The 72,089-nt window shown below is 38.3% G+C and overlaps 3 protein-coding genes across 8 annotated transcripts; 1 reads left to right on the top strand and 2 right to left on the bottom strand.

Annotated features, from left to right (window-relative positions):
• Positions 1 to 17,625: 17,625 nt before the first annotated feature.
• LOC107821610 (DNA replication ATP-dependent helicase/nuclease JHS1) lies at positions 17,626 to 36,778 on the bottom strand. 6 transcript variants are annotated; one of them, XM_075234746.1, is made up of 34 exons: positions 36,050 to 36,778; positions 34,788 to 34,955; positions 34,471 to 34,704; positions 34,325 to 34,387; positions 33,836 to 34,189; positions 33,701 to 33,754; positions 33,549 to 33,610; positions 32,705 to 32,837; positions 32,449 to 32,559; positions 32,228 to 32,324; positions 31,963 to 32,045; positions 30,903 to 30,959; positions 29,974 to 30,129; positions 29,795 to 29,850; positions 29,611 to 29,668; positions 29,393 to 29,503; positions 28,736 to 28,792; positions 27,328 to 27,462; positions 26,991 to 27,245; positions 26,170 to 26,244; positions 25,143 to 25,264; positions 24,983 to 25,055; positions 24,794 to 24,898; positions 24,416 to 24,583; positions 22,557 to 22,626; positions 22,321 to 22,472; positions 20,834 to 20,911; positions 20,663 to 20,755; positions 20,436 to 20,573; positions 19,313 to 19,352; positions 19,139 to 19,212; positions 18,901 to 19,035; positions 18,129 to 18,248; positions 17,626 to 18,018 (listed from the first exon to the last, which is right to left on the bottom strand). In XM_075234746.1, exons 1-34 carry the CDS (start codon positions 36,599 to 36,601, stop codon positions 17,860 to 17,862), a joined length of 4,398 nt encoding a protein of 1,465 aa, XP_075090847.1. In that variant the 5' UTR covers positions 36,602 to 36,778; the 3' UTR covers positions 17,626 to 17,859. The 6 variants fall into 6 exon arrangements, 5 of the variants coding, with proteins under 5 accessions (XP_075090847.1, XP_075090846.1, XP_075090848.1 ...); XM_075234745.1 differs by having other exon boundaries at positions 30,894 to 30,959; XM_075234747.1 differs by lacking the exon at positions 29,974 to 30,129 and having other exon boundaries at positions 30,894 to 30,959.
• A 5,607-nt stretch (positions 36,779 to 42,385) lies between these two features.
• LOC142172005 (peptidyl-prolyl cis-trans isomerase FKBP62-like) lies at positions 42,386 to 42,835 on the bottom strand. Its single transcript, XM_075235754.1, has one exon. It carries the CDS (start codon positions 42,833 to 42,835, stop codon positions 42,386 to 42,388), a length of 450 nt encoding a protein of 149 aa, XP_075091855.1.
• Positions 42,836 to 52,220: 9,385 nt separating this feature from the next.
• LOC142171427 (DNA replication ATP-dependent helicase/nuclease JHS1-like) lies at positions 52,221 to 57,991 on the top strand. Its single transcript, XM_075233785.1, has 4 exons — positions 52,221 to 52,490; positions 57,119 to 57,196; positions 57,276 to 57,714; positions 57,825 to 57,991. Exons 1-3 carry the CDS (start codon positions 52,341 to 52,343, stop codon positions 57,423 to 57,425), a joined length of 378 nt encoding a protein of 125 aa, XP_075089886.1. The 5' UTR covers positions 52,221 to 52,340; the 3' UTR covers positions 57,426 to 57,714; positions 57,825 to 57,991.
• Positions 57,992 to 72,089: the final 14,098 nt, after the last annotated feature.

A 72,089-nucleotide genomic window follows, 5' to 3' on the forward strand; every position in this document is an offset into this window, starting at 1 on the left:
TACCAATAAGCCAAGGTTGGCTATTCTTGTTATGGCCTATTATGTGCATTCAAAGTTCATATCATACATGACATATTATGCATGGACTTCGAGCTATAATTGGAGGTAAGGGGCCTATTTGCCCGAAAGACTATATATATTGTACAGATGGCCACAGGTTGGCAATATGATACCGGTTAGCTACCGGGAGAGACTGCCATTGCTAGCATTTAGTTGGGTATGTCATGCATTTACATCAATATATATGTATTCAGGACATACGATTACACGAGCATACCATGCATATTTTATTACTATGAGGTCGGATGTCGGCCATGGAGGCTATCAGAGTTTCAGTGTCAGGTGGTATCTTTATTACCTTTTTACATCAGCTATATATGATTCTACTTTCTGCCTTAGATACCAGTACATTTTTATTCGTACTGATGTCCCGTTGCCTGGGGACACTGCATTTTTGTTTCGTGCGTGCAGGTCCAGGTAGGGACTCTGATCGACCCCTTCCGCTAGGATTTCGGGGTTCAGCTGTGAGTTGGTAAGCTCCACCTCTTTCTGGAGCTTTCATAGGATGGTTACTTTTGTTGTACAGTTTGGGTATAGTTGGGGCCTTATCCCAACAGTGCTTATGACACTCTTAGAGGCTATTGTGGACACAATATTCTGGGTTTCTTTTTGCTGCTTTCAGTCTCCAGCCCATAGGCTTGGCATGTATATATAGGTGTGTAGGCATGTATGTCTTCAGTCGCGGCCTCGTCGGCCAGCTAGTATTTTATTATTTTGGCTTGTCTACCTATGTTTATATGGCTTATTATTATTCATGTCATAACCTTACGGTCCAGGCTTAGTATTTCAGATGTTGTGCTGCCCGATCTATTGGGCCCCCAGTCTAGTTAGCTAGTATGTTTAGTGGCTAACTCGATCGAATACAGTATCGAGTGCCAGTCGTGCCTCCCCTAGTTTGGGGCGTGACAAACTTGGTATCAGAGCAGGTCGTATCCCAAGGAGTCCACAAGCCGTGTCTAGTAGAGTCTTGCTTATGGGTGTGTTGTGCACCATACTTATAATCAGGAGGCTATGAGGCATTTAGGAATGGTTACATTTCTTTTAATTAATAGATCGTGCTATAGAGCGAAGTTATAAGAACATATGAAATCTAAATCGTGCTTTGTGTTTCCTATCTAACAGACTACCTACGCTCAGGAGATGGCACAGCGAGAGATAGGTATGGATCCGGGAGAAGGTACCAGTCATTCCCCACAGGGTCAGAGGGATAGATTTCCCTTAGAGGCTCACAGTGAGTCTCCAGTACCCCTAGTTTCAGCTTCCCCAGCACTTGTTGGAGCCTAGGGAGATGTAGTACCCCCAGCCTCACCAGTTCCATTGGTACCTGAGGCAGCTAGAGACATAGGACCTCCAGCACCTATTGTTCCCCTATCAGAGACTAGGGAGCAGGGGATGAGGGAGGATGTTCAGTTCCTGGCTAGGATGGTTTCTATTCATGAGCGACAGCTAGAGTCAGGAGCAGATTCCTGGAGAGATCGGATAGGAATCTCGACGGTATGAGAGTTTCTTCACTTGGCCCCTCCATTATTTACAGGATCCAGTTCCACTGAGGATCCCCAGGACTTTATAGACCATATGTATAGAGTATTGAGGGTGATGCATGCCTCCATCACCGAGGCTGTGGAGTTGGCTTCTTTTCGACTACGTGATGTAGCCGTCCTATGGTATGAGGCATGGGAGAGATCTAGAGGACCTGATGCTCCACCAGCAGAGTAGGAGGACTTCTCTGAGGCTTTTTTAGCCCATTATTTGCCACGGGAGGTTCGGGAGGCCCGTCTTGACCAGTTTCTTAGCCTAAAGCAGGGGGATATGAGTGTGAGGGATTATAGCCATAAGTTTAATTCTTTGGCAAGGTATGCACCAGATATAGTACGTACCATGAGGGCTAGAGTTCATCATTATGTGGATGGTTTGGGGGATCATCTGATTAGAGACTGTAGGGTTGCATCCCTATCGGATGATGTAGATATTTCCCGCATACAGGCTTTCGCTCAGACTACAGAGGACCTTTCCCGTCGGATTCGTGATACTCGCAGGGATAGGGAGCAGAGTAAGAGGGCTCGTACTATGGGGTCTTATAGGGAGCCACGAGTTGATTTTAGGCCCCCACTCCATCGATATCCACCTCGGTCAGCAGGTAGTTTCCCACCACAGATGCAGGGCCAGCGGTTTGATCGTTATATTCAGTCAGGACTGGGGCAGAGCTCAGGCTAGCCTGAGGGCCGTCGACAGGAGCGTTCTGCACAGATGAGATAGCTTACTCCTCCATGTACTCAGTGCGGTAAGCTGCACACCGGGCAATGTAGACAGGGTTCGAGTGCATGTTTTCATTGTGGGCAGACAGGACATTATATTAGCCGGTGCCCGGGGTTAGGCAGAGGTACACCAGCTCAGCCTTCAGGATTCACAGCAGCCTCTTCACCCTCAGTCCATGCTCCCCGACCAGGTCCACAGTCTACTCAGGGTCGTGGTAGGGGGAGAGGTGAAGGAGACACCTCAGGTTCTAGTGGTGGCCAGAACCGCTTTTATGCACTCACAGGCCGACAGGATTCAGAGGCATCCCCAGATGTTGTCACATGTATATTGACAATACATTCTCATGCCATTTATGCATTGATGGATCCCGGCTCTACATTTTCATATATTACTCCATTTATTGCTGGTAAGCTTGACATGAGATCTGAGTTGTTTCCACAGCCAGTTGAGGTGTCTACGCTAGTTGGCGACTCTATTGTAGCTAATCATGTCTATCGAGATTGTACAGTGTTAATTAATGACCGTCCAACCTCTGTTGATTTAGTTGAATTGGTTATGCTAGACTTCGATGTCATTATGGGTATGGATTGGTTGGCAGCTTGTTATGCTAATATTGATTGTCGTGCAAAGTTGGTCCGATTTCATTTTCCTGGTGAGCCTGTCCTTGAATGGAAAGGTAATGCAGCCACGCCCAAGGGTAAGTTTATTTCATACCTTAGGGCTCGGAAGTTTATTGCTAAAGGTTGTATATACCATCTGGTTCATGTTAGGGATATAGATAAGGAGCCAGCGACTCTTCAGTCGGTTCCTATTGTGAATGAATTCCCGACGGTATTCCCTGACGAGCTTCCAGGAATTCCCCCCGAAAGGGAAATCGATTTCGCTATAGATTTGCTTCCTGATGCGCAGCCTATATCCATTCCTCCCTACAGAATGGCTCCTGCAGAGCTAAGGGAATTGAAGGAACAACTGAAGGACTTGCTCGATAAAGGCTTTATTAGGCCAAGTACATCCCCATGGGGTGCTCCGGTGCTCTTTGTTCGAAAGAAAGATAGGTCCTTGCGGATGTGCATTGACTACAGGCAACTAAATAAAGTCACTATCAAGAATAAGTATCCTCTTCCACGGATTGATGACTTGTTCGACCAGTTACAAGGTGCCAAATGCTTTTCGAAGATCGACTTGTGATCCGGTTATCATCAGCTACGAATCAGGGATATTGATATCCCAAAAACAGCATTTAGGACGAGGTATGGCCATTTTGAATTCCTTGTCATGTCTTTCGGGCTTACAAATGCCCCAGCAGCCTTTATGGATCTTATGAACCGGGTATTCAAACCATTCTTGGATGAATTTGTGATTGTGTTTATTGACGACATCCTGATATATTCACGATCGGAAGTCGAGCATGCGGACCACTTGCGAGCTATATTGCAGACTCTCCAGGACTACAGGTTATATGCTAAATTCTCTAAATGTAAATTTTGGCTAACTTCTGTAGCTTTTCTTGGTCATGTTATTACCGGCGATGGTATCAAGGTTGATGGCCAAAAGATTGAAGTTGTGATGACTTGGCCGAGGCCCTTGAATCCGACAGAGGTTCGTAGCTTTTTAGGCTTGGCAGGGTATTACCGAAGGTTTGTGGAGGGATTTTCCTCTATCTCTGCACCATTGACGAAACTGACACATAAGGGAGCTAAGTTTCAATAGACTGAGGCATGTGAACAAAGTTTTCAGGAACTAAAGAAAAGGCTTACTACGGCACCTGTCTTGACTCTTCCGGATGGCACCGAGGGTTATGTTGTATATTGTGATGCCTCGAGAATTGGCCTAGGTTGTGTTCTTATGCAGCATGGTAAGGTTATCGCGTACGCCTCCAGACAGTTACGAAAACATGAACAGAACTATCCTACGCATGATCTTGAGTTAGCCGCAGTTGTATTAGCCCTAAAGATTTGGCGGCATTATCTATATGGGGTTCATATTGATGTTTTCACCGACCACCAGAGCCTTCAGTATTTATTTAAATAGAGGGAGCTGAACCTACGACAAAGAAGATGGCTAGAATTACTAAAGGACTATGATGTTGATATTTTATATCATCCCGGCAAAGCTAATATTGTTGCTGATGCCCTTAGCCGGAAGTCCATGGGCAGTCTAAGCCATGTTGAAGCTGATAAGGTCAAGATGACCAAATATCTATGCCAGCTAGCTAGTTTGCAGGTGCGTTTGGTAGATGCAGAGGGTGGACGCATTCTCATTCAGAATACGGCAAAATCTTCTTTTGTTACTGAAGTGAAAGAGCGACAACACGAGGATCCTGAGCTTATAAAACTGAGGGAAAGTATTCCACAGTAGCGACAACCTTTATTTGAGCTAACTAGAGATGGAGTCCTTAGATACCAGGGCCGCTTATGTGTACCGTCAGTAGGAGAGCTCCGTGCCAAGATTCTTTTGGAGGCCCATTTTTCTAGATATGCAGTTCATCCCGGAGCGACAAAGATGTATCGGGACCTTCGACAGATCTATTGGTGGAATGGAATGAAAAAAGATATCGCGGAGATGGTAGCCCAATGTCCCAACTGCCAGCAAGTTAAAGCCGAACATCAGAGGCCTGGAGGCCTAACTCAGTGTATTGAGCTTCCATTATGGAAATGGGACATGATAAATATGGACTTCATCACTGGTTTGCCTCACACTCCACGGAGGTATGATTCTATTTGGGTAATTATTGATAGGCTTACAAAATCTGCTCATTTCCTGCCAGTCAGGACGACATATTCAGCCGAGGATTATGCCAAGCTTTACATTCGAGAGATTGTTCGCCTTCACAGAGTGCCATTATCTATTATCTCTGATCGAGGGGCTCAATTTACAGCATATTTTTGGAAATCTTTTCAGAAGGGTCTAGGCACGCAGGTAAATCTTGGCACCGCTTTTCATCCGCAAACTGATGGACAGGCAGAGCGTACTATTCAGACAGTTGAGGATATGTTACGTGCCTGCGTGCTAGATTTTAAAGGAAGTTGGGATGATCATCTACCTCTTATTGAGTTCGCTTATAATAACAGCTTCCAAGCTAGTATTCAGATGGCTCCTTACGAAGCACTATACGGGCGGAAGTGTAGGTCGCCGATCGGTTGGTTCGAGGTCGGGGAAGCAGAGTTTCTAGGTCCTAACTTAGTCCAGGAAGCAATGGAAAAGGTAAAACTTATTAGAGACCGGCTGCATACAGCACAAAGTCGGCAAAAGTCTTATATAGATGTTTGATGACGAGACTTAGAGTTTGATGTAGAAGATTGGGTTTTCCTAAAAGTATCGCCTATGAAGGGCGTCATGCGATTTGGAAAGAAGGGGAAGCTCAGCCCCAGGTATGTTGGACCGTATAAGATTATTCGGAGGATTGGTAGGGTGGCGTACGAACTTGATTTGCCTTTAGAATTGGAAGCAGTCCATCCTGTGTTTCATGTATCTATGTTGCGGAAGTGCATTGGAGATCCTTCACGTATTACGCCCATTGAGGATATTCACATTGCTGAAGACTTATCTTATGCAGAGGTACCAGTAGTTATTTTAGATCGGCAGGTAAGGAAGCTTCGAACTAAAGAAGTGGCTTCCGTGAAAGTGTTATGGCGAAATAACAACATCGAGGAAATGACCTGGGAAGCTGAGGAGGAAATGAGGAAGAAGTACCCCCACCTATATACGACTTAAGGTGAGTCGCATTTAAATAATTGCCAATTATTTCTTTACAGTAACTTAATTGGATTTTAAATGACTTGAAAGTGCAATTTAAATTTCTGATTGCGAGATAGCTATACGAAGCCTAGTAGTTGGAATCTTCAGAATTTGATTTATGCTTTGCAAATGTAACAAATATAGCCTCGCAAATAACGTATTAGCGGACAAGAAATGAAACCAAAGAATTGACTTGACCCATTCGCGGACGAATGTTCTTAAGGGGGGAGACTGTGAGACCCCAGGTGTTTCTCTCTTCTCTTACGTAATATACGTAACGTGGCGTGGTTATATTAGGTATATATGATTGGGTATAGCACATTGGGAGAATAAGACTGAAAATGTGTGGTAATATCAAGGAACTAAACTAAAGCTTTAAGTCAAAGGAATCCCTTAAACAAAGGTTCATGGTTAAAGAAATGGCTCGGGTAGCACCCCGCGCATTCGGAAGGTTTAAGTTAACTTGCACCTGTGGGATAAGACTAAGAGTGTATAATATGCTAAGAATAATGTGTTTATGAGGTATTATAATATCACACTGGTCACATGTTAAGTTTTGGAGTCAAGCAAGTTGCGAAATAAAGGTCGGCAAAAGTTATCATAAATTTCTCTAATAAATTTTCTAAACTTTGGGTCAAATGTATCAGATCATTTCTCCCAATATATAAAGAGTTATGGGACCCACAACCTACCAAATCGAAGGTCTACGAGTCTAGTTTGCAACCAAATAAATCTCACATCAAACCGACATTGGAGTAAAATGTTATGACTGTTTTATCGCGGACTGTCCGGGCTGAATCGGGTCGCAAACCGGGTCGGGTCAAACAAGTGGTATAAGTCGGAAAATCCGACTTTTAAGACCCCAAAACATTTCATCTTCATCCCAAAACAGTGAGAAAGCTTAAGAGAGGGTTTCATGGTGTTCTTGAGTGATTAAGGTATATTTTTAATGATTTCTATCGTTAAAGTTTGCACCCGTGCCTAGAAGCGCAATCTCTACGCTTTGCAATCGTTTTCCCCTTCTATTAGCTGTGTTTGGAGCTATTTTTGGAAGATAGGAAATTGTTGTTCTTGATGGTTCTTCAGGATTTATATTTGGTTTTCCAAGGTAATCATCTTGGGACTCTTTGGGAGTTTCGTCAAGTTAGGGTCATATGGCAAATCTGCCGATTTAAACTCATTTATGAACTGTTTATAGGTGCGTATAAGCTACATATATATAGTGGTTTCGAAGCTTAGGACGTAAGGAACAACTTTCGTGAAGGAACTACGGGCATTCGGACGTTCGTTGGAGAGGTATGTTAAGGCTAAGCTTCGTCCTTCCTTATAGCACGAATTTTGGGAAATTCCTAAGACGCCAAATGTGATATTTTACTATTCTGTTACTAGAAAGACCTTCTGTGAAAGGCATTGGTATCGTAGCTGAAGTATTTTCATGATGCTATTATGTTGATATTCCACTCGTTCAGTTAAAAAGGGTATTCGACATCTATATATGTCATTTTGTCGGCTTTCTTAAATATATGTCCATATATATATGAATTCTTATTCGTCTTTGGGTTGTGTGACTTAAAAATAAAGGCATTTAGTATTTGCAATCAGTCCTTCTTCCTTGTTAAAGTGTATTTTAAAATCTCTAAAGTGACACGTCGATTTCAAAATTCTCAAATATAATTTTTATGTTTAAACTACTAAAACATTTGATTTTTTTGAAATACTTTCTTTTACTAATTATCAAGAAATCAGGTATAAGGACTAAGTGAAGCACCTTAAGCTTTTTATGAACATATTCAGAGTTAAGTTATCTTTATAAAAGTCGAGTTAAGTTTTCAAACTTATTAAAAAAGATATGAGGTTCCACGAGACATTTGTATGTGATACGAAGGTGATTATGAGATTATGAGAATAAGAGTACCAATGAGCCAAGGTTGGCTAAGTTCTTGTTATGGCCTATTATGTGCATTCAAAGTTCATATCATACATGACATATTATGCATGGACTTCGAGCTATAATTGGAGGTAAGGGGCCTATTTGCCCGAAAGACTATATATATTGTACAGATGGCCACAGGTTGGCAATATGATACCGGTTAGCTACCGGGAGAGACCGCCATTGCTAGCATTTGGTTGGGTATGTCATGCATTTACATCAATATATATGTATTCAGGACATACGATTACACGAGCATACCATGCATATTTTATTACTATGAGGTCGGATGTCGGCCATGGAGGCTATCAGAGTTTCAGTGTCAGGTGGTATCTTTATTACCTTTTTACATCAGCTATGTATGATTCTACTTTCTGCCTTAGATACCAGTACATTTTTATTCGTACTGATGTCCCGTTGCCTGGGGACACTGCATTTTTGTTTCGTGCGTGCAGGTCCAGGTAGGGACTCTGATCGACCCCTCCGCTAGGATTTCGGGGTTCAGTTGTGAGTTGGTAAGCTCCACCTCTTCCTGGAGCTTTCATAGGATGGTTACTTTTGTTGTACAGTTTGGGTATAGTTGGGGCCTTATCCCGACAGTGCTTATGACACTCTTAGAGGCTATTGTGGACACAATATTCTGGGTTTCTTTTTGCTGCTTTCAGTCTCCAGCCCATAGGCTTGGCATGTATATATAGGTGTGTAGGCATGTATGTCTTCAGTCGCGGCCTCGTCAGCCAGCTAGTATTTTATTATTTTGGCTTGTCTACCTATGTTTATATGGCTTATTGTTATTCATGTCATAACCTTACGGTCCAGGCTTAGTATTTCAGATGTTGTGCTGCCCGATCTGTTGGGCCCCCAGTCTAGTTAGCTAGTATGTTTAGCGGCTAACTCGATCGAATACAGTATCGAGTGCCAGTCGTGCCTCCCCTAGTTTGGGGCTTGACATCTATATTGTGGTAGTAGTGTTGGGGTATTGAAATGTGGATGCTTGGCTAGTACTGTAGAAATAGCATGGTCGATGGCCATTGAAGTTCAGATTTGGCTGGTTGATGCAGAAGGTTGTGGGAGTATTTATATGTAGGAATCATCCAGAGGCAATAGGGGGCGAAAGGTGCGAGATTAGAGCCATAAAGAAGCAAAAGGTTGAAAATTGGCCATTGTAGCGCCACAAACAGCATAGGCCGCTACCTGTGGCGCAATTTCCAGAAAGTTTATTTTCCCAGTGCCAGGGCTAGCGCCCCACGCTACCTAGGGCACTGGTGACGGGAAATCTCTCCTATTTCGCCCGGGTCAAGGGTATTTCGGCCCAACCCCCCCCCCCCCCCCCCCCCACAATGCGGATATTAAGAAATTCTAAATCTAATTTGAAGGGGATCTAACATTTTTGGAGGTAGAGGAGACACCACTTAGAAGGAAAAATACACACAAGGAACATCTGGGAGCGAGGATATCTCAGTTTACTTCATCTTTTCTTAGTATTTTCAATTATTCAACACTTGTGAATTTGTTTTGATATTATCATGAGTGGCTAAAACCCATAGTTCTGGGGTTGTGATTTAGCCATGAATATTGTTGTTTAAAGTTGATTTAACCTTGATTAAAATTCACCAATATATGGTTGTTTCTTCAATTCTGTGATTAATTGCTTAATTGTCTGGCCAACAGTTAGGTTCTATTTAGATTAGAGAAGAATTGAAGTGAGCATGATCTTAACTCTGAGGGGGGACGGGGCAGATTTGTGGTTAGGATAGGAATATACCTAGTCACCGTGCTTAATTAAATATCGTAAGCTTAATGTATTCTTAATAGATTGATTCCATAGGAATATAGGCATTAATCTATTTTGAATAGGCGAGAAAGAATTCGGGAGAATACTACGAGAGCAATTGTTCGATTAATTAGCAATCATGAGTGAATTGTATGAAAGAGAGAGTTAACTAGAGCACAATAGGATTGATGAATCGATCACAACCCTAGAATATTTGTCTCCATTGAATACACAATAACCATTTTGCTGCTTGATAATTTAGTTACTTGTTTGAATTATTGTTTAGGATAATCACACTTTTGAACTCTGATTGACTTGATTGAATAACAATCTTGGTGAATTTAGTGGGTAGTTAATACAAGTCTTTGTGGGTTCGACACTCAACTTATCATTTTATTATTTGTACGACCACATATACTTGCGTGTGCGTTGGGAAGCGACGAGTTTTTGGCGACGTTGCCGGGGACTTGAATATTGACTACTTTCTAGTTTTTGCTTTAATTGTTTATTTCGTCAAGTCTAACATTACTTATTGGTTGCTCTGCTCTCAGGAACTTTGATTGAATGCGGAGGGTCAGAAGCCAAGATAGACTTCAAGGCTTTGACCCCGAACCTGAGAGAATATTTCACAGGAGGTTGAGGGAAGCAAGGGACACAGATAATCTTCAAGCACTTGTTCAATTTCCTGTGGATATGGCAGAGGAGCAACATATGGTTTTTCAGGAGGTGGCGATACCCAGCATTGCTAATGTCACCTCCAGCATTGTGAAGCCCAGAATCGCTGGGCACTTTGAGCTGAAATAGAGCATTATCCAGTTACTACATGCGAATGGGCAGTTTATTGGTCTTCCACACGATGATCCACAACAGCACATCCTGAACTTCTTGGAGATTAGTGATACTTATATCACTAACGGAGTCACTCCAGACTATGTGAGGCTCACATTATTCTCGTACTCTCTATTGGACGAAGCAAAGCGATGGCTGAAGGGGAACCAACCAATTCTATAACATCATGGAATGATCTCGCGAGGAAATCTTTGGCAAGGTTCTTTCCTTCAGGAAAAACTATAAACATCATAAGTGAGATAGTTGCCTTCAAACAGAAATCGGGGTAGTCTTTATACTCAGCTTAGGAAAGGTTCAAGGGGCTGCTCAGAGACTGTCCTCATCACAATCAGACAAATGAAGTATTAGCTCACACTTTCATAGAAGGGCTTCTTGAGACGAAGATTGTAGTGGATGTTGCAGTGGGAGGCCAAGTATTGGAGAAAATCTTAGATGAAATATATGCATTATTGAACAAATTCTCCAAAAGCAATCCTGATTGGCAAGAAGAGATGGGCAGACACACAGTGCAAAAATCTGCAGGGGTTATCGAGTTAGATATCGTCTCTGTATTATCAGCACAGATTGCCACATTGGCCAACCAAGTCAACCAGATGACCTTGGTTATTAACAAGCAGCAAGCCCAGCCAATACAACAGGTTCAAATATTTTGTGTAAGTATGTGGAGATGGTCACACGAGCGACTTATGCCCAGTTAATCCAGAGTATGTATGTTTTGTGGGTAATGCAAATAGGGGCCAGATAAACCAGTATGGGAACACTTACAATCCTAACTGGAGGAACTACCCAAACTTCTCTTGGGGTGGAAACCAAGGGGCTTAGAATCAGTATAGACCACAAGCTCCTCAACAGCAACGTAGACCACTATATACTGAGCAACCTACAACCCCGACGAGTCACAGGAGATGCTAAAGAAATTGATGGCTGACCACCAGGCCCAAGCAGCAGCAATGAGAAATTTGGAGCGACAAATGGGGCAACTTGCTAGTGCCCAAAATACTCGACCAGTTGGAGCTCTTCCAAGTAACACTGAGGCTAATACTAAGGCATCTATTAATGTTGTGTCATTGAGGAATAGGAGACAGTTAGAAGAAATCTCGTCGAAAAAGAGAAAGCAAGTGACCTTTCATGAGAAACCAACCACCGTAGAAACAGAATCAGAAAAGGCAAAGGAGTCCGAGAAGCCAGTTGAAGAGGCAGTTTCTAAGCAACCCCCATCATTAGTTGCGAGGACACAACCTCCCGTTCCCTCAGAGATTGCAGAAAGTGAAGGATAATGCCGCTTATAAAAAGTTTCTTGATATTTTGAAGCAGGTGCAAATCAATATTCCACTAGTAGACATCCTTCAAGAAGTGCCCAAATATGCCAAATACATCAAGGACATAGTAGCGAATAAGAGAAGGTTGACAGAGTTCGATACTGTGGCACTCACTGAAGGATGTAGCTCTAGAATTCAAAGCAAGCTACCTCAGAAATTGAAGGATCCAGGTAGTTTCACTATCCAAATCTCAATTGGTAAGCATACAGTCGGGCGAGCTTTTGTGATCTTGGGGTAAGCATAAATTTGATGTCGCTATCAGTATTCAGACAATTGGGGTTGGGTGAGCAGCGCCCAACCACGGTAATTTTACAGTTGGCTGATCGCTCCCTTGCTCATCCTGAAGGAGTGATTGTGTTAGTTCAAGTGGGTTCTTTCATATTCCCTGCAGATTTTATTATCTTGGACTATGAGCCTGATCAGGAAGTCCTATTTATTTTGGGGTGTCCATTCCTAGCCACGGGTCGAGCTATTATTGATGTATGTGAAGGAAAGATGACGATGAGAGTGGGAAACCAAGTGGAGGTATTCAATGTGTATAAAGCACTCAGATTTCCAGCCCACTATGAAGAGCTATCCATTATTTCTGTGGTGGAAAGTGATATGACGTCATTGGTGCCTTATATGAGATCCATAGATCCTCTAGAACGAGCCTTGATTGGGATGAAGAAGACAGTGAAGATGAGATGATAGAATAAATTGAGCAAGGACTTAACATGTCTTGCAATTATGTCCATGGGTTTGGGAGATTTGAGGAGTTGGACAGGCCTGTCACTTTGACCCCTCCTAAGCCATATATTGAATAAGCTCCAAAGCTAGAGCTTAAGACCCTTCCATGCATCTGCGCGATGCTTATTTGGGAAACTCTGAGACATTGTCAGTGATTATCTCATCGAGCTTGACCGATGTGCAAGAAGAAAAATTGCTCAGAGTACTTCGCGAGCATAAAAAGGCTATTGGGTGGACACTTACTGACATCAAGTGAATCAGTCCATCATTTTGGAAGATGGACGCCACCCCAGTATTGAGCAACAAAGGAGATTAAATCCCATTATGAAAGAGGTCGTGAAGAAAGAAGTAATTAAGTGGCTCGATGCAGATATAATCTTTCCTATCTCTGACAGCAACTGGGTAAGATTAGTGCAATGTGTGCCCAAAAGGGGGGATGACTGTGGTAGAGAATGAGAAAAATGACCTAATTCCTACTCGCACCGTGACGGGGTGGAGAGTTTGTATTGACTACAGAAGGCTCAACAAAGCAACCCGCAAGGACCACTTCCCACTTCTATTCATTGACAAAATGTTGGACAGATTGGCGGGGGAATGAATATTATTGTTTTCTTGATGGTTATTCGGGGTACAACCAGATCGTCATATGCCCAGAGGACCAGGAGAAGACCACTTTAACTTGTCCTTATGGTACTTTTGCTTTCAAGTGAATTCCGTTTGGTCTTTGTAATGCACCGGCCACTTTTCGGAGGTGCATGATGGCTATTTTCACTGATATGGCGGAAAAAATTGTGGAAATCTTCATGGATGATTCTTCAGTCTTTGGGTCTTCTTATGATTATTGTTTGAAGAATTTGAGCAAGGTTTTGGCCCATTGTGAAGAAACAAATTTGGTGTTAGATTGAAAAAAGTGTCATTTTATGGTACAAGAAGGCATCATGTTGGGTCATAGAGTATCAAGGAGTGGCATTGAAATAGATAAGGCGAAGGTGGAGGCGGTTGAAAAATTACTTCCACCCATTTCTATGAAGGGTGTCCGGAGTTTCTTGGGACACGCGGGATTCTATAGACGTTTTATTAAGGATTTTTTTTAAAGATCTGAAAACGGATTTTAAAGTGAGCAAAAAAACTGTCATGCAACGGTTAAACATATTAACCTATCCCAATTGCACCCAGATAAAAAAAATATAGTTCTAGCTTTAAACATAAATTTAGAACGATTCTATATATATGTTTCTGGACCAGAAAACTAGCATATGGCTCTGATACCAATAAAGGAACACGATAAATCAAATACATTAGATAGCGCGTAAATTGTAACATGAAAACTTACTTGTTCGCATAGCGGAAGCGGAAGGAACGGAGGAAACGCGGCTGGAATTATCGGTAGGTGGTAGTTGTTATATTGTGACGGAGCAACCTCCTATACCACAGCCTAAACCCAAGGTTAGATTAAGAGAGAGAGAGAGAGAGAGAGAGTGGAAAAATACTGCAGAGAGTAGATTTTGTTGGATTGAGAGAGAGAGAGCATGGAAAAATACTGTAAAGAGTAAATTTTATTGTATATTGTAAGTGTACTTATATAGGGAATATTAGGGTTAACTAATAACCCTATTGTGTGCGCCAAAAATTTCCTACATTTCTAAACAAAGTATGAGTAAGAGCATCAAAGGATATAACATTCAAACCTGAAGGTTGTCCTGATGCAATTTGATCAAGAGTTTCAACTAGCAAATTCCCAATCGACTTTGGAAAAATATTAGATTCTAAATGATATAGTTGATTACAAAGCGGATGACATTAGTTTCAACTAGCAAATTCCCAATCGACTTTGGAAAAGCATTAGATTCTAAATGTTATAGTTGATTACAAACGGATGACATTAGCGAGCTTATCCAATAAAATGTTGAAACCTCTAACTCTTGTTTTTCTTTGTGTTTCTAAATTTATCTTGGCTCATTAAAATAATCCATCTCCGATCTGAATTTCTTCGGCAAAATAAAATACTAAACAACGACATAAAATACTAAAATAATTTCTTTAAAATTGTCTCAAAGGAAAAGCTTTAAATAGGAGATTGTACACCATATGTCCGATGGCTAGAAGTGATAGAGATAACAGGAAGCAAAGTCTTAGTTCAAGAACACCAAAACAGAACATAGTACCAAACAACAGGAAATAAAGTCTAGATGCAATCTATTACAACATCAAAACTAAACATAGTCTTTCAAATCTGCAATGGGAATAGTATCAGTGACGATGACTTTTTCAAAAACTTCACTTGATAGTATTTGAATCGCCGGATAGCTGCAACGAGGAAATATTTTGGTCAAAACCAGCAAAATGGTTAATTAGCCCCCAAATTCCAAACACATGTAAAGCAAACGTATCTAAAAAAAGCATGTGGACTACATGCATAGACTTCCTGATCCCCCTCTCGGCGTAAGAAAGCAACTCCTCTAGCAATAGTCTCTGAACAAAAAGATGTCATTCTTAATCATATTGATAATCAAGACTTGGTGGAAGATGCTAATACAGAAATTGGAGCCAAATAGATGGTGCAGAATACTCGTTCAGTATTTGGCACAAGGGCAGCTCAATAAAATTTGTGATCAAAAGACAAATTTTAATAAAAGTACTTATACTTTTTATGTTAGAATTCATATATGTATGCACACATATATATGCAAAAAAGCTATTGTTATAGTATAATATTCTTAAATGATATAAAGGCTTTAACTTTACATAGAGATAATATTATTTATATTAGTAAACGATAATTTGAATAAATAAAATATTAGGCATGTATTTACAATATATTTCTTTTGATATTGTTGTAAAGATTTATATTTACCAATATGAAAATATAAGTAGTTTAATTCAAAGTTCTAAAGTATTTTACTGTTAAAGAATAAACAATCTCTTTTTCTTTAATTTTTACAAAAATTTTACACTTTTATTTTTTCTGAGTACCATAATCAATTAACTGTGACTGTTGAAGCAGCTAATAGTGTGAATAAAGACCATCATGCCTTTGAACATGAAGCCTCAGCTCAACTGAATGGTTCACAGCAGAGTAAGGAGGTGACAAAAGGCAACAAACGAGAGTACTCAAATGTCCCAATTTAACTGAATTTGATTCTGAAGATGAAGTGGTTGATAGTTTGGTTCAAGCATTTGGACCAAGTATCAGTGATGATGATGACTTAATGGAGGAGGACCCCTTGGAGTTTGATGATGATCATGTGGTGCCTAAAGAGAAATTTGAGAAGTTGGAAGGAGTAGTTCGGAAAATGAACAGCCAGCTTGGTATTATTAAGGAGGATGGTCTATGGATGCCTATTGATCCTGAGACTCAGAAAACCCTTGGGTACTGCTTCATCGCGTATAATACTTCTCAGGTATTCCATTTTTTTCTACTGAGCTGAGTAAGGAGAAGACATATGGATACAAGTTAGATAGGTCCCATATATTTGCTGTCAACATGTTTGATGACATTGAGAAATTCCTGAAAGTTCCCGATGAGTGGGCTCCACAAAAATACACTGCATGCCATCTTAAACAGCTATTTCAACTGCACATGAACTGTTTATGCAGCAAGCATGCGAATGTCCACTGACTCAAGAAAATGTTTATAATAGTTTAGGAAATTAAGTTGTGGTTACAACCAAAGCTTACATTGCAGTGGTACCCGTGGGCATTTTTCACAGAATAGAGGTTGGGTTTGATTCTCATGGTCTTTTTTCCTCTGCTCCCCTTCCCTTTTCCCTGGTAAATAGAATTTCCTTTTTCAAAAGAAGTTGGCCTAGTTATTATTACTGTATTATTTTTTAGTTACTGGTAGTTATTGTTTGCATAATTGAACCAGATAGTGTCATAATAGGGTGGTCGTCGGGGAGAAAATAGCTGAAGTTTTTTTTTTTCCCTTCCAAAATAGATCCTTTCTGTCGAGGAATGTTGTGATAAAGCTATGGCGGTGTTTTTGGTTTCTGCTTCCAGTGATTTTACTTCAGAAGCTAAATTTCGATTGCACTTCAGCGGTAATAAACCAATTTGTGAAGCATACCTTACAGTCAAGAGTTCTATAACAACCATTTTATAATAACATTCCGCTATTAACAGCTAAGTGTTTTTTTGTTATAATAACCTTTTTATCTGTAACAAATCATTTTAAGAATACACTCTTTATAAAATTATCCCTCCATAACAACTTTGCTCAAATATTAATTGAATTTATTATTTCACTTATGTTAATTGTCATTTATTTTCATAATAAAGAAAGCAATACTTATGCTTTGTTGTCATAAACATATATTTTGAATCTTCAATACAGTACACAAATTTTGAGAAAGAAAATTACATCAATATATACTTGTTAATAATATATTAGCTTTCTTAAGTTTTTATTTAGTAAAATATGCTTATCTTTTGAGGTTTTAAATCTAAGTAATTTTTTTATATATTTTACTATAAGTTTTTAAAAAAATAAAAACTAATTCTTTGGATAATTATTGTTTTTAATAACTAAATAATATTTAAATTTCAAACTCTGTTATAAAGAGATCTGATTATATCAACGGGGCCTCTCTTGCTTCCATTTTTCTACCTAAGTGCAAAATGCTAAGTGTGAAACGTCTTACCTTGACCTTTCTAAACATGTTGGACGACACCCCTATAAATCAATTCGAGAATTCTCATTACATCTAATAATACCATTTTTACCTCATTGGCTAAATGCAATAAAGAGATTGATTTTATGGTTAGTCCTTTATTTATTTTGTGAACAAAAATGCTCGTTGGATTATAACAACATAATGCAGCGAAATTGAAGGTGCAAATTAAAATTGGCTATATTTACCAATGTCTGCCATTTGGGTTACTGACGAGAGGTGCCCCCGTGTAAAAACCTTCTAGCAATTTACCAGCATTGAAATGGCAATCTGATACATCATATACAGACATTCGTGAAATGAAGTTTAACCTTGAACAATTTCATTTCACCCAGGAAATTTTACTATTATTTACACAAGAGTGAATGGCTGGGTCTTGGTCTCGCATAGCATTAATATTTACATTTGCATTAGAATACAAAAATGCAAACCCTAAGAGGACTGGATTTTGCAATAATTTACAATATAGCAAAACTGGGGGGGTTTTGGGTGGTGGTGGTTGGTGGTTGGGAGGGGGGGGGGGGATCTTCACCGTCATCTCAGGTTGGAGCATCTCTTCAATTCCGGCTTATGAGCAATATCCTTCTTGGAGACGGTCAAAATGCCACCTTGCTCTTCCACCTTTTCTATGAGAAGTTTTAGCAGAGGCACGTTTGATAGTGTAATGCATGAACCTACCATTATCAACTTCTTCTGTTCAATCAAAAGAGAAGTACATTATTCCATATAATCTGAGGAACTTCACAAAGTTTCAAATAGAGCAAAATTTTCAGTCAAAATGTCTCGAGGAACAGTATCTAAACCTTAGCACGTGTAAGAGCCACGTTAATCCTGTGCCAGTCTCCAAGCAATGAAGAAACATAGTTTCTTGGATTTTCACTTGACCTTACAAAGGATAGCAGAATGCAATCTTTATCCCTTCCCTGCAAAGAGTAGATTACATTAGAACAATTAGGGAAAGTACCGATCTCTTAGTCCTTTCTACCTAAGAAATCAAGTTATTTGATGTAACTGCAAGACCACCATGAGCCACAGAAAATGATTCTAAAAGCAAGAAATCGTGTAGATTGGATCATTCATGAATTGCCAAACAACCTTCTTGGGGCTAATAGCTGGCACAAATAATCTTAAACGGTTGAGGATAGATGACGAACAACTGGACAAGGACTTGGGGATTTTTTCTAGGCAAAGTCAGGTGAACATAAGTGTCTCTGAAGTAGCAATGTGAGATGCGAGGGATTACTCTTCTTGTTCTGGGCTAGGGTATTGAGAAGTTTTAGGCTTCTTGAACTTCTGTTTCAGAAACGGAAAGCCAACCATTTTTCTGCTCTCTACTTCCAGCTGGCATTCAGGACCCTATAGTTCAAAACCGTACTAGGTCGCCTATGTGTAGTTGACAATTACAAATGTGTCATGAATAACCATAGACAGATATGTTTCTAGTAAGGATTGTCTAGTGATTTCCTTTACCCTTCTGCTACCCTGCCATAAAGCATCTGTCTTTTTTAATGAGTAAGAAAAGTTGCAAATTTAAGATGTTTTTCAAGAATGTAATTACATCAACATATATATTACCTGGTATTTATCAATGGTATGTATCTCCACTGATGTGGAAACAGATTGCCGGATAAGATCTACCTGAGAGTTGTAGGGTGTAATGATGCCTATATCTTCCTCCAATATACCTCTGCTCAACAACCTACGCACGATCTGTAGGCCAAAATCATTATACAGAAATTACAGCTTAATATATTTCTTGTGATCCGATGCTAATGGTCATTAATATTCATGGAAGAAGCAAGAGGCATCATACCTCAGCAATGATATTTGCTTCCATTGGGTTATTTACGGCTTTACGGTCATTTGTTTCAAATGCAAGCAACAAATCTAGTTTGGAAAAATAGATAAGGCAACAGCTTAGGACAAGAACGTTTAAACTGCATTTACAAGCCTGCATAATTTGATTTGAGATAGGAATTTGCCTGACCTGTGTTTATAAAGACGACAGGTCTGTCTGGATTCATAGCCTGTCAAGACAGATCATACGTTATTTCACAGAATAAGACGACAAGCAGTAGGGGTATTAACCCTCACAATTCATACAACATATTTTTCTGGAAGGAATATAATTGCTTAAGATGAGATCATCCTTGTCAGATAATGATCACACCATGTCACTGCACTAAATCTCTCCCTTGTAAAATTTCTCCTACTGTTTTCCTACCTTTCCATCACGGCCTTTGTATACAAAGTTGAACTCCTCCTTGTCAGTTATGTACAACTTTGTATGAATCATCATTATGGTAAGAATCATCCTTTCTAAGGACCTTTAAGATTGTGCGATGAGAAACTTTGGACAGCGGGTAGCCAAATTTCACTTTTTAAAACACAAGAGATCAACCAACAATTCGGTCTCATTAATACAAGGGTAGTGAAGAACATGTGTTTAGGCTATTCTGTTTTCTCCTCAGTAGTCTAAACCTATTAGATCAACCAATAAAAAATCTCAGAATTAACAAGTAGTAGAGCTTCAGTTAGAAACTGGATCTTTCTATTTTCTCGAGGGTCCAGACAGAAAAGAATGGACAGGCAAAAAATGACTCATATTGTGTCTAGTTACCAGACGGAAACACTAAAAACTAAAAAGTGCACTAGGTTTTACATGACACCTCTTTAATTTGAGTGCATATACCTAAATAAGTACATCGAAAAAGTATATATAAATGAAAGCGTAAATCACTCTAAGATGAGAGAGCATCACTGTGGTTATGACATGAAAATATTAGCAGACTTGCTCCTTGAGAAGCAAGTAGAAAGTGCAGATTTGAGTGGAATTGTTTTGCTGGAATTAACTTTGCAGAATGAACCAGCAGCTCAAACGCTTAACTTATATACAGGAAAGAACTTATGAGTGCTCAAAGAATGAACAAGTTTCACCAGGTGTATTTTCCATCCAGGCATCAATCTCTTTATAGAAGGTGCAGGCCTCTATAGTTTGGAATATATAGAATAAAGTAATATCATACTAGGAAGCGGCATCTATTTTCCATCCTAAGATCATTCTTTCTAGCTGAGGCGGGCCTCTTATGTTTGTAATCACTGACTATTACCTCCTTCATCCACGCAGGTCCAGATGGCAATGTTGTGTACTTGATTTTGGCATTTTCTACTTGAGAAGAACCACATCGCAATCTGTTACCATATATCAAGGCATTTGATAATGCCATTATGGCTGCACACATGCGGTACTGCAAGTTGTAGCATAGTAGTGGCAACTATATTAACCCAAACGAACTTCAGAGGTGGAAAGAAACATCTTATTGAAATTTGAAGATACCTGGCTTTGCAAAGCACAAATTGCTTGGGGATGAGCTTCTGAGAGTCTGCAGAACAGGCTTACTGCCATTCCATTTTCTCTAGCCTCTGCACTCTAATATGGAAACAGTTCGAAGTTTTGGTATCACAAGTAACAATCATTGGAGCTCAACGCAGAGAGAATCAAGATTACCTGGACGAGTGGTGGTAATTGATAATGATCCCCAACTAGAACAAATTTTGATGCAAATGTCAATGGTCCCAATGATACCTGGATTGTAGATCTAATATTGTCATTTGTTTTTCAAGGACTTGTCATCTGGTGACAAATGTAGTTCATAAAAATAACTAGCTCTAAGAACATAGAAACGGAAAAGCAAAAGAGATTGTTTTGGGGGTAAGGAATTTAAGGCTGCACGACAAAAGCCTATTATTTAAGTGGCTTTGGAGATATAATGATGAAAGCAATAGGTTATGGAAACAACTCATAGATGTCAAATATGGCAGGAAGGATTTTTGGACTCCTCGTGCAGTCCAATCCTTTTCCAAAGGGGGACTTTGGAGCACTATCAGTAGTCTATGGAATGAGTGTAGTCAGTTTGTAAAGTTGAAGCTGGGGAATGGTAAAAATATCCAATTCTGGAATGATGTATGGATGGGGAATGAAAGTCTCAAATCAAATTTCCAGTTTTATATCGCTGCTCCTCTGACAAGAATGGGAAGGTAGCAGGCGTTTATTCAAGTAATGGCTGGCAGTTGATCTTCAGGAGGGGCCTTAATGACTGGGTAGTAGATTAATTCGCTTAGTTAATGCAATTTCTAGACAGTGTCAGTTTGGAGGGCAATAGGAGAGATTCAATGATTTGGGCAGCAAGTAATGATGGGAAATTCATAGTTAGCAGAGGTTATACTCTTTTACAGAAGCAACAAGGGAGGTATGAATCTGATTGGCCATGGAAAGCAATATGGAAATCAAAAGCTCCTGCTAAAGGAGCATGTTTTGGGTGGGTGGCAACAAAGGAAGCTTGTTTAAGTCAGGATAAAATACAGAAGAGAGAAACTATTTTAATTAATAGATGCTATATGTGTGAAGAAGAATTAGAAACAGTAAATCATCTCCTCATTCATTGCAAAGTGGCAAGACAGTGTTGGGAGCTATTCCTTGGTTTGTATGGTATCAAATGGGTTATGCCACAAAATGTAAAAAGTCTGCTGGAGACATGGCAACATCAACAAGTGGCAAGAAGTCAGCAGGCAGTGTGGAGAACAATCCCCCTATGTGTCTTATGGACAACATGGGTGGAGAGAAACAGAGTTTGCTTTGAAGGGATAAGACAGCATGTATCCAGGATTAAAAATAGACGTCTTTTGAATTTGATTTTTAGGTGTAAACGGAGTGTTATTGAAAATCTAGAACAATACATAGATTTCTTAGAGGAGATAGTTGATTTGTAGGAGTAGTTGATAAGTATTATGGCAGTTTTTGGTCTGGTGTAATTGTACCATCTTGGTACCTTCATTAATAAAAATTTACCTTATCAAAAAAATAAAAAGATTGTTAATTGAGATATATAGGACAGTTGCAATCAGCAATAGCAACTTTGACAAGTTTAACCTCATTCACGAGATCTATTGACCAAAATGTTCAAATGCACTACAACACAAATTATAGAAACGTACCGGCAACGTAGTTTGTCCGGCTTCATCCATGATACACACATCAAATCTCTTGTTTGAAAGCAATGGGCTAGTTATCCCCAAACACGTAACAGCAACAACTTTGCTTTGATCTATCCTTTGCTTTATCTCTTCAAGACCATGAGCGTCCATCACTGTAGGAGAAAGTCCAGCAGTAAATTAGTATTCTGTGGGCCAATCAGGAAGCAAACTCTTTGACAAAGTTACCAGAAACCAACTTGATAAGCAATTCTCTCGAACTTCCTCGTGTACAACCTCATATCTTCCAATGCGAATAAAATCTATACCCTGCAACAGTATATATGTTAGTCCCAATGTCCACTGAAGTGGTAATGCAGTAGGATATGCATGTAAATGTAAAAGCACTACATTACTTGTGCCTTGTGGTTCGCAGTCAGCAGAAGCATACCAGAGAATGAAAGCACTAGGAAAAATAAATGATACTCCGTAATATGTAGGTGAAGCATGTCGAGAAATCATTCTCAGCAGGACATTTCAAAAAACCATGCCCTTAGAGGAAGAGGAAAAGAGAGATTTTCCTCGATAACGCTTACATGCATGTCAGTCAATCAGCTTCATTTTACTTGCAGAGCCACTGCGTATAGTTGAATATCTAAATGGATAAAAAGAAGGATCTTTAACTTGATACATTTATACACGAAGAGGTAATTGAGTTATTTTTTTACCTTAGAAATCAGCAGGCTCTTGATTTGATCTAAATGTATGTGAGGATAAGTGTTATAAGGGCAGAATTTTGGTTTACAGCCATGAAGCTAATAGATTATATTTGTTTGCCCCTTCGCCTAAGCCCCACTAACATATATCCGAATATTTTGTCTACTAATTCATCAACAGCTTAACAGCGCTATCTAAAACTTTTCATGGTGAGACCAAGTTATACATGATCTACAATATGGGGGAATCAACTTCAAAGTAAATGACTTGTTTATCAATTTGGACTCAAGATATCCTGTGTTTAGAATTACTGATAGGCATTTGTTAGTTTTCCCTGAAAATGCTTCAAGTTACAAAACAGTTTAAACTTTAAAGGTTGTTATTAATTATATATTTTAAAAATATAGGTTTAGGGTTTAGGGTTTATATTTAACAGTTGAATGCCTAAGTTTGAGTTGTACTTACTACAGGATTGCACTGAGTTAAGCTGAACAGCTATAATCTATTCCCTTATCCATTAAATAGCAAGAAATTCGCATTTTAAATGTCTTCTTTTATTAAATTAAAAGTCAATGAATCATACGTCACACCTTACAAGTAGTGAAGTAGAGCACCTTGGTTCGTAATTGACCAACGGAATGTGAGGAAAAAAACGAGGAATTTCGCATCTAAAAGGGTCTTCCAGCCCTTTCTAAAGGGATGTCCAATTCCTTGATGGCTCCTTCAACCCGTTACTCCATGCGAGAACACATACTTCCAGCAGAGCTTCAAATGAGAGGTGGAGATCCTCCTTAACGCCCATTCACTGACCACATTGCATATGCATCAAATTCTCACAAGTGGAGGAAGGGATTTCAATGGATGCGACAATTTGGTGATTCAAAAAGGATTTTATTCGATGGAGTCACCACCAAGCAGCTTTATGCTAGAATTTATTTCAGGAGATTGGAGGTAGTAAAATGTGAGGTGTATGCTTCTAAATGATCGAACGATAAAGAGGAAATAATGATGTAATACTAATACCAGTAGAAGCAGCTAGGGAGTGTAGTTGCCATAGTAGGCCCTTCTTAAATCAACCAGTTTCATCTAATGCTACACATCAACTCCTATGCCTACCTTGCACCAAATATAGATTTCTTCAGTTTGCTAAATCTAGCTTTCCCAAGACTATTTAACAAGAATTTTATACTATGTTGACACCAGTTCTACAGCTTATACCTTCTAAATTTTTGAGATACAGCAACAACAAAAACAACGACCCAGTAAAATCCCACTAGTGAGGTCTGGGGAGGGTAGTGTGTACGCAGACGTTACCCCTACCCGAGGGGGTAGAGAGGCTGTTTCCGAAAGACCCTCGGCTCAAGAAGACGAAAAGAGACAAAGCATCAAGGATGGAGATGACCTGAGCCTTCAGTTTGAGAAGCAGATTATCAACAGCTGAGTTTGTATAGGAGGTAAGCAAAATGGATGAACCTCTCATCAACAGCGCCTTCACAGCATAGACCATAGCGGATGTTTTGCCTGTCCCTGGCATTCCTAGTATCAGCGCATAATCCTTTGCCGTAAGTATCTGCATTATTGACAATTATATATGATGCTGTTCTGATAATTCACAATACAATTCTGACAGTTTGATATGGTTGAGGGTTCTGACAACTCGAATGATGTAAGTTTTGCTTTGTATCTGGTTTATCCAATTAAGATTCTGATAATTCACAATACTTTTGATTTGCAAGTGCAGATATAAATCCAATTACAGAGAGTTTCTATAACTCTTCACCTTAAGTATGGCTCGGCGCTGATCGTCATTCAAGTTTTTCTCTGACCAAATGTATGAGATGGCAGGGTCTTGACTAAATTGGCATCCACTATCAAACCTAGGCACCTGCAGAAATTCACAGGTAAGATTTTCTTCTCATTCATTAAAGAGGGCTGTGGCTGAGGAGCTGCAAATCAAATGAGCATTCACCTCCAGATCAACTATCATCTTCCTCAGATGAGAACTCTGCTCATTTTGCAGAAATAGTTGTATGAGGTTGAATCTTCAAAATCAAAGCAGGAGTAAATTACGCTTGGACAAATACATGTACTTCAGATGGAGATAATAACACATGAAAAAATTTGAATACCTCATAATTGCAAATGAACCCATAAATTCATCTTTATGAATTCGCCACAACTGCTGATGAAGATCTTGTGCCTGTGAAGTCCGGCTGCTACCTGGAAGCCTTAAGCGTTTGGAAAGAGATACCTGAATTATGAAAGCAAATATTACAAGTTGAAATCTGCGCATGCCTTTTCCTTTTACACATTATTGGACCCAAAATCAAAAGGAGTACCCAGGGAATTTTATATTCCAAACTTGTTAATTAGTGCCAGAATTATCATAAAGGATTATGACAAATCCACAAATATTTTATTTTTTAAATCAAAGACATACAAGGGAATGTAGCCTGGCTCACTTCAGAATGAGTGACAATGGACCTCTACTACTTGAAAACAATACTATGATAAGATAGACAGGTTAGGCCGTAAGGAAATCTTGTATAGATATAGATATATTAACAAAAGAATGCTTTAGCCCTAACGAAATACAGTAAGCTAAACACTAGTATGCTTTAGTTGTAATTATTTCTTAAGACGAACACTGGTTTAGAAGACTTCTGTGTTTGGACTTCTTTAACTTTTCATTTTGGAAAATGCTTTCCAGGTCCTGAAGTAGTTTTTCTTTTGAAAGTGGGATAAAAAGGAAGAGCCGTGTGAAGCTTTAGTTTTGTTAATGGTCAGGGCTCTAACTTTTTTGTTCTGTTTTGTCTCAACAATCAAACTATTTCATTCTTAATCATCTCCCTGTATAGTCTGGAGCTACCTTATTTATTAAAGAAACTTTTCAGTTGTTGAAAGGGACCAAAGTGAGATCTAACAGCATTAACGAAGATGATTGGCAGATGAGAAATATATAAGTTTCCTATTTTTCATTGGAACAAATGAGATTATTTGAAAAGTTCAGGCTGCTCCACCTAAGGAGAATGAAAAGAAGGAACTGAAAATAAGTTATATCTGTGCATTCTAGGCTATTTGCAGCAATGACAAACATTATAAAGTAATAACTCCTTGCATTGAAGAATTAATACCAAATAAAGATCAAATACTCACCGAGATGCGAGAGCAACTCATATCTACAACAACTCCAGTAGCTATTAGTATACCACCAGGTTCAGTGCTCAATACCTGAATAGTTTAAAATTTATATTGTCATACCGTCAATTGATCATGACCATGAATAGAACCAAACATATAACGCTTATAAGACAGCACTTTCAATTCAAACGATCACAACTCATACACTACTGTGAGCTGAAAGTGCAGGAACGAAACAAAAAATTCAGCTAATTAGAGGCTCAACAAAACTAGAAATTACTCTATTTGCAGGCAACTTATACAAACATAAGCCATGGCCCCAACTAAATAAAAAATTACCCCATTTTTTTCAGAAAATAATTGACTATTATTCTGTTTTTTTGTTATTGAATAGTGAGAACTCCCTTTCCTCTATGAGCTTGATGAAGTCCGCCGAGGGTTTGACGCTAGTAGAGAATTACTAAAATTGTGGGATGATCCCAGAGCCACCAAGGCATTTGCTCCCGGATAGAGAGGAACGAATAAGAGGATTCCTGTAGCTGACCACAACTAATTCAGGATCAAGGCATAGTTGATTCATTGAATTCTAAGAAGCTTCATTACTTCACCAAAATAACTAATTGAACCATTAGTTCAAGCCATCCGATTAATATATTTCACAGGGACAGGAACCTGCAGTTTGCTATAGATGCATATAACTGCTCTGTCTCGCTACTTTTCCCTTGGGAGGCAAACAGATGATGTTACAACTATGGACAAGTAATTCTTTGCTTCAGCTGCTTGCTGTGAAAATAGAACATTCAGGAGTGCAAAAAGAATATGGGAAAGAAGAATACCACATAATCCCCATTCCTAAGTGAGGATTCAAACTTTTTCATGGGAAAATTATAACTATTAAGAGCATCTCCATCCTGTTGATGAGTGCCCAAGGAAGTCCAATCTCGATGTACAAAGTGATAAGTAAATTGATTTCCTTTGCAAAAGTTTGTTGGTGTGGTTCGTTCTGATGTATCAAGGACAAGAGAAGATAAGTAAGAAGCGTAAAAGTCATTCTTTGAACTTTGTGAACACCAAATTTCTTTCTTTACAACCTGAAAAAACAAATTAACAAGTAAAGAGATATTCAATTGCCATGAAGTGATTTCTACATTTACAGTCGACAATGTATTGTACCTCAACTTCTTTAGCCTCCAAGTCAATCAACTGATCCCATTTTTGAAGAAAATTAGTATGTGCAATTGTTAGATGGCTAACAAGTGAATCAAACACACCGCCCAAACCGCTACCTTCTGTGGTGCCACCATATGCCTATGAAAATTTTCAGGATCCAGTAGTATAAGTTTTTACTTTCAACAAAGTCCCAATAATATTGAATATTGATGTTACCCATAATATGATGTATAAGCACAACTAAGATGAGAATAAGTATTCGGGCATACACCAAGAAAAGATGACTGATTTTCATGTCAACATTGATTAGGCTAATATGGAAAACATGCATGTTGATTTATCATCGCCATTATTCTACCCATTTTGTTGATTAGCATGATTCAAGGAGACTTGATTTAGGAGTGTTGATTAGCATGATTTCAGGAGATTTGATTATATTTAAGAGAACTGATTTTATTTGATTTTATTTGATAGCTGGATTGATTGTATAGATTTATTTTATTTCCTTAATTAGCATTAGGAGCTTTGTATAAATTCCCTTACTCATGGGATGTAAACACACACAGAAATACAAGAAGCCTTTTCTTCTTCTCAAAATCTACAGTAACAAAAAAGGAAGCAATTGCTGCTCGATTTCAAGTATGTTCCTTTAGTCCTTTCCATATTGCACACTGCAAAATGCTGACTCCTCATCATTAAGCAAATTGATTAGTATTCAGAAAAGCCGTTAGATTGCCTTGATTACATGTCTAGCTTCTTAGGCGCGCACCAAGTTTTGGCACCTTTGTCAAGAAAAATAAGACCCGACATAATTAGAATTCTAACACATTATAAATGCAATCTTTTGCCTCAATTCAGGTTCCAAATAAGTACTAGTTGTAGCATAAATGTCAAAGTTTACAGTCATTTGATATTTTTCAGGAATCAGGCTTAGTACTAATATTCCAAACATGGCATTTGAGGCAATAACTTTCTCTTGATTGTTAATTACCCCTTCTTCTATCAGCAAGCACCTATGTTACTGTAACCACATGGCAGGTTTTACTAGGAGAAGAGAACTACAGTGCGTGTAAGCATATTACCTCTGTATATTTATTTTGATGAAGATACCTCTGTATATTTATCACATGCACATTCGCCAACCAAAGGATTTAGTTACCGACTTCAACAACTAAGCTCCCTTCCTTTCTTCTATAGATGGTTTATCATCTGAGTTTCTCAGAATCTCGATCATTTTGAAAGGAGAACATTTTCTTAGCATGGAGCATAGCTAAAGATGCGAAAATGTTTTAGGATTGAAAACTGAGTAAACATGGAAGCCCCTTTAACCAATTATTTTGAAAATCTATATACGTAAAAGAGCACAATGGATGCTTGTCACTATGAAGACCCTGAGAACTTCTCAAATTACCTTATGATAAACAGTACAGACATTGAGGTGTCGACAGCCTCTGCACATATTTGGACTCTGCATCAAAAGAAAGAAGTCACCAGAATAATAAGTTAATAATATCTAGAAGATTTTGTTAAATGAGTTCCTCTTGGTCAGGTAATAAGCTAATTCAGTTTTCTGATCCCTTTTATGGTTTTACTTATAATTAAGGCGATAAATGATTGTGGCCTGGGATAGTGGTGGAAGATGACAACCATGCTTAGGTCTCTACAGGAAGAATTAGTATTCAATACTAATTGAAGGTGTATTCGGAATGAACTACACTTAGCAGGCAAAACATTCACCTCTATGAAGACAACTAAACCAAGGGGAGGGGGAGGATATATTTCAGTAGAGATTTTTATGTGGTACCAGAGAGAACAGGTTACAGAATACAATTAAGAGCCTTTTAACCTTAACAATTTCTATAAACTTACAGGACTGTGCACAAAGAGAATATGATAAAAGGCACAAGAAAATGCGGGCCCTGAATGCTTAGCGGACAACACGCCATTATGTGGAAACTGATCAGCCACATATTCAATGACTAGACAGTACTAATGCAAAATATTCAGTTCTCACAAACACTATCTGTATTTAATCCAAGTATAACAGGATGAGACGGAGATACCTTACCTGTAACATTGGTGGCAGTTGTTGAGTTATAGTGGTCTTGAGAAGATCATTTGCAAGTTCATTACGGCGCATTATTAGGCCAACCAAGTCAGATCTTCGAACAGTAATTCCCTTGAAAAATGAAGTGTAATTTAGAAGGTTGCAAAGAAAAGCAATCTTTATAATTCTTACAGATGCTAGTTTTCACCTACTTATCAAAATCAAATGCTTGATTTTACCTGCGTATGATCTGTGTGCAGATAATACAGGAGACCATGTCCAATATGCTGCGAGTATCTAATTAAGAGAAAAATAGATGGCAATGAGATGAATCTATGAAGAACTAAAGGAAAATCTACATGGCAGTACAGCACATGCCCACAGTAGGTGAATAATTATGCAAATAGGCAGGGTTCGGTGCACCTTTCTGACATTAGAAGGGTATACAGCATCACTTGAGCATTATGTTCCATAGCTGTCTGCAGAATGTAAAGCCAACGATAGCCTAGAGGTTAGGTGCCTAGCAAGAACGTGTAAAGTGGAAAATTATCATCACTTCACAACTAAGTGGTACTATTTGGCAAATGCTCAAAAAAACTTGCCAGTCCATTTGTTGCCTTCCCAGTTTTAAATTCGAGAGGCATAATCATCTCATTATGTTTACTGGTGTTGAATTTTACATTTACTCGCAAGGATGCATCAATCATGCCTTTCAACCCATATTTTGGGGCCCATGCCATTTCTTCAATATCAAGTACCTATATTTAAGGACATCCAAAATGAAAAGAATATAAACTCAGGGAGGATAGACAGACTGGACAGGGTGAACCATGTTATATGCATTTTCAAAACAATTACAGGTGAATATATGTTCTTGACATGTAAGTAATGTTTGTCCTTTGTTTTCCAGAAAAGAAGGGTTTGTCATGTAGATAATGCTACAAAGCACCAGTAGTTTTGCATCATGTTGCAGTTTATTCTCCTTTAAGACAAATAATGTCCTTCAGAAAAAACTGCTCAATATCCAGTCAAAACTAATAAATCAGGCATAATCTTGGTTAAAGAAAGCAAACCCAAGTGCATATAGCTAACTGAACTGAAGCACAAATCCTGTAAACCACCTGGGGAATGTAATATTAGTTAAATGTTAGATTAACATGTTCCATTGGTTGCTCATTACTAGACATACTCTAACAATCTCGCTACCATAAACTTTACAAACACAATTTATATCTGATGTCCCATAACTCATCAATTAATAATGAACCTTTTCTTTTTAAAAAATCTTAACGTTATACTTTAGGAGGACTGTGTGGAAAGCTTGTCGATTATTTCTTAGTTCGTCACAAATCATAAATACAAAAAGACACTAATGTTAGAGATAAATGTGTTACATTGGAATGAACCATTCCTAATGATCATCCTGATGTGGTTAATGCTTTGTATATCAGAAATATTTGCAACATATGCTTCTGAGAACTAATAAAATTCGTATTACCAAGAAAGATAGGAGGTTCCTTACTTCACATACTTTAATCTTCTTAACTCCGTCTTCACTTCCAAAATCAATACTTGGGCCTTCTGAAACCTAGCATAATTTAAGCTCATAAATATGTTAGTTAAACAAGGAGAGAAATTATATCAATGTGGGAACAAATGTGAGAATGGGCACAAATTATAATCAAGATGTACTGAGAATCAAACACAAAGAACTAGCCACCAACGAAGTAGAAAATAGTGATGGACATGGCAAAAGGACAAGTGTTGCCTATGTTACATGGATCCTTCCAAAAAAAAACACCAAAGTCGATCCAAATTGATAAGGGCATGGGTGTGAGATATCACCGCACTTGGTTAATTCACCTAGACTGCATTGGCTACAACTATGGCCGAGAAGCATAGGTTGGCTATGTTTTTGGTTTCAAATTTTGGGTTTTACATAAGTATTCAGATAAAGTATTCTGAAAAATTGTAATTGTATATGATATACGCATGGAATAAAAGCTTAGATATTTAAAGCAATTTATTTGTATGTGTTTTTGTCGGATGATCTTTCAAATGAATTAGTCATATAAATATATATGTTATACTATACATTTATTAGTGGTATCTCAGCACTTGTACCTGACCACCTTTCCTAATTCCCCAATCCTAAGATTTAGGTGATGACATATCATCCTTCTAGATCCGCACCCATGCAACCACACCTGTATCCATCTATCACACATTTTGGTTGACGTGACTAAGAGGACTAGCCTATGTACAAAGAATTTGGAACATAGTACTTTGGAGATGGCTCTAACTATGCTTTCTTTAGGTACCGTATCCTTTTTATTTTTCAATTGTCTCATTTGGGTTTTACAAGTGTTAGCACAAAAATTGTAAACAATCCATAAACCATCACCTTTCTGGAAAAAAATATGGCATGTTCTTGATAGGGCTGCATGCTTTGTTGAACAAAGTAGCCTAATTTAATCTAAGTCTAACAAGGAGTTGACACCATTCTAAAGTTTCAAAATCACAACCCCACCTTTCCAGCTTAGTTACTAATAGCCTCAAGATAGTGTTTAACAACAAATGTAGCCATTTACCTCTGAATATTGGAAGGAACGTATCCAATTCAGCAGTTTTGGAATTGCCTCAATCAATGTCTTGTGAGTATCATTTTCATCAACTGCAATTACCACAAGTTTGAGAAGTTTCAGCATTGAAAGGAATGGACAGTTTAAGTGCTTTACTGTAGACTTGTCGTTGAGAATCATCTTTCCAGGACTTCTAAGAAAGCATGTTTCCAGATGCCAACGTAATAATTACGACTTCACAAAGTAGCACTTGGGAGAAACTTATGTTCCTCACCTCCACATGCATATAGGCTCTCAAGACTTTTCTGGAGCACTATCCTTGCATAATCCTCCAAGAATTCTTGTGTAGGGGACTCTCTGATCAGCCCAGCCTGGCAAAAACGTCAGTCACTTTCAATGGCATAGTTTATAGTACATGCATAGCAGTGAAAATTTAAACTATGATAGGAAATGTGCCTATGGCCATAGAAAGCAAGAAATTTTCATTCATAAAACCTGAAACATCTGATGCAATAATGTACCAATCAATGCTGCAGCTGAATACTCGCCAGATTTTAACCTCTCATCCAGCACAGCTCGCCTTGAGCAACTGAAACTGGAAGCAACCTAACAGAGTACTCAACGTTCAAGAACAATGGAGAAAGAAGAATCATCAACTGATGGAAGCAAGACTTTGCAGAAGCTGGAACAGTGAAAGACAACATGTTGAGTAATCGAAACAAGCAACTGAAAAATAATTGCACAAACATACCCTTGTTCCAGAGACTAAAACATCTGGATGAACAATGAGAAAATTCTTCTCGCGGTTTATTTCACATTTTCCTTCGCTGTCAAACTCACCAATGACATGAATAGTATCTCCTGGTGCAACAACACTATAGCACCTGGAAAGCAAGTAAGTTCCTCATCATAATTGTCTGTCAACAATTAGAATTACAAAGCTTAAGAAGAGACGATCTCTGGTCTCTTCCACAGAAGGTTCATACAGATGATGGACTATAGTTTCCCACAAGTGGAAGGTATTTTGATAAAATGAAGCAATGCAGAAAAGCGGCTGGGACTAAAACATTGTCTGCTTTAGAATTTAGGATAAAGATGCCTTTGTAAACTCAAATGCAAAGACAAGAAAGACATAGAAGCTACCTCAACATCAAAAGACATATGATGCAAGAAGAAGGGGGACAAAACTAGTGTTTGAAAGGTCATCCGAGTAGCAGTGTCACTGTAATCTCTGTTTGTTTAGTTCACATGATAATCTCTTTGGGTCCATGACAGATCTAAAGAAGCAGATATTAGATATAAGTTACACAATGCACATTGAGATTGCTGTTCTGCATGACTAAATATCATCACAACTGAACTGTCGGTTGGGAAGATGATGTAAGAGTAGAAAAAGTATTTGTGTTCGAGTAACAAGTCATTGTAAACAGGAAAGTCCATCGCCCATGTTGTCTACATTCTACTATAACAGAAATAGAGGAAATTATTCAAGAGTATTGGTCCTCTTGAATGAAATAGCTTGATTGTGAATCTGTGTTTTTAAGTATATTCAGCAGATTGATAATAGATGAAATAACAGAGATTCAACTCATTACCACTCATCCCTCAAATGCAAAACCCGCTCTTCTCCACTTTGTTCATTCAGTATACGCAAAACCTGAAAGTCATCGTCAGGTGTCCGTACATCACTTGGGTTAGTGAGAAGTGAGAACTCAGAAAGGTTTTAACAAGGGGCTTTGGCACAAACCTTGAAGGAATACTGCTGTCCAGATGTTTCAACTTGTCCATGCTTCTCAGAAACCTGTAGTAACATATGTTTTGAAGTACATCGATCCATAATTCACATAACGGATATAATTAAATAAGAGAAGTTTCAATGTACCTCCAATACAAGAAAATAGATAGTTGACTCTTTCCTTTGGTCACGTGCACAAAAACTTTCTGCCGATTTCTGCAAAATGGCAGCTGGCTTAGCTGGTTCATCATGACTACGGGATGCAACTTTCTCCTCACATTTTGGTTCAACATTAATGACATCTTCTAGCACAATGGCAGCTGGCTCTTCATGACTATGGGATGCAACTTTCTCCTCATATTTTGGTACAACAGAAATTACATCTTCTAGTACAATGGAAGCTGGCTTAGCTGGTTCATCATGACTATGGGCAACTTTCTCTTTAGATTTTGGTTCAACCGAAATTACATCTTCTACTTGGTCTAAAAGCTCAATCAATGCCTGAAACAGGATATAAAACCTATAAAGCACGGGGACTGTCGAAGTACGACTAATTACATTTTCTGCACAAATGGGGTCAGAAATGACTAACAGCAAATAATTACATTAGCTGAAAATGCCAGAGCAGTCAAAGACCTTTTTGTGTTGCCTTGAACCAAGCTGATCAGAGAATTCATTATTATTGACCACATTGGCAGGCTGCATTAATTGCCAGAAATCATCAGAAACATTTCTACACAAAACGTGACAGATGTTTACTAGGATGACGATGCAGATACTACCTTATCGCTGCCGTATGTCAAAGATGGTGGAGTCTGAAAAGGACTCTGACTGTTAGTTACTTCAGCTTTGCTCTGGCAGCTTAAGTTTCCATTGGTTTCCCACAGATCCATTACATGATCGGTGTTTCTGTTTCTCAAGCTAGCCCTATTTGAGCTTACTAATGATTTATCAAGCGCCTTCAGTGGAGGTGAACAAAGCCGCTTCTCAAACTTTCTTTCTGTCCCGGGAGACGTCTGTAGTAATCATTAGTCTTATAGTATTACAATGATCTATAACAAAACATGGCACAGCATAATTGTACATTATGTTTATGTACCTTTTTCAGCGAACATTCTTGAATACTTAAGGAGTTGAAGCGTGATGAATCCGCCAACACTTTTACCATCTCTGGTAGTTGTTTGGACACGGCATGAAGTCGTTCATTCACTGGAGATATTCTCCATGATACTTCATCACCTCCATCATCCTGGCTTTGCTTGATCAGCTAACAAACAACAGCACATATAATAGATCATATGCAACTGGCAAGCAAACTTCTACAACTTTTGAATCCGTTAGATTTAATTCTTTTTCATGCTTTCTTAACCATGAATGCAACAGTCTAAGCATTTAAAAGTATAGACTAAAAGGTGTGTCAAGTTTATTAAACGACTGATAGATTCAAAATCCTCCTTACAAGATAGAAGAGTTTGCTGGGGTCAAAGAAGACCACCAACATGTCTTCAAAATTCTAAAAGCGGGACAGCCATGCAATGTCTATACAAAGTTTAGACAGGTCTCTGAGGTTAGGACCCCAAACTCCCAGCTCTCCAGTAAGAGATTGGCAACCTCGACCAAAAACAACTCTTATAAGCAAAAGTGTCCCAACAACAGCCTAAGTCCTGTAGCACTGAGCAGGGAGAGAATACTTCTCTTAGTTTATCTTCTACTCTCTAATTGTCAGGATTAGTACCAAGTCTTTAACTTTCCTGGTTCTTAAGTGTCCTAATTTTACGTGAATGGTGTACCATCTACTAGAAATTCTTCCTGCTACTTTCTCCCCATAATGGACTCAGATTAGACTTGCTACTGTTTTGGCTTGACTAAGCTTCCTAGTCTAGGAATAACCTAGCGGACATAATGTCAGCCTTACCAGCTTCAACATAAGTAGCACAAGAATTTGCCTTCTATGAATATCGCATACTATTGACAAATGCTACTTTAACTTCAGTGACACAGAGAACTGCGTTGCTTAAAAGTCTTTTGTGTGATGTTACATCAATGAGTTTACTCAGTAATTTCCCCCTACCCTTGCCCCGATCCGTCATAGCACGATTTCTTGTAGAATGAGCCTAAAAAGTTGCAATTTTGTAATTAATACGTAAGCAAGAAGACCCTTCATTCATATACACGCGTTGAAAATTAGCTCCATCCAAGTAAATTTCACCGAGCAACTAACAATTGATGCGCCTCAATCCCAAACAAGTTGGTGTTGGCTATATGAATCTATCACTGATGATGTTACTCGCCAATAAAAAGGTAAATAAATAAACAACAACAATAACTAGAAACAAACCATCAGAAAATAAAGATAATTACCATTCCTGGAGAAAACTTTAAGCGCTTCACAGACACGGACTTGCATAACTCAGGCGTTATTTCTGCTTGATTTTTCTCCTTCCCTGAACCTGCAGTTACCAGATTCTCCGTAGGTGTACTCTGAGACGGACCACCCGAGTCATTCATTTTCAAAGTAACTCTTTTTTCCTTGTTTTTACCATCCCCAACTCCCCTATCCTTAAATCTCTCTGTTACATCAATATGATCCGATTTATTTACATTTTTATAACCTTTATCTCGAGACACCGCACTATCCTTGTCACACTTTTTCAAATTCAATCCATCATTTCTAGAAGTTTCTGGTACTGAGACACTGGAATTTTCTTGAGGGATTTGAAATGAGTTGGAATTGGAGTTGTGGGGAACGAGGAGGGGTTTGGATTTCTGAGAGAGGACATTTTGGGTGTGGCGTTCAAAGAAATGCTGGATCCCGAATTTGGACGGCTGAGATTGCTGCTGATGCTGAAGGTTCTGGCTTTGATTGCTTGATTTCTTCGTTGATCCTGAACTTGTTCTTTTCTTTGGAGCCATTTTATGTTTCGATTGAGCTTAGTTGTGCTATTACAGAATACAGATGACACTAACTAGGGTTTTAGGTCATCGGAGAAGATTGAAGAAAGAGGGCAAAAATGTTGGGAACTGAGAGAGGGATTTTCCCGCCAAAAGAGAAGGGGCACGGTTTGGAGGGAGTGAATTTGGACCCTAGGATCTGATTACAAGTTGGACTGAGAGGGAATTTTTTAAAGGATAGAATGGGGTAAAATCAGAAATAACCAGATTTAGAATTGGTACTTAAAAATAGGCACAGTTTCAAAAGTAATCAAAATTTAACTACTTTTCATATAAAAATAAAATCTATATCTATATTATATTAAAAGCACGAATGCCCTTAACAAAATATCGTTCGTCTTTTTTACCGTTTACAAATAGAGTTTACATCATATAAAATAGTAATTTAGTTTGTTTTCCTAATATGTATGAATACTCATTTAATTATTTTTCTAATATGTAGGAATACTCATTTAATTATTTTTCTAATATTTAGGACTACAAATCAACTAAATTTTATATATTACATTCTTCCTTCTTTGGATTACGTAGAAAAAATTAATATTTAAAACTTCAAAAATATTAACATTTTATTTTATATAAATTTTTACACTTAAATTATATATAAATGAAAAGAAAAGGAAATAATTAAAAATACTAACCAAATAGGACGTAACCACTTGGTATTTAAAAGTTTATCCCTTTGGACAAATACCGAGAATTCAATCCAAAAAAAAAGGACGCACGACGTTCTTGGAAGATGACGGAGTAACTTTTTTTATGTTTTGATTTAGGTGAAACCATTTTATACACTAAAATACTTTAAAATATACAAAACTATTTCCCACTTACAATTTGACAAAGGAATTTTTATTCGATAAAATATAATTATAATCGAATATTTAAAATTTGGTATGATCTAATATTAAGAATTTAAATCAATAAAATATAATTTATATTTTTTATTGCTGGAAATAAATAATTAAGTATTTGGAATAGCTAATTAGCAAAAAAAAATAATTTCATTATTTTTCAAATTCATCATACAAGTAAACCTATCTTCAGGTTAACAAAAATCTTGGCTTAAATAGATATATTTCAATAAAAAAAGACCACTGATGATGAAAAAAATTAGAAAATAAAATCGAATCAATTATAATATAGTATTAAAAATTAACTTGGTTAAAATTCAAAATAGAAGAAATAAGAATGAAATAATACGTATTCAAAATAAGTTGACATTTATTATTATTTTTATTTTTCATCTATTCCAATAAATGGCCCTCTATAGTTTTTTGTATACGTAATAAGTTATTGGTTGTAAAATACACATTTAGTATTAGTCAATTTTAGACTTTACACTGTTACTTAATTATTCATTTTTTCCCTATAAACTATATGACCTAGCCGTTCATTCCAATGGCTCTAAAAGAAAGATACAATTTTTTTAATTAATGTTAATTTGATGACTGTTTGAAGAATTATAATAAAAATATATAACGATTTCGATCATGTTAGATTTAATATTATGTCACAAAAATGACTACAATTTTTGTAAGCTTACCCCAAAGGATATGCCCTTCAAATTAATATAAAATATATGTGCTCAAATGGTTTACGTGTGAACCAGTTTCTTCTAAAAACTATATGACGACCCTCTTTATTCCAAATCTATGAGAAAAATAATATTATTTTTATTGATGGCCTTTTGAAGAATCATAATAAAAATGTATAATAAATATCAAAAATTAATTACCAAAAAACAGATATATCAATCATTTTTTATTTAATATCATGTTACATGAATTACTACAATTTTCGTAAGATTTTTTCCAAAGATATGCCTTTCAAATTAAGAAGAAATTCATATTCTCCAATCGAAATGTGTATCGATAATTTACCTTTTAATTTTTTTAAAAAAAACTGTTATAAAACTAATTATTTTCAAATATAACGACAAATGGAGTTAAACAATATTAGAATTATTTAAATACTAATTTCACTTGAATAATAATATATTGAAACTAAATATACTCTTTCAAATATAATTTTGAGTCATTCTCCGATGTATTTTACTAGCTTACTTTAGTATTCTTTTTGAATATCTTTTCTCATTTTCAAGGCTCTTTGATTTTGTGTTCATCTGAAATTCATGAATTATTAGTTGTTTGCTATATGTGTGAAGTTCTATCCATTATTTATGTTTTCAATGACTATATGTACTACTGAAACCGAAAAGGAAGCATGCTAACTTTATTTATTAAAAAAGTGGCATAAATTTTAAGTTGAATTATTAGGTGATGATTGAGGATTTCTATGAGACACTTTTTTCTTGGTTATACGTACAATGTCAATATTAATGAGTATTGGCAGGAACTTATGATTTTATTTCATAACTCAAACACTCATTGAGATAGGATACACGCGCGATGTGCGTACCATGAACAATTTTTTTATTATATTGAACGTAAAATTCTTATTGGATAAAAATTATAATTACAATTAAATATTTAAAACTTGGGATGAGCTATTATTAAGATTTGAATCAACAACAAAATAAATCTCTTTAACGTTAAGAACAATCCTAATTAACCAAAAAGTCTTTGATTTAACTAATTTGCAAAAAATTCAAGTCATTCTTTTCAAAATTTATAATAAAATAGATTATAATATAGTAGTAAGAGTCAAACTGTTAAAAATACAAACGTTAAAAACAATAAGAATGAAATATTAGAAGACAAAATATATTATAAGTTAGTTATTGTTAATTAATTTTCTTTCCCGTATTCGTTCAAATAAATGACAACTCACTATACCTTTCTCTGTACAAAATTGCTTATTTTAAAATATTAACTAAATGTAGACATTTTTAAAACTTAGCATTTGATAACTTGATTTACATGTTCTTCGTATACATATATTTTACTGATTGACGTTAAACACACGTGCAACGCACATACACTAAAGCTAGTCTAAACAAAAACACCATTAAAATCCAAAAAAAAAATCAAGCATAATATGCTCGAGTTCGAATTTTTCACATATTAGAACTATCAAAACGTGCTAGAGTTCTAATATAATATGCTGGAAGTTTATATGTAGGAACTCCATAATCTAGCATATTATGCTAAAACTTTCTGTGTGCTGGAGTTTCAACATAATATGCTAGAAGTTTATATGCATGAGCTCCATAATCCAGCATATTATGCTAAAACTTTTCGTATTTTAGCAAAATAGTGGTTATTTTTTAATGGCTTTTACAAAAGCTAGCTATTTTTCAAGAAAATTGTACCTCCTATAACAAAGCTTTACACTCTATTTATTATAAATAAAAACTCTTTTAAAATATTATTTTCTGTAACTACCTTTTTAGTTTTTATAGCAAAATATGTATTTATGGTCACTTCCTACAGTTAAGCCATTAAATACGCTGTCTAATATTTTTCTCTCTCATTCTTTCAGTTTATTCTCTCTGTTGTCTTCCCCATTGTTGAACTACGATTCTCTCCTTTATTTACAGATTCTCTCTCTAGATTGTTCTCAAACCCCAGAGTAGATTTTGCGGATGGGTGATGGCGAAAATTTGTTGACAAATCCCTTATAAACATGCACTGTAACAGCAGCAGCATATCAAAACTCCACCTTGATTTCTCCTTTAAACGTTGTTTCTCATCCGATGTTACTGTCTGGGTCCTTTCCACCATCACCCATAAAGTCAAAGAACTCAACTTGATTTTATCCAGTATATTGATAGAGAAGATTTTTCAGTGTACAGTGATTTTGCTGAATTAATTTTGAATGTTGACATGGGAGAGGAAAGGACAGAGGAGACGGTGGCAGCGGCCAATGAGATTAGGATTAGGTTTGGGATTTTTAGTTTGTACGGTGATTTTCTCTTCTTGTATTTATATGTATTCGATAAAACATATATTTATACATTAATTTTCTCTTCTTATATTTAGATGTATTTATATGCATTCGATAAGGCATACACTAATTTTTATTTTGTACAGTGATTTTTGATTGTTGTATTTAGATGTATTAATATGTATTTGAGTTCATACAACAACATTTTTAAATACATTATTAGTTTTATTATTTTGATGTTATTCATCAATTAGTTATGCATTCAATCTAATTGTATTCATATGTATTTTCAACCTAACTGTATCCATCTGTATTTAAAACAACAATATAATGAAATACAGTAAAATACTCTCAATACAAATAAAAATCAATGAATACAACAAATGAAATATACCCAATAAAGCAGCAATACCAAGCATTAGGAATAAATAAAATATTGTGAATAGAAAATTAAAATTTTTTGCTTTTTAGCCAATTTTTGCTACTGTATTCATGAATACAGTAGCTCGAATACGTCGAATACATTACCATAACAACTGAAAGGTAGCTACGGAAAGTAATTATGTATACGGTAACTATAGAAAATTAATAAGCACTAAACAATAGTCATTTCTGAAAATTCCTCATTTTTCAATTACCCGTCCGAAAATTAGTTAGCCTAATGGGTTTGAAGTCTTTTCTTCCCAAACAGTAAGTACTCTAATTCACAATTTTTAATTTGTTCCCAAACAGTAAGTACTCTAATACTTTGAAGTTTGATTCCCCCATATTGTAGATCGTGTGTAACTTGGTCTCACCATGAAAAGTTTTAGATAGAGCTATTAAGCTGCTGATGAATTGGTACTTGGTAGACAAGCTATTCGGATATATGTTAGTGGGGCTTAGGCGAAGGGGCAAACAAATATAATCTATTAGCTTAATGGCAGAAAACCAAAACTCTATCCTTATAACACATCCTCACATACATTTAGATCAAATCCAGAGTGTAACAAACTAAGAGTGGACGACTCTCTTTCAATAGAACTGATCGATTATATTAAACATTAAATGGGAATTAGAAAGCAAACACTAACTAAAGTTGGGAAGATTTCAACAGAATTAAGAAGAAACGGGATGAGAAAGACTGATACAGAATTGAGGATGAGAAAATATCAGAAATGTCTTTGCACGTAATTCACGATAGCCTCTAAATATGATACCATGTGTTATTTAACGATAATACCAAGTGCCCTCAGCCTGGATCCCAAATTAACCTTTGTGAAGGCCTAGCCCAATTGTTTCTTCTCAGCTCAACATCTATTACTGTGACATACTTGGTGGTATTCAGCTTATTGGGTTGGTATTGTTTCATAACAATACTCCCTCCCTAAAAAAGAACTTATCCTCAAGGTTCAAGGACAATGATATCATAGTGGCGATGTTCACTGATGGAGCTTGAAGTAACGTTGTGGAACAGTCTACATAGGAAAATGTAATAATCACATCTCCAAAAGTCTCGACAAAGTTACTTGTCCCCAACCATGTTCGTGAGTATTCATATGTAAAGCCTCCACCGCTACTAAGGTATTTGGTCTGCTCACTAGTACTACAAGATGTAGCCTTGGAGATTGCCAATGAAGCCTTTTTTAAATATCTAACTCTACATTTTATAGCAAGTGAACAAAACCGGCCATAATCACGCACTGAATTTGGTCCTCATGGCTTGCTGGGATGTTTTAAATTGTTCAATTATTGTGGTATCCAAATGATGCCAACTGAAAATTGGTAATTCTATTATAAAATAGTCCGACCAACTCAGTTATACAACAGCTACTGGCTCAAAAAGCAACTCTCCTGGTGTATTCCACAACTTTGGATACATTGGTTTCCTTGACAGTAGAGGAAAGCTCATATTGTTTACTACAGTTTGACTGGGCAACTCAACAAAAATAGACGAATCAGTAATATGGGAATGTCTAATTTTACTTTTCTTGTCATCTCAACTCTATCTACCCCAATAATAACTTGCTCGTCATCTCTCCTAAACTCAAAAGGCTCATCTCCATTCTCATCGTCATGGCCCTCCTCGATGAGGTTTGTGCCATCTTGCAACATCCTGGTCAGTTTGACATCTGAGATAGTCTTCCATGAGATCAAGCCAAAGTTTATTTCTGTTGACATGGCAGTAGGCGAGATTGCTCCTCTATAGCTCAAGGTTGGTTTTCTTTTTGTCCCAACGCTATCTTGTGGCATCACGGTCAGCTGACCCTTTTCACCTCTCGCTATATTTTTCACAACCGTACTACAAACAGAGCAGAAATGACTAAACAGAACAGGCAACTCCACTTCATCTAATTTATCCACAACCATGTTAACCTCGAGAGCTTCATTTGACTAGAACATCGTCAAGAACATTACTAAAATTGTGTTCCCAAACTGGTATGTGTTTGAAACCTGCCACCAAAATGTCATGTTTTACATCAAAATACTCATCTAAGATTGGACTATATTCTTCCCCTACAATTAAAGGACCTCTGAATGCAATGTAGTTATATTACAACAGAGAACTCATTGGACAAGTAGGAATTCACACACCATGGTTGTCCAGGATCCCACACTCTACTCATAGAGTTAGAATATGCAATTAAGGAAGACTTGCCAGTACATTTCAGCAAAAGTAGTTCCTCTATGTTCTCAATATACCTTGGCTTGAGTAAAACTTCGCCACCTGCTTCTGTTATAAATTTGAGTACGTAGTTCGCTGTGTTGAGGTTTTGTTTTTAAGATGAAATATTCTTAAAATGAGGGTGAATGGGAAATGGAGGGAAAATGAAATTTTGAGTAAAATTTTAAGTTTCTCCCTCTTGACAATGAGACATTGTCCCATATTGGAAGAGGAAGACATTTTTGGTGGGTATATATATAATTGCTCTTCTTGTAGCTCTTAAAGAGTTAAGAAGAAAGCAAGCCTCGCGCCGTCATCGTCGTCGCTTGCTCGGCTCGGCTTCGGCTACGGCTACGGCTTCGGCTTCCGCTTTGGCTTTGGATTTGGATTTGGATTTGGTCAAATGATCGATTGATTGATTAATTTTTTGGACCAAATTTATTTGTTAATAGTAAATATTAATGTAAGATTATCCGTATTTGTAACGGATATTTTCCAATCCGTGTATTGACCATTTGGCAGCCGCCTAATGCTCTTCCCACCATGAAGTGCTTGCTCCACAAACATGAAGTGCTTGCTCCACAAACAAGCTAATGCTTGCTCCACCATGGAGGGTGGACGTTTGGTCTTCTTCAACACTGGCTGCTATATATATGTGCAGCAGATGTTGAAGAAAGACACTCAACACTCAACACACAACGCACAATTCGCTCAACAAATTGGCTATACATTGCACTCCTTCCTCTCAGCATTTCCATACGATTTTCTGAGTTTATACTCCTTCGTTCTGCATTGTTTTTAACTTCAAACAAAGCAACTGTAAGTGTGATTTACTACCGAACTTTGTGTTCGCTGAAACACTGGGGTTTGAAGTACCGCTACACCAGTGTGTTATTCGTTCTATCCTGGGAGGAAATAATCCATTACCTTGGGTACTAGGAGGGGATTAAATTCCTTGAGGAAACACTGTAAATTCAGTGGGCTCGAATTTATTATTGTTTCATTACGTTAACTTATATTTTGCAGAATTATTATTTACAAATACAGCAATATTGGCGGGAATAACAATCTTAAGGAATTTAATATTTATTTCTGTATTTGTGTTATTCTTATTATTCTGCAAACTAAAACCTTTGTGGTTTGAGTACTCCCGTTTTGGAGAGTTAAGCCTTCGTGGCATTTTGTTGGATATTAAAATCTACGTGATTTTTACTCCAGTTTAAAAACGTGTATTAAACGTTTGTTTGTGTCATTCTTTTACAGAAAAAATGATGACTGAAAGCGAAAACCAAGCTGTTCCGATGGTAACTGCCAACGCATCGACAAGCCGAACACCGGCAGAAAAACCCAGAAAATTTTTCGGGATTGATTTCAAGCGCTGGCAGCAGAAGATGTTCTTCTATTTAACTACGTTATGTCTACAGAAGTTCATCAAGGAAGATGTTCCTGATCTGCCAGATAAAACTCCAGAGAATGAACGCTTTCTCGTGATTGAAGCGTGGAAGCATTCTGATTTTTTATGCAAGAATTATATTCTTAGCGGGCTGGATGATAATCTGTATAATGTATACAGTAGCATGGAGACCTCAAAAGAATTGTGGAATGCGCTTGAAAAGAAATATAAAACTGAAGATGCCGGGATGAAGAAATTCGTTGCCGCAAAATTTTTGGACTACAAAATGGTAGATAGCAAATCTGTTATTACCCAAGTCCAGGAATTACAAGTGATTATTCATGATCTACTTGCTGAAGGTCTTGTCATCAACGAAGCATTCCAAGTAGCAGCAATGATTGAGAAGTTGCCTCCGTTGTGGAAGGACTTCAAAAATTATTTGAAACACAAACGAAAGGAAATGTCCCTTGAAGATCTCATTGTTCGGTTGAGAATCGAAGAGGACAATAAAGCTGCTGAAAGGAGAGGCCGTGGAAATTCAACAATAATGGGAGCAAATATTGTTGAAGCTAACAAAAAGAGGAAGAAGGCTTCTGGTCCGAAATACAACCCAATCAAGAAGCGGTTCAGTGGAAACTGCTACAACTGTGGGAAAACCGGACACAAATCTACGGAGTGTCATGCTCCGAAGAAAGACAAGAAAAGGGGTCAAGCAAACATGGTAGTAAACCATGATGATGTTGATAACTTGTGTGCCATGCTTTCTGAATGTAACTTGGTGGGAAATCCTAAACTGTGGTGGTTTGATTCAGGAGCCACTCACCATGTTTGTGCAGTTAGAGAAGCTTTTGCTACTTATACTCTTACTGAACCCGGAGAGACAGTTTATATGGGAAATGCTTCAACAGCGAAAGTTGAAGGATATGGAAAGATATTTCTGAAAATGACTTCTGGCAAGATCATGACTTTGAACAATGTCCTTCATGTTCCCGAAATGAGAAAGAATTTAGTCTCTACTGGACTTCTTGTTAAGCACGATTTTAAGTGCATTTTTATGTCAAACAAGGTTGTAATTAGTAAGAATGAAATATTTGTAGGAAAAGGTTACCTCACCGAGGGCCTTTTCAACCTAAAAGTAATGGTTGTGGAAAATAATAATAATATTTCAGCTTCTTCTTACTTACTTGAGTCAAATGATTTATGGCATGTACGTTTGGGTCATGTCAATTATAAAACCTTGCGGAAAATAATTAACTTGGAAGTACTGCCCAAGTTTGAATACGAAAAATCAAAATGTCAAACATGTGTGGAATCTAAGTATGTTAAACATCCTTATAAGTCAGTTGAAAGGAATTCAAATCCTTTAGACTTAATTCACACAGATATTTGTGACATGAAGTCAATACCATCTCGTGGTGGAAAGAAGTATTTCATAACTTTTATTGACGATGGTACTCGATATTGCTATGTTTACTTACTGAATAGTAAAGATGAAACAATAGACGCATTCAGGCAATACAAAAATGAAGTTGAAACGCAACTTAACAAGAAAGTAAAAATGATAAGAAGTGATAGGGGTGGTGAATATGAATCTCCTTTTGAAGAAATATGTTTAGAATATGGAATTATTCATCAAACAACAGCCCTTTACACGCCCCAATCTAATGGGATTGCGGAAAGAAAGAATCGCACATTAAAGGAGATGATGAATGCGTTGTTAATAAGTTCTGGTTTGCCACAGAACTTGTGGGGGGAAGCCATTCTTACGGCTAATCGAATATTAAATCGAGTGCCCCATAGCAAAACACAATCCATTCCATATAAAAAATAGAAAGGAAGGAAGCCCAACTTGAATTACTTTAAAGTGTGGGGGTGTTTGGCAAAAGTGCAAGTTCCTAAACCCAAAAGGGTAAAGATAGGACCGAAAACCGTTGATTGTGTTTTCATAGGATATGCGACAAATAGTAAAGCATATCGATTTCTGGTTCATAAATCAGAAAATCCCGACATTCATAATAATACGGTTATAGAATCAGATAATGCTGAGTTCTTTGAAAATATATATCCGTATAAAAAGGAATGTGAGTCGTTTGGTGAAGGATCTAAACGACCTCGGGAAGAAACAAAAGAAAGTACATGTAACCAGGAGGATCCAAGACGTAGTAAACGTCAAAGAATGTCTACTTCATTTGGACCGGATTTTGTGACTTTCTTATTAGAGAATGAGCCTTAAACATTTAAAGAAGCCATGACTTCTTCGGAATCATTGTTTTGGAAAGAGGCAGTCAATAGTGAAATAGAATTCATATTGAAAAACCATACATGGGAATTGGTTGATCTTCCTCCTGGAAATAAACCTTTGGGTTCTAAATGGATTTTTAAGAGAAAAATCAAAGATGATGGCACTATTGATAAATTCAAGGCAAGGCTCATAGTCAAAGGGTATAGACAACGAGAAGGTCTAGACTACTTTGATACATACTCTCCAGTTACAAGAATTACGTCCATACGGATGTTAGTAGCATTAGCTGCAGTGTATGGTCTTGAAATTCATCAAATGGATGTTAAGACGGCCTTCTTAAATGGAGAGTTGGAGGAAGAAATTTACATGGAACAACCTGAAGGGTTTGTGGTTTCAGGTAAAGAAAAGAAGGTATGTAGACTTGTTAAGTCTCTTTACGGACTAAAACAAGCACCCAAACAATGGCATGCGAAATTTGACCAAACAATGTTGTCAAATGGTTTTAAGATAAATGAATGTGATAAATGTGTGTACATTAAAAATATTCCAAATCACATAGTCATTGTTTGCCTATATGTGGATGATATGCTGATAATGAGTAATGACATTGCCAACATAAATGCTACTAAGCGTATGCTCAATAGCAAGTTTGATATGAAAGACTTGGGAGTTGCTGATTTAATTCTGGGAATTAAGATCCATAAGACTCCTCAAGGTCTGGCATTGTCACAATCTCATTATATTAAGACAGTACTTGAAAAATTCAAGCACGTGGGCTTTAAAGTTGCAAAGACTCCAATTGACGTGAATCTTGCATTAGCAAAGAACAAAGGCCAAAGCATATCATAATTGGATTATGCTCGTGTGTTGGGATGCTTAATGTATATCATGAATTGTACACGACCAGATATAGCTTGTGCTATAAGTAAACTGAGTCGATATACGAGCAATCCAGGCCAATCTCATTGGATGGCAATGAAACGAGTTTTGGGATATTTAGAACATACCCAGAACTTTGAATTGCACTACAGTAATTTCCCTGCGGTGATTGAGGGATACTGTGATACAAATTGGATCACCGGTTCAACTGATTCTAAGTCCACGAGTGGATATGTATTCACTATTGGTGGAGGAGCGGTATCTTGGAAGTCGTCCAAACAAACATGTATTGCCCGCTCTACAATGGAGGCTGAATTCATAGCCTTAGATAAAGCCGGTGAAGAAGCTGAATGGCTCCGGAATTTCTTGGAAGACATTCCATTTTGGCCCAAACCGTTGGCACCAATATGCATACATTGTGATAGTCAAGCGGCAATTGGAAGGGCTGGGAGCGTTATGTATAACGGTAAATCTCGTCATATACGACGAAGACATAAAACCGTTAGGCAATTACTCTCTAGAGGAATTATCACGATTGACTATGTAAAGTCAAGTGATAATGTGTCAGATCCACTTACAAAAGGCCTAACTAGAGAGGTAGTTGAGAAATCATCAAGGGGAATGGGGCTATGGCCGAGAACAAGTCATTGTGGCGGTAACTCTACCTAGAAGACTGGAGATCCCAAGATCTAGGTTCAAGGAGATCAAACAAAGTCATTAATGACGGTTCAACATTGTCAAATAAAATTTTAGTCCGTTCTCGTGATGAGACAATGTTCAGTACCAAGGATAAAGCATTAAGGTTTTTTAATGATTTCTAAATTTGATACGGGGTATATCAAATAGTGTATCTACAGGATGACACGTTTAGGAATCACCTATGTAAGTGTGAAGTGTTAGCCGCTTCAAGGAGAACTTTGTAAGGCCAGTTCTCTACGCACTTATGAAACCAGGCGGTGTTCATGGCTGAAACGAACACAACAATGAGAACCAAAGACGGTTAAGGGTTGATTGTGTGACTTATGGTTGTCTAGGTATACACCAAAGATCGACGGTTCAAAGATATCAAATCTACCGATTGACCGAGTATATCCGACATAAGTTTACTACGGAAAGTTCAAAGGGAAACCTACTTATCCAGATGCGATTAATCCTTACTTGTAAATCACACAGTTTTTTCATGCATACTTCCGTGATATAGCCATTCCCCATTCATGTGGGGGGTTGTTGAAGTTTTGTTTTTAAGATGAAATATTCTTAAAATGAGGGTGAATGGGAAATGGAGGGAAAATGAAATTTTGAGTAAAATTTTAAGTTTTCCCCTCTTGACAATGAGACATTGTCCCATATTGGAAGAGGAAGACATTTTTGGTGGGTATATATATAATTGCTCTTCTTGTAGCTCTTAAAGAGTTAAGAAGAAAGCAAGCCTCGCGCCGTCGTCGTCGTCGCTCGCTCGGCTCGGCTTCGGCTACGGCTACGGCTTCGGCTTCCGCTTTGGCTTTGGATTTGGATTTGGATTTGGTCAAATGATCGATTGATTGATTAATTTTTTGGACCAAATTTAGTTAATAGTAAATATTAACGTAAGATTATCTGCATTTGTAACGGATATTTTCCAATCCATGTATTGACCATTTGGCAGCCGCCTAATGCTCTTCCCACCATGAAGTGCTTGCTCCACAAACATGAAGTGCTTGCTCCACAAACAAGCTAATGCTTGCTCCACCATGGAGGGTGGACGTTTGGTCTTCTTCAACACTGGCTGCTATATATATGTGCAGCAGATGTTGAAGAAAGACATTAAGACACTCAACACACAACATACAATTCGCTCAACAAATTGGCTATACATTGCACTCCTTCCTCTCAGTATTTCCATACGATTTTCTGAGTTTATACTCCTTCGTTCTGCATTGTTTTTAACTTCAAACAAAGCAACTGTAAGTGTGATTTGCTACCGAACTTTGTGTTCGCTGAAACACTGGGGTTTGAAGTACCGCTACACCAGTGTGTTATTCATTCTATCCTGGGAGGAAATAATCCATTACCTTGGGTACTAGGAGGGGATTAAATTCCTTAAGGAAACACTGTGAATTCAGTGGGCTCGAATTTATTATTGTTTCATTACGTTAACTTATATTTTGCAGAATTATTATTTACAAATACAGCAATATTGACGAGAATAACACGCTGAAGTATCCTTATCCAAGTATTGTACCGTAGTTTCATCATGCAAGGCAAACAATAAAACAAGAAGGTTCAATCTCAAAGTTAATACCATTTCTCTTGGTTCCAACTCTGTCAAGTTGGATGAAGGTTTTTTTTTTAGCATTATAACAGTGATGAAAAGTTGGAGATGTAGTTGCAGCCAATATCGAACTAAATTGTAAAATGTAGGCATTTGAACACCATTCTTGTCCGGGATCCCACACTATAGTCATAGAGTTAGAATGGGCAGTTGAGCAAAACTTGCTAATAGATCCCAAAAAAATTAGTCCTTCTATGTTCTGTGAGGAACCTGTTAGAGCCATGAATATAGAACTTATTCCTGGCTCCCAAACACAAAGATCAGTCGCAGCAGGATTAAATGGAAACTGATTCTAAATACGTTGATCAGTGAAAATATTATCAATATGACAAGCTGATTTCCTATGGATTCCCTTGAAATCATCCATCACTATGTTTGAACAATCCTTGCACGGACTGTATACTTTCATCTGAAAAGCAAATTATGGTACACTCACCATGTTGTCCGCCCAGATTGGAAGAAAACCTTCATTATGTTCTACTCCTCCATTGGATTTTCCATGCACATCTTCAGGCATTATTTTATCATAAGGCATTGCACTTGTTGGAATGCCATCCTCATTCTCCATAAAGAATTTATCAAGATATAGATTCACAATAGTCTCAGACTCCATGAAAAATTCAGCAAGATACAGGTCATCCCAGGTCTCAATTTCAATGTGTTGTTCACCAATGCCACGAGCAAGAGAAGTTGCAGTAACATACTCTCTGACATATAACCATGAGCACTTTTATCAAACAGTTGGACTTCGCTGCTTGCAGGACCTGTAGCTTCTAATTTCTAAATCAGGCATGCCGATTGGAGCATCTGGTTGTGCGTCGACAAATATATTAGGGCAACAACTATGTAACATTGCATGGAACACCTTAGGTGACTGAATAACATCCAAATCAGCTACAAAGTGAGAGACATAAGCGTTTGCATCTGTGCTCTGACACGCTGTTGTAACAGAAGAATATTCTTCTGTTGCTCTGGCGAAAATTTCAGGAGACATTTTATCGAACACATGCTTGGCCTCTGAGTTACCAACTTTGAATGCAGATTCTAACTCATATAAGTTGAAATTATGGCACAAATCAGCTAAATGAGATACGTGAGCCTCAGATGAATTCAAAGTAGAGTGAATAATGTGGTTATGATACGCCAGGGATGAATCGGCCAGCCTCTTCTTCGAATCTATGACAGGTTGTTTCTGAAATCGCAAAAATATTTTCTCCTTGAAATGGTTCCAATCATAGAATTGTTTGTTGCGAAAGAGCCAATCGAACCAAGCAAGGACATCACCTTCAAGGTAAAAATATGGAAGTGGTAACCAGTCTTCCTCAGAGAAACCAAGGAATTTGAAGTAACGCTCCGCCCGATAAACCTAGCCCTCTAGGTTGCCATTGTTGAATTTATCTAGTATCACCGCTTCCATTGGAGTCCGAATCGATGAAAGCACCAATGTAACAAACTAAGAGTAGACGACTCTCTTTCGATAGAACTGATCGATTATATTGAACATTAAACGGGAATTACAAAGCAAACACTAACTAGAGTAGGGAAGATTGCAACATAACTAAGAAGAAAGGGGATGAGAAAGACTGATACAGAATTGGGGATGTGAAGAAACCATAAATGCCTTTGCACATAATTCACGATAGCCTCTAAATATGATACCATGTGTTATTTAACGACAATACCAAGTGACCTCAGCCTGGATCCCAAATTAACCTTTGTGAAGGATTGGCCCAATTGCTTCTTCTCAACTCAAGATCTATTACTGTGACATACTTTGTGATATTCTTATTGGGCCGGGATTGATTCATAATAAGAGCCTGCTGATTTCTAAGGTAAAAAGTAACGCAATTACCTCTTCGTGTATAAATGTATCAAGTTAAATATCCTTCTTTTTATCCATTTAGATATTCAACTATACGCAGCCGCTCTGCAAGTAAAATGAAGCTGATTGACTGACATGCATGTAAGCGTTATCGAGGAAAATCTCTCCTTTCCTCTTCCTCTAAGGACATGGTTTTTCGAAATGTCCTGCTAGGAATGATTTCTCGACATGCTTCACCTACATATTACGGAGTATCATTTATTTTTCCTAGTGCTTTCATTCTCTGGTATGCTTCTGCTGACTGCGAACCACAAGGCACAAATAATGTAGTGCTTTTACATTTACATACAAATCCTACTGCATTACTACTTCAGTGGACATTAGGACTAACATATATACTGTTGCGGGGTATAGATTTTATTCGTATTGTAAGATATGAGGTTGTACACGAGGAAGTTCGAGAGAATTGCTTATCAAGTTGGTCTCTGGTAACTTTGTCAAAGAGTTTGCTTCCTGATTGGCCCACAGAATACTAATTTACTGCTGGACTTTCTCCTACAGTGATGGACGCTCATGGTCTTGAAGAGATAAAGCAAAGGATAGAGCAAAGTAAAGTTGTTGTTGTTACGTGTTTGGGGATAACTAGCCCATTGCTTTCAAACAAGAGATTTGATGTGTGTATCATGGATGAAGCCGGACAAACTACGTTGCCGGTACGTTTTTATAGTTTGTGTTGTAGTGCATTTGAACATTTTGGTCAATAGACGTCGTGAATGAGGTTAAACTTGTCAAAGTTGCTATTGTTGATTGCAACTGCTCTATATATCTCAATTAACAATCTTTTTATTTTTTTATAAGGTAAAGTTTTATTAATGAAGGTACCAAGATGGTACAATTACACCAAAACTGCCATAATACTTATCCACTACTCCTACAAATCAACTATTTCCTCTAAGAAATCTATGCATTGTTCTAGATTTTCAATAACACTCCTTTTACATCGAAAAACAAATTCAAAAGACATCTATTTTTAATCCTAGATACATGCTGTCTTATCCCTTCAAAGCAAACTCTCTTTCTCTCCACCCATATTGTCCATAAGACACATAGGGGGGTTGTTCTCCACACTGCCTGCTGACTTCTTGCCACTTGTTGATGTTGTCATGTCTCCAGCAGACTTTTTACATTTTGTGGCATAACCCATTTGATACCATACAAACCAAGGAATAGCTCTCAACACTGTCTTGCCACTTTGCAATGAATGGGGAGATGATTGACTGTTTCTAATTCTTCTTCACACATATAGCATCTATTAATTAAAATAGTTTCTCTCTTCTGTAGATTATCCTGACTTAAACAAGCTTCATTTGCTGTCATCCGCCCAAAACATGCTACTTTAACATGAGCTTTTGATTTCCATATTGCTTTCCATGGCCAATCAGATTCATACCTCCCTTGTTGCTTCTGTAAAAGAGTATAACCTCTACTAACTATGAATTTCCCATCATTACTTGCAGCCCAAATCATTGAATCTCTCCTATTACCCTCCAAACTGACACTGTCCAGCAATTGCATTAACTGAGCGAATTAATCTACTACCCAGTCATTAAGGCCCCTCCTCAAGATCAAATGCCAGCCATTACTGGTGGGATCTGCTCATCCAACAAGGATTACACAAGGTACTAAATGTTGATGCCAAAAAGCCTGATACCATGAAAGCTGAGGATTGGACTAACTTGGATGAAAGGGCTGCTAGTGCAATCAGGTTGCACTTATCAGATGATGTGGTAAATAACATCATTGATGAAGACATTGCACGTGGCATTTGGACAAGGTTGGAAAGCCTATACATGTCTAAAACACTAACAAATAAATTGTACTCGAAGAAACAATTATACGGCCTAAAAAGAGATTGCCCAAATCCAAGGAAGAGCAAAGGTGAAAGCACTGCCAGAAGAATAACGACAACACAACCGCCATGGCGCAAAACAATGATAATGTTATCCTCTTTATAAATGAGAAAGAGGAATGCATGCACTTGTCAAATCCAGAGTCGGAATGGGTGATTGATACAGCAGCATCTTACCATGCCACACCGGTAAGAGATTTTTTTTTATAGATATGTAGCAGGTGATTTCGGCACTATGAGAATAGGTAACACAAGTTACTAAAAGATTGCAGGGATTGGTGACATTTGTATCAAGATTTCAGCACTGTGATTTGCACATGTACCAAAGGAGCAGAGAACAAAGCTGGATGATAAATATATTCCCTGCATATTCATCGGATATGGAGATGAAGAGTTCGGATACAGATTGTGGGATCCTGTAAAGAAGAAGGTCATCAGAAGCAGAAATGTAGTCTTCACAGAAAGTGAAGTTGGAACTGCTGATGATATGCCAACGAAGGCCAAGAATGGTATAATTCCTAACCTTGCTACTATTCCTTCTACTTCTAACAATCCCACAAGTGCAAAAAGTAGGACCGACGAGGTTGCGGAGCAAGGGGAGCAACCTGATGAGATTATTGAGCAGGAGGAGCAATTTGATGATGGTGTCGAGCAAGTGAAGCACCCCACCCGGGGAGAAGAATAACCTCAACCTCTGAGGAGATTAGAAAGGCCAAGTGTAGAGTCATGCAGGTACCCTTCTACAGAGTATGTCCTCATCAGTGATGAGGAGGAGCCAGAAAGTCTTAAAGAGGTGTTGTCCCATCCAAAAAAAACCAGTGGATGAAAGCCATGCAAGAAGAGATGGAATCTCTGCATAAAAATGGCATGTACAAGCCGGTTGAATTTTCAAAGGGTAAAAGACCACTCAAATATAAGTCGGTCTTTAAACTCAAGAAATATGGAAATGGCAAGCTGGTCAGATACAAAGCTCGATTGGTGGTTAAAGGCTTCGAACAGAAAAAAAGTATTGATTTTGATAAAATTTTCTCACTTGTTGTCAAAATGACCTCTATTCGAATAATTTTGAGCATAATATCTAGCCTGGATCTTTAGGTGAAGCAGTTGGATGTGAAAACTGCATTTCTTCATGGAGATTTGGAAGAGGAGATTTATATGGAGCAGCCAGAAGGATTTCCAGTAGCTAGAAAGAAACAAATGGTATGCAAATTGAATATGAGTCTTTGTGGATTGAAACAGGCACCAAGGCACTGTACATGAAGTTTGACTCATTCATGAAAAGTCAAACATACATAAAGACCTATTCTGATCCATGTGTATATTTCAAAAGATTTTATGATACTAACTTTATTATAATATTGTTGTATCTGGATGACATGTTGATTATAGGACAAGACAAGGAGCTGATTGCAAAAGTGAAGAGAGATTTATCCAAGTCATTGATATGAATGACTTGGGCCCAGCACGACAAATTCTTGGGATGAAGATAGTTCGAGAGCGGACAAGCAGAAAGTTGTGGCTATCTCAAGAGAAGTATATTGAACGCGTAGTGTAATGCTTTAACATGAAAAGTGCTAAGCCAGTTAGCACACCTCTTGCTAGTCACCTGAAGTTGAGCAAGAAGATGTGTCCTACAATAGCGGAGGAGAAAGGGAACATGGCAAGAGTTCCTTATTCTTCAGCAGTCGGAAGCTTGATGTATGCAATGGTATGCACTAGACCTGATATTGCTCATGCAATTGGTGTTGTTAGCAGATTCCTTGAAAATCCTGGAGAGGAACATTGAGAAGTAGTCAAGTGGATACTCAGATACCTAAGGGGTACTGGAGGAGATTGCTTGTGTTTTGGAGTATGTGATCCAATCTTGAAGGGCTACATAGATGCTGATATGGCGGGTGATTTTGATAATCGTAAATCTACTACATGATACCTTCTCACATTTTCAGGGGGAGCTATATCATGGCAGTCGAAGTTGCAGAAGTTTCTTGCACTCTCTACAACTGAAGCAGAGTATATTGCCGCTACTGAAGCTGGCAAAGAGATGGTTTGGCTGAAATGGTTCCTTTGAGAGCTCGGACTACATCAAAATGAGTATGTCATATATTGTGACAGTCAAAGTGCAATAGACATGAGCAAAAACACCATGTATTATGAAAAGATGAAGCATGTCAACGTGAAATATCACTAGATTCGAGAAAAAATAGAGGATGGATCTATACAAGTCAAAAAGATCCATACAAGTGAGATTCCTTCGGATATGCTGACCAAGGTGGTACCAAGAGACAAGTTCGAGCTATGCAAAGAACTTGTCGGCATGCACTCAAACTAGAAGGCAGTGTTACCTCCTCTAGATGAATGAGACTGGAGAGGGAGATTGATGGGGTCCATCTCATTCAAAAGCCAAAGTAATAGGCATGTGCCTAAGGAAAATACTTGGCTGGGAATTTCTTTGGTTTGGCAGACAACATTGTTGAATTGTTAACATTGAAGAAAAAGAAGTGTGTGCAAATTATCAAATATAGTAGGCTTCGGAGAGTGAGGCTTCAACTATAAAAGGAGAGCGTCGGCTCTAATTTCTATACACCAACAAAGAAAGAAAGAAAGAGTGAGGCTTACAGACAGGGTATAAGAAAATAGTCTGTAAGAAAATAGAGAGTGAGCGATACTGTAGTGAGGTGAGAATATCAAAAGAGTGTTATTTCTTTTGAGTGTTATAGTGGTCTTTGGAATATTTTATTCGAACCTACAAAGTGTAAAATTTCTTGCTATAGTAATATCAGTTGTTTCTCTCGGGGCCGTGTTTTTTCCCTTATTCAAAACAGTTTTCCACGTAAAAATCTTGGTGTCGTTATCACTCTTTTATTCTTGTTAATTACCGTATCTCGGTGCTACGTTATTATTCCACTTTTATTACCATGAATATTATTTCTGCGGGGAATTTATTCCCAACAATTACTTGAGTAAACGCCTGCAACCTTCCCATTCTTGTCAGAGGAACAGCGATATAAAACTGGAAATTTTGATTTGAGACTTTCATTCCCCATTCATACATCAGTCCGGAATTGGATATTTTTACCATTCCCCAGCTTCAACTTTACAAACTGACTACACTCATTCCATAGACTACTGATAGTGCTCCAAAGTCCCCCTTTGGAAAAGGATTGGAGTGCACGAGGAGTCCAAAAATCCTTCCTGCCATATTTGACATCTATAAGGTGTTTCCATAACCTATTGCTTTCATCATTATATCTCCAAAGCCACTTAAATAATAGGCTTTTGTTGTGCAGCCTTAAATTCCTTACCCCCAAAACAATCTCTTTTGCTTTTCCGTTTCTATGTTCTTAGAGCTAGTTATTTTTATGAACTACATTTGTCACCAGATGACAAGTCCTTACTTGAAAAACAAATGACAATATTAGATCTACAATCCAGGTATCATTGGGACCATTGACATTTGCATCAAAATTAGTTCTAGTTGGGGATCATTATCAATTACCACCACTCGTCCAGGTAATCTTTGATTCTCTCTGCGTTGAGCTCCAATGCTTGTTACTTGTGATACCAAAACTTCGAACTGTTTCCATATTAGAGTGCAGAGGCTAGAGAAAATGGAATGGCAGTAAGCCTGTTCTGCAGACTCTCAGAAGCTCACCCCCAAGCAATTTGTGCTTTGCAAAGCCAGGTATCTTCAAATTTCAATAAGATGTTTCTTTCCACCTCTGAAGTTCGTTTGGGTTAATATAGTTGCCACTACTATGCTACAACTTGCAGTACCGCATGTGTGCAGCCATAATGGCATTATCAAATGCCTTGATATATGGTAACAGATTGCGATGTGGTTCTTAGGTAGAAAGGACTAAGAGATCGGTACTTTCCCTAATTGTTCTAATGTAATCTACTCTTTGCAGGGAAGGGATAAAGATTGCATTCTGCTATCCTTTGTAAGGTCAAGTGAAAATCCAAGAAACTATGTTTCTTCATTGCTTGGAGACTGGCACAGGATTAACGTGGCTCTTACACGTGCTAAGGTTTAGATACTGTTCCTCGAGACATTTTGACTGAAAATTTTGCTCTATTTGAAACTTTGTTAAGTTCCTCAGATTATATGGAATAATGTACTTCTCTTTGGATTGAACAGAAGAAGTTGATAATGGTAGGTTCATGCATTACACTATCAAACGTGCCTCTGCTAAAACTTCTCATAGAAAAGGTGGAAGAGCAAGGTGGCATTTTGAGCGTCTCCAAGAAGGATATTGCTCATAAAGCCGGAATTGAAGAGATGCTCCAACCCGAGATGATGGTGAAGATCCCCCCCCCCCCCCCCCACAAACCCAAAACCCCCCAATTTTGCTATATTGTAAATTATTGCAAAATCCAGTCCTCTTAGGGTTTGCATTTTTGTATTCTAATGAAAATGTAAATATTAATGCTCTGCGAGATCAAGACCCAGCCATTCACTCTTGGGTAAATAATAGTAAAATTTCCTGGGTGAAATGAAATTGTTCAAGGTTAAACTTCATTCCACGAATGTCTGTATATAATGTATCAGATTGCCATTTCAATGCTGGTAAATTGCTAGAAGGTTTTTACATTGGGGCACCTCTCATCAGTAATCCAATTGGCAGACATTGGTCAATATTGCCAATTTTAATTTGCACCTTCAATTTCGCTGCATTATGTTGTCACAATCTAACGAGCATTTGTGTTCGCAAAATAAATAAAGGACTAACCATAAAAGCAATCTCTTTATTGCATTTAGCCATAAAATCTACTCTAGTTAACAGACAAAACTTCGTATAGTATAATCAACAAACAAGGAAATAAAAGAAAATGAACTGGAAAAAGAAACAAAAAGAAAACAAAGTTTTTAACCAAGTATCCTACCTAAAGCTCTCACACATAAAATGTTGGACATGGCTTTATTAATGTAACGACCCAACCGGTCATTTTGTGTCACGACCCAAAATCTATTAAAGTCGTGATGGCGCTGGATACCGCTGTCAGGCAAGCCAAAAATAAATACTTAATTTTGTTTTCATTTTTAATATTTCTGAAATCATATTTCCTTCATTTAAATAATAAAAGATGAAATTTATTAAGTAAATAATAGTATTTTTAACAATTCCAATACAGGACGACCCATAATCATCCCAAAATCCGGTGTCACAAGTGCATGAGCATCACTAGGAAAGTAAAATAAAATACAACACCTGTCCAGAATACAAATTAGACAAGAAAATACTTAAGTAACTCTGAAGGAGACTCTGCTGGCTGCAGATCGTAGATGGAAATGCAGCTCACCTAAGTTTTCGCATTAACCACACCTCTGCGCTCACAAGGTTGCTAGACATATATGTACATGCACAAAAATATGCAGCAAGTGTAGTATGAGTACGTAAATCAACGTGTACCCAGTAAGTATCCCGCCTAACCTCGAAGAAGTAGTGACGAGGGGTCGACTTCAACACTTACTAAGGGCCAACAATAGAATAATATGAAGTTTCAATTAAGCATGATATACAACAATAAGACTCAAAATAAGAAATAACTGAACATGTCTTCACCGCTTAAATCACTTCCTTTCTTTAAAACATATGATCACACATACAATAAATTTATATCAATTATGAAAGGAACTTCCAGTTCTATTATCACACACGAATACCACCGAGGACGTTCGGCCTGTTCCAACATAAATATAAACTGTTCACTGCCGAGGATCGAACGGTGCGAACCATAAATGCATCTATTACCCCGCTCGCGAATCATCCATGCGATGCGATCAAATATAAATTTATCAATAAATCATAACCTTTTTCTTAATTACCCCGCTCGCGAATCATCCATGCGACTCGGTCAATTATAAATTTAAGGGATTACCCCGCTCGCGAATCATACTTGCGACGCGGTTACACATAAATTTCTTAAGTTATTATAGTATTCTTCCACTCTTTTCAAAATACGAAATTCCAATGAAAACTTTTAAGATCCCAATTCTTCTTCAATTTCAACTCCTTTCAAAAACATTTAATAAGTAAACTCAATCTCGCTCCTTCTCAAGGCAAACAATAAACATAAATCAATAACAATATCAACAAGGCATGGTGTGAGCCTAAAACTACCCAAACATAGGCATAGCTAGTAGCTACGTACGGACTCTCGTCACATCGTGCGTACGTAACTCCCACAAATAGAAGCACATAATAGTTTAGTTTACCTATGGGGTTAATTCCCTCTTACGAGATTAGAAAGGAGACTTACCTCGCTCCGAAGTTCTATAGCCGGCTCCCAAGCCTTTCCAACAATTCAAACCGATGCCAAACGCTCCAAACTAGTCAATAAATGTGCAAACCCATAAAAATATACTCTAACACTCACAACAATTCAATTGAAACAATTTCTCAACTCCGTTTGAAAAGTTGATAAAAATCACCCCACATGCCCGGATTCCAAAAATGTTCGAAGATAAACGTTACCCATAACACCACGAACTCTATTATATCATTTATTTCAAATTCCATGTCCAATTTCGTGGTAAAAATCCAAAAATACAAATTTTTAGGTTTTTCTTTAAAATCCCAAATTTGTACAAATTTTCAAGTCTAAATCCATATATAATCCATGTGTTTAACTTGCAATAGGTGAGAATCACTTACCTTGACATAGATGATGAAAATATCCACTTTAAGCTCTCCAAAAATCGCCCAATCAAGTGAAAAATGAGAGAAGAAGAGCCAAATCTCGCTCTTTAAAACAATCTGCCCAACGACCTCTTGCACCTGCGGTCCCTCGACCGCTTTTGCGATTCCTCAAGTGCGGACACATTACCGTTTCTGCGGTCCTCCTTCATACCCCTCAACTCCGCATCTGCGGCCCCCATCAGTTTCTGCGCCTTCGCTCTTACGGTTCCACGTGCGCAGGTGCGGTCCCGCTTCTGCGGAATTCGACCGCATCTACGGTCCCAACCTTCCCCAGCCTAAGCCACTTCTGCGACCCTAATGGCTGCTTCTGCGGCTCCACACCTATGGCCCTAACCTCGCAGGTGCAGTTACACCAGAAGACAACACCCTCAGCCCTTCTTCCAAGTCCCAGCTCGATCTGTTTAGCATCCGGATTCCACCCTCGGCCCTCGGAACCTCAACTTATTATACCAACACGTCCCAAAACACATTACGAACTCAGTCGAGTCTTCAAATCACATCAAACAACATTGAAACTACGAATCAACCTCCAATTCAAACCTAATGAATTTTGAAGCTTCAAACTTCTACCTTCAATGCCGAAACCTATCAATTCACGTCCGATTGACCTCAAATTTTGCACACAAGTCCTAATTGACATTACGGACCTACTCCAACTTCTGGAATCGGAATCTGACCCCGATATCAAAAGGTCCACTCCCGGTCCAACTTCTTAAAATTATCCAAATTTCCAACTTTTGCCCAAATGACCTACGGACCTCCAAATCCACATCCGGACGCGCTCCCAATACAAGAATCACCATAAAGAGCTATTCCTAGACTCAGAATCCCAAACGGACGTCGATATCATTGAAATACAATTCAACTTAAATTTATGAAATTCTTCTAGCCAACCTTCCACAATAGGTGCCGAAACGCTCCCGGGTCATCCAAAACCCGATCCGGATATATGCCTAAGTACAAAATCATCATACGAACCTGTTGGAACCTTCAAATCCTGATTCCGAGGTCGTCTACTCAAAAATCACACTTTAGTCAATTTCTCCAACTTAAGGCTTCCGAAATTAGAATTTTCTTTCCAAATCAACTCTGAACTTCCCGAAATTAAATTCCGACCACGCGTACAAGTCATAATACCTGAAGTGAAGTTGCTCAGGGCCTCAACCCGCTGAATGACGCGCTAGAGCTCAAAACGACCGGTCAGGTCGTTACATTCTCTCCCACTTAAACATACGTTCGTCCTCGAACGTGCTAAGAACTGCTCTGGAGTTGTCTGAAATCATTGTTCAATACCTCGTGCACCTACCCGTGCTACCACAACCCAATTGAGCACATTAGCTCGAGCAAATCTGAAGATCCTTCCCTTAATTTAGGCAAATAAGCCTTGGAGCCAAATTCCAACATCCAAAATTCTCTACTAGGCGTGCTTCCAACATACGAACACCGTTTCATTGACTGCACGATGTACCAATACATGATTGTATACTCTCATTGAATTCATGCCATGCATCGTGTAACTCACATGAACATAATAACATCCTCTGACAATGATAGTCGAAATCCCACGAATCTGATGCCCACACGTACCTCACGAAGCATATAAGTCTCGTTTCAACTCTCGCAATGCTGCCACAACAGAAAGGATGTGTAGAATTCATAATCAACTTCTGAGTCAATAAATCATTGAGTCCCTCCTCCTGACAAGGACCATTAACCCATTATGAACCAAATAACGATATTTACTTTTTAATATGCCTCATATAATCCGATCGCACTGATCCTAGGTCCAATAATCTCGTCTCACCCAGTACAAGTCATTCCGGCAATAAGTCACCACAAACACTACCAAAGGTCTCATATGATGCCACCATGTTCCAACAATCCACAAGCTCGAATTTGGTACATAAGAAAAAGCAAAATCTGGAAAGGACTACTCAAGCCACGTAACTAATTTAAACAACCGAAAGGATGTTATGAACCTTCCTCAAGAAATGAGAAGCAGAACACACAATAATAGATATGGGAAACTGTACTCAACATAACGTTGTTGCGGCGTGCAACCCGATCCACACATGATACCGTTGCGGCGTGCAACCCGATCCAACCATGATACCCGTGGCGGCGTGCCACCCGATCCAAACAACATCTCTGTGGCGGCGTGCCACCCGATCCACACATAATAATAAATAGGGAAATACCCATCAACCCAGAAATGTTTATACCTACGAAATACTCGAATAAACAGATAGCGCCACACGCTATAAAACTCAGGCACAACTAAGGTGTGATATATGATCTGAATCTCGCGAGCCATCCTGCTCACATAACATCATCGCTACGCGGAACCTCAGCACATGTGAAATTTATCAAGCTGTTTCACAACTCACACGGCACAATATAGTATTACATGAAATAGCCGACGACTAAACGACATCCAACGTCCGAATACTCCTCCATAAGGAGCGCTATGCTGAAATGAACACATCCGGCCTGATATAGAGCCCATATTCATATTTAAATCCATTCACGAACTTCAAGCCGATTCCGATCATACCACGCTTGGCTAAGTAGCCTCTCAAGGACCCACAATGACCTATTCACGACACATAAAAACAACCGTCAAATCTGGAACAAACTTTCACATTCCACAACCAAATAAATCAAGCGCCCTTCATTCATAAATTCTCACATTAGCGATAGTATCAAATCTCCATACTTGGTTCCAACCTTTAATCAATCAGGTGAATACATGCCACACTTATGCAATCTTCCCATGGGATACGCTCCCACGATCTTCCGCACCAGGTAACAAGTCTGCACATCCATACCACCGGCCATACTAATGCCGTAAAGCAAATCAAGAAGTCGCAAATCAGTACACAAAGCCTCTTATACAGGACACCGATCTCAGGTGACGTTAAAGAAAATACTAGCTTACTCTAAACATCTGAATTCTTCCATGGTCATCCGAGCTCGTGACATTCTTGTCAACACCGAACCGTGACCTTGATCCTCAGCTTACAATTTCCCATGCCGCTCACTGCACCTAACATGCCAATACGTGAGAGTACCAGAATTCCATAATAACCCCTGATCCACTAATAGAATAAACACTTTATCATATAGAACCTTTTACTTAGCTCATTCCAGAAGAACCAATGCAACAAGTGACTGAATTCCCATAATTGCAGAAAATACAAACCTCAAGTGGTGGTATAAACCATCATAACTCTTCCGGGATCCATCTACTCATAACATGCCATAATAACCGAATACCTTCAAATAAATCAAATTACAGCGGCCGTCAAGCCTCGCACGTACCGCCACAACCACCTGTAAAACTTAACACGTTGAAGGAACTGATCATTGCCACATCATACCGATTCAACCATTGCTAAATGATCCGACTTCTTTTAGTTTACCCTGCACTTTCCTTAGGAATAATAATAGCTCCATTTAAAACATAACGACCCCAAATTCGCACTCATCCCGAGTGACCTTATATCACGAGACCAAGCTGTTTCAAAATCCATGAACCATTACATACTTTCCTTGTGCGCATATTCGCATCTTCAACCGGTACGCCCATTCTGAAAATCCCTCTATAAATCCAAAGTTATTTTCTCCCATTCCTCTAATGCCACACCGCAGACCGAAGATAACATAGAACACTCCAAGCCACTTTTCATAATTCACTGCAAAAGCACAAATACTTAACCATACTACTGGCTCGAAATCCTTACGCACCGCACTTTAAATTTTTTGAACCCACTAGAACCATTGTTGCGAGTCACCCACTCTGACTTGGTCCCGAATATAATCAACTCCAAGGCTCTACTAGCACGTGTACACTCTCTTAAAGAAGCAACCGACTGAATTCCTTTTCCTTGTACATCAAATCAACACGAAGCATAAACTCGGAGTCTTCTCAAAGCCTGAACATGAATGGATAAGGCCAAATATAGCACACATTCCCTAAATCCTCTGCTCAAATTACCACTGATGTTTCCTTTCCTTAGTCGTAATAACCCACCAATATGCCGACAACCAGAAACCTCACAAGTAGATAACCATACAATCTAATCGTAGGCGGTAGAGCTCTCCCACTTAGCTTGAAGCTACCATTACATACCCATGGAACCTACTAATATTCCTTCTTCCTCACTGACATGATCTTGCACAATCAACCCGCCAAATTCCTCGAAATCCTTCTGTTAACATTTCATGAACACTCTGAATCACTAGCCACCTTTACAGATTTGACCTCTTACCGGTTAGCCAGTAGAATTCTTCGTAGAAGCTTCGTTAGCACCACACGACAACTAACCTGCTCACAGGAGATAACCCACCGGTGGAAATTACATGCAGACATCTTCCAACATTGCTGCACTGGGTATAATTACTACGAAGTCAGTATCCCATCTTGAACCCGTGCTTATTCACCAGCTGTACAAGTCCGTTCACTCCTCATTGACCTCCCAAATATTGTGACAGTACATTCCAACCCGAAGTCATGTTGCATTCCTCTTCATATCAAGCAAAATTCTTCCCGTCGTATCCAACCTTCCTCCGTATAGCAGCCAATATTCCAAATTAAGCACGTAAACCTAGTCATTGTCCACCATGAATCCCAATTCACTCTAATCGTTCCTCAAGGTGTGTAGCTATCCTACCATAGAACCCGTATGATACTCTGCCACTCTCCCACTTTGGTCAAACCTTATCTTCTAAGCGACTACTCGACTTTTGTTTCTTTACACTTGGCCTTCTAGAAGTTTAACCACCGCCAGACACCTCTCACATGTCCTTCCTCATCCTTCGCTGCACAGTTGTTGCCTTAACTCAAAATTCATCTCTGTAGCACCCGAACCACTGGATTGCCGCCAACTCTAAACCTCCCCGAAGATCATCCTCCATGAGCCATCAACATTAGGATTACCAATTCGATTCTGAACCACAACACACTGCGACATCTGACAGCCGCTTCCCTGACACCATTCACAATACTCTGCCCTAAAGGCGATATGAAGAAGTCCATAACACCGGCGAACTTAACACATTCAATCAAGGACGACGACACCACATATTGGATGAAGAATCCACCACACTGGAAAATACCAAGTCTCGTTACTCCATCAATCCCACCTAAACTTCTTAATCCGATTGCCTTTCCCTCCACTGGAAATAAAACACCGAACCTCTGAATCACGCATTGAGAAAAACCTCCTTTCAATTCATTCATTGCCTCGGCGCATAGACAAGCATCCTACCATTACTTTAATACTGTGCGATAACAACTCATAAGAATCATAGCAATTGGTGTATAGCCCCAAAACCATCAAAAATACAACTACTGAGCTAGGATGATAGAACATCCTTTCTCAAGGCGACGACATTAGCCCAATCGAATACGCAGGGAGAAACATCCTGCTACACATCAGTAGTGCCATTAAAATTCCTCGATTCCAATTTATAATAAGCCCTTTGCGTCACGTAAGATTGAATAGGAAGGAAATGAAGGCATAAGCCTCAAAGGAATCAAATCGCACGATGAGGAATCAAGAAGGGAAGTGCTCCTATCAGCCCAGTAGCCTCTCGAAGATAAGTACAGATGTCTCCGTACCGATCCGCAAGACTCTACTAGACTTGCTCATGACTCGTGAGACCTAAGTAAACCTAGTGATCTGATACCATGTTGTCACGATCCAAAATCCATTTAAAGGTCGTGATGGCGCCGGACACCACTGTCAGGCAAGCCAACGCCAAATAAATAGTAATTTTTCGTTTTAATATTTTATTATTTATGAAATTGTATTTCCTTCATTTAAATAATAAAAGATGGAATTTACAGAGTAAATAATAGTATTTTCAACAATTCCAATACATGACAACCCATAATCACCCCAAAACCCGGTGTCATAAGTGCACGAGCATCACTAGGAAAGTAAAATAAAATACAACACCTGTCCAGAATACAAATTAGACAAGAAAATACTTAATTAACTCTGAAGGGGACTCTGCTGGCTGCAGATCGTAGATGGAAATGCAGCTCACCTAAGTCTCCACATTAACCACACCTCTGCGCCCACAAGGCTGCTAGACAAATATGTACATGCAAAAAATGTGCAGCAAGTGTAGTATGAGTACGTAAATCAACGTGTACCCAGTGAATATCTCGCCTAACCTCGAAGAAGTAGTGATGGTGGGGTCGGCTTCAACACTTACTAAGGGCCAACAATATAATAATATGAAGTTTCAATTAAGCATGATATACAACAATAAGACTCAGAATAAGAAATAACTGAACAAGTCTTCACCATATTTAAGAGCTTAAATCACTTCCTTTCTTTAAAACATATGATCACACATACAATAACCTTATGCCAATTATGAAAGGAACTTCCAGTTCTATTATCACACACGAATACCACCGAGGACGTTCGGCCCGATCCAACATAAATATTAACTATGCACTGCCGAGGGTCGAACGACGTGAACCATAGATGCATCTATCACCCCGCTCGCGAATCATCCATGCGACGCGGTCAAATATAATTTTATTAATAAATCATAACCTTTTACTTAATTACCCCACTCGCGAATCATCCATGCGACGCAGTCAATTATAAATCTAAGGGATTACCCCGCTCGCGAATCATACTTGCGATGCGGTTACAAATAGATTTCTTAAGTTATTATAGTATTCTTCCATTCTTTTCAAAATACGAAATTCCAATGTAAACTTTTAAGATTCCAATTATTCCTTAATTTCAACTCCTTTCAAAAATATTTAATAAGCAAACTCAATCTCTCTCCTTCTCAAGGCAAACAATAAACACAAATCAATAACAATATCAACAAGGCATGATGTGAGCCTAAAACTACGCGAACATAGGCATAGCTAGTAGCTACGTACGGACTCTTGTCACCTTGTGCGTACGTAGCCCCCACAAATAGAAGCACATAATAATTTAGTTCACCTATGGGGTTAATTCCCTCTTACAAGATTAGAAAGGAGACTTACCTCGCTCCGAAGTTCTATATCCGGCTCCCAAGCCTTTCCAACAATTCAAACCGATGCCCAACACTCCAAACTAGTCAATAAATGTGCAAACCCATAAAAATATACTCTAACACTCACAATAATTCAATTAAAACAATTTCCCAACTCCGTTTGAAAAGTTGATAAACATCACCCTCGGGCAACGTGCCCGTATTTCGAAAATATTCAAAGATAAACGTTACCCATAACACCACGAACTCGATTATATCAGTTATTCCAAATTTCATGTCCAATTTCGTGGTAAAAATTCAAAAATACAAATTTCTAGGTTTTTCTTCAAAATCCCAAATTTCTACAAATTTTCAAGTCTAAATCCATATGTAATCCAAGTATTTAACTTGAAATAGGTGGGAATCACTTACCTTGACATAGATGATGAAAATCTCCCCTTGAAGCTCTCCAAAAATCGCCCAACCAAGTGAAAAATGAGAGAAGAAGAGTCAAATCTCGCTCTTTAAAACAATCTGCCCAGCTACCTCTCGCACATGCGGTCCCTTGACCGCTTATGCGATTCCGTTGGTGCGGCAAAAATACCGCTTCTGTGGTCCTCCTTCATACCCCTCAACTCCGCATCTGCGTCCCCATCCGCTTCTGCGCCTTCGCTCCTGCGGTTCCACGTGCGCAGGTGCGGTCTCGCTTCTGCGGAATTCGACCGCATCTACAGTCCCAGCCTTCCCCAGCCTAAGCCACTTCTGCAACCCTAATGGCCGCTTTTTCGGCTCCGCACCTGCGGCCCTAACCTCGCAGGTGCGGTTACACCAGAAGACAACACCCTCATCCCTTCTTCTAAGTCCCAACTCGATCCGTTTACCATACGAATTCCACTCGAGGCCCTCAGGACCTCAACCAATTATACCAACACGTCCCAAAACACATTACGAACTCAGTCGAGCCTTCAAATCACATCAAACAACATTTAAACTACAAATCACCCTCCAATTCAAACCTAATGAACTTTGAAGCTTCAAACTTCTACCTTCGATGCCGAAACCTATCAAATCACGTCCGATTGACCTCAAATTTTGCACACAAGTACTAATTGAATTACATACCTACTCTAACTTCCGGAATCGGAATCTGACCGAGATATCAAAAGGTCCACTCCCGGTTCAATTTCTTAAAATTATCCAAATTTCCAACTTTCGCTCAAATGACCCCAAATGACCTACGGACCTCCAAATCCACATCCGGACATGCTCCCAATACCAGAATTACCATACAGATCTATTCCCAGACTCAGAATCCTAAACGGACGTCGATATCATTGAAATGCACTTCAACTCAAATTTATGAAATTCTTCCAAAATCCCAACTTTCCACAATAGGCGTCGAAACGCTCCCAGGTCATCCAAAACCTGATCCGTACATACGCCTAAGTCTAAAATCATCATACGAACCAGTTGGAACCTTCAAATCTTGATTCCAAGGTCGTCTACTCAAAAATCACACTTTAGTCAATTTCTCCAACTTAAGGCTTCCAAAATTAGAATTTTCTTTCGAAATCAACTCCGAACTTCCCGAAATTAAATTCTGACCACGCATACAAGTCATAATACCTGAAGTGAAGTTGCTCAGGGCCTCAACCCAGTGAACGATGCACTAGAGCTCAAAACGACCGGTCGGGTCGTTACATTTTGACTTTTAGAACCCCGTCCCCCTAAATAAAACTCTCCGTATGTGCTTTTATTAATTTATGACTTGCGGGGATGGTTAGTTTAGAATTTGGAAGTGATCATGTGATGACGTCCAAATCCACTACTAAAAAGTAAATGGACACGGTTGCATGCAATTTAATTTACCCAACTATGAGTCGGGGTCGAATCCCACAGAGAACAATATGTAGGCGATTAGGAATGTAAGAGAATTATCACTTGTTATGCAATGCCAAACACTTAGAATGATTGTTAAGAAAATATTATAGCTAAATGCGAAAATGTAAACTAACCTAGAAAGCAAGTAAAATTATCAATGGCTACAAGCATGGATGCATTGGGATTTACACTCAAGTAACGATCCAATGTATTTCACGATTTTACAAATATGAGCGAGTTTATGTTAATTAGCCTCGGGTAATAATTCTATATTAGCTTCTTCCGAAGACTAACAAGACTTCCTAGTTGAATTATCCCTAAAACAATTAAAAGATTAAGCACATGCGGATACAGCTACAAGTAGTTCAATCCTATCCCTAGGTAGAATCTATAAAGTGAGGGTTAAAGCCTCAAGTTCTTGTCAATTAATCTTTTCCAACCCCAAATAAGCTTTCCCAACATTAATTCAAAGTTAATGGGCGAGTCCTAGGGTTAGCTAATCCCTTTGGAAACATTAAAGAACAAGAATAATTAAAGAAACAATAACTCACTTCATAATAAATAAAAGTCGTTCAATATATAAGCACAACACGATATTTAATCCACACTTTAAATGTGAATATTTCCATAAACAAGATTCAAGTGTTGGAAAAATACTACACACTTAGATATACAATACAAAGCAAGGAAATGAAGAAATGAGCATAAATGAGTAAGAAATTCTCAACGAAAAGCTTCAAATCTTCAAGACCCAAGTGTGTGTGCAAGAACCCTAGCTCCAAAACTTGTCTTCTCTAGTCTAGGAATTGAAAAATAAGCGAAAGATGTCCAAAAGATCTGCTAGGTCGTGTATTTGTGAGTTTGGAATTGAGGAGATATGAATTTCCAAGTCTGCCAAGGTCTGAAGCACGTTGACTACACCTGCGAAAGTATCCACGCAGATGCGGCTCCGCAGATGTGGATAGCCTATCGCAGATGCGAACACTGAAGGGAAACTCTGGCTCCGCAGAAGCGGACTTGCATGCGCAGATGCGCAATCGCAGATGCGTATTGCGCAGATGTGCTACCACAGAAGCGGTTCGTCATTCACAGATGCAGTCCCAGGGAAGGAAGCTTAATTCCGCATATGCGGCCTTCCATCTCACAGATGCGAGTTCGCATATGCGAACAATGTTCCGTAGATGCGGAATCACTGAAGAATTTTGCACTTTTGTACTCTTGTTTGTTCAATTCCACTTCAATTCAATTCAACTCTCTTCATGGCATCATTTACCTGAAAATCTAGAAATACACACCATAAACAACCTCATATTATAATTAAAGGATGCAAAATATAAATAAAATAGACTAAAATAAGTGGTAAAATCACCACTCATCATCAGGTCGAAATCGGAACAATTGGTTCCTTGGTTTGGCTTTAAAAGGCCAAGTTTGACTTCGGTCAACATTTTGAGAAAACGACCCCAAAATTGGGATTTGACGGTTCCAATAGGTTCGTATGATGATTTCAGACTTGGGCGTATGTTCGAATCGGGTTTTGGATAACCCGGGAGCGTTTTGACGCTTAATAGTGAAAACTAGCTATTTAAAGGCTTAAGGTTCTTGAAATTTGGTTTGGGGGTAGGTTTTGGAGAAATTGAAGTCCGTTTGGAATTCCAAGACTGGGAATAGGTCCGTATAGTGATTTAAGACTTGCACGCAAAATTTGGTGTCATTCCGAGTAGTATAAGTAGGATTCGACACGTTCGGAGGAAATTTGAAACTTGAAGTTCATATTTTGATCCAATTTGGTTTTGGGGTGTGTTCTTGGTTTTGTTGTTTTTTTATACATTCCGAGAGTTCGAGCGAGTCCGTTTTATGATTTCAAACTTGTTGGTATGTTCGGGCGGGGTCCCATGGGCCCAGAGCGTTAATCGGACGAGGCTCGGACTAAGTTGGAAATTTAGAGCCAAAGCTGAAGCTCCCCAGTTTTGTCAGAACCACAGAAGCGGAAAAAGGGCCGCACCTGCGAAGACGCAGGTGCGAAAGAGAGAAACACAGGTGCGGAGAAGGCGCATGTGTGGCGTACAAGTCGCACAAGCGGACTCGCAGATACTAGCCACTGACAGCAGAAGCGAAGGGCCGGCTTAGGGGGGAAAACTGCATCTGCAATACCTTTTCCGCAGATGTGGAGCCGCAGAAGTGGCTAGCTAGCCGCAGATGCGAAAAACCTGCTTGGACAGAACCTTAAAAACGGACGAAGCTCAGTCCATTTTAGTCCGTTTTTCTTCCATGTTTGGGCTATTTCAGAGCTTTTTGAGAGGGGATTTCAACTAGAAACTTGGAGGTAAGTTAATTCTACACACATTGAGATAAATACATAGATTATTGGTAGATTATAACTGGTAAATCTTAGAAATTAACGGTTAGAAGAAAAACCTAGAATTTTATAAAAATGAGTTTTAAACCACGAAAATGGTTATGGAATTGGATAGAAATTATATATTTGAGTTTTTGAGATTATGGGTAACATTTTCATCTGAAAATTTCCGGATTCCGGGCACGTGGGCCCGGGGTGAATTTTAGGAATTTTACCATTTTGGGTTGGGTAATTTATTTTATAGCCTAAATTCGAATTATTGAACATGTATTAATTATTTTGTATAACATTTGGATAGTTTCGGATTTTTCAGCATCGAATTGAGAATTTCACGCGACGTGGTGATCAGAAAAGTAAAATTTGAGACAAGATAAGTCTCTTGTCTAATCTTGTGAGGGGAAAATTACCCCATAGGTGATTAAACTAATAATTGTTGCTAATTGTGGGGGCTATGTACGCACGAGGTGAC

The sequence above is a fragment of the Nicotiana tabacum genome, chromosome 17 (assembly GCF_000715075.1).
Source record: "Nicotiana tabacum cultivar K326 chromosome 17, ASM71507v2, whole genome shotgun sequence".
In the NCBI taxonomy this organism is placed as follows: Eukaryota; Viridiplantae; Streptophyta; class Magnoliopsida; order Solanales; family Solanaceae; genus Nicotiana; species Nicotiana tabacum.

What these genes read in the sequence shown, in the direction of transcription:
- LOC107821610 (XM_075234745.1), bottom strand. Translation starts at nt 36,601, where the DNA reads ATGGCTCCAAAGAAAAGAACAAGTTCAGGATCAACGAAGAAATCAAGC. An exon ending in TTTGTGCTTTGCAAAGCCAG is followed by an intron (nt 20,574 to 20,662) that starts GTATCTTCAAAT and finishes TACAACTTGCAG; the next exon opens with TACCGCATGTGTGCAGCCAT. An exon ending in TGTCGTCTTTATAAACACAG is followed by an intron (nt 19,213 to 19,312) that starts GTCAGGCAAATT and finishes TTTCCAAACTAG; the next exon opens with ATTTGTTGCTTGCATTTGAA.
- LOC142172005 (XM_075235754.1), bottom strand. Translation starts at nt 42,835, where the DNA reads ATGGTTGTGGATAAATTAGATGAAGTGGAGTTGCCTGTTCTGTTTAGT.
- LOC142171427 (XM_075233785.1), top strand. Translation starts at nt 52,341, where the DNA reads ATGGACGCTCATGGTCTTGAAGAGATAAAGCAAAGGATAGAGCAAAGT. An exon ending in CCGGACAAACTACGTTGCCG is followed by an intron (nt 52,491 to 57,118) that starts GTACGTTTTTAT and finishes TCTACAATCCAG; the next exon opens with GTATCATTGGGACCATTGAC. An exon ending in AATTACCACCACTCGTCCAG is followed by an intron (nt 57,197 to 57,275) that starts GTAATCTTTGAT and finishes TTTCCATATTAG; the next exon opens with AGTGCAGAGGCTAGAGAAAA.